General features: G+C 50.6%; 3 protein-coding genes across 6 annotated transcripts; all 3 read left to right on the forward strand.

Moving 5' to 3' along the window:
* Positions 1-13,345: 13,345 nt before the first annotated feature.
* Positions 13,346-21,851, forward strand: LOC148841417 (uncharacterized). Of its 3 annotated transcripts, none has more exons than XM_088917661.1 (5): positions 13,348-13,676; positions 16,489-16,831; positions 17,252-17,323; positions 18,383-18,454; positions 20,844-21,851. In XM_088917661.1, exons 2-5 carry the CDS (start codon positions 16,510-16,512, stop codon positions 21,125-21,127), a joined length of 750 nt encoding a protein of 249 aa, XP_088773787.1. In that variant the 5' UTR covers positions 13,348-13,676; positions 16,489-16,509; the 3' UTR covers positions 21,128-21,851. The 3 variants fall into 3 exon arrangements, with proteins under 3 accessions (XP_088773803.1, XP_088773787.1, XP_088773794.1); XM_088917668.1 differs by lacking the exon at positions 13,348-13,676 and adding an exon at positions 13,765-13,798; XM_088917677.1 differs by lacking the exon at positions 17,252-17,323 and having other exon boundaries at positions 13,346-13,676.
* An 8,636-nt stretch (positions 21,852-30,487) lies between these two features.
* On the forward strand, positions 30,488-47,023 carry csad (cysteine sulfinic acid decarboxylase). Its single transcript, XM_088917691.1, has 14 exons — positions 30,488-30,598; positions 33,903-34,030; positions 34,390-34,516; positions 35,024-35,114; positions 36,021-36,243; positions 36,832-36,911; positions 37,040-37,094; positions 37,950-38,066; positions 38,454-38,518; positions 38,778-38,859; positions 39,586-39,785; positions 40,084-40,135; positions 40,853-40,942; positions 45,667-47,023. Exons 1-14 carry the CDS (start codon positions 30,541-30,543, stop codon positions 45,838-45,840), a joined length of 1,542 nt encoding a protein of 513 aa, XP_088773817.1. The 5' UTR covers positions 30,488-30,540; the 3' UTR covers positions 45,841-47,023.
* Positions 47,024-48,511: 1,488 nt separating this feature from the next.
* LOC148841419 (uncharacterized) lies at positions 48,512-59,968 on the forward strand. 2 transcript variants are annotated; one of them, XM_088919247.1, is made up of 8 exons: positions 48,512-48,623; positions 49,825-49,914; positions 50,990-51,132; positions 51,242-51,430; positions 53,183-53,299; positions 53,528-53,651; positions 54,607-54,725; positions 56,420-59,968. In XM_088919247.1, the coding sequence occupies exons 3-8, from the start codon at positions 51,088-51,090 to the stop codon at positions 56,597-56,599; spliced, it is 774 nt and encodes a 257-aa protein (XP_088775373.1). In that variant the 5' UTR covers positions 48,512-48,623; positions 49,825-49,914; positions 50,990-51,087; the 3' UTR covers positions 56,600-59,968. The 2 variants fall into 2 exon arrangements, with proteins under 2 accessions (XP_088775373.1, XP_088775383.1); XM_088919257.1 differs by having other exon boundaries at positions 48,519-48,619.
* The last annotated feature ends 9,562 nt before the right edge of the window (positions 59,969-69,530 follow it).

Here is a 69,530-nt window from a genome sequence, read left to right on the forward strand (position 1 = left end):
GTCTGCGGGGTGTCCAGTCCTGGTCCTGGGGGGTCAGTGTGTCTGCAGGGTGTCCAGTCCTGGTCCTGGGGGGGTCAGTGTGCCTGCAGGGTGTCCAGTCCTGGGGGGGTCAGTGTGTCTGCCGGGTGTCCAGTCCTGGTTCTGATTGGCCAGCATGTTTAGTTTAATTGAGATTAGTACTGCATTTAAATTCTACGTAAAGACTGTACATGTAAGTTTACAACACAAGACCAGGCTTGTATTTTAAGGAGTAGGGGAGGGGGGCATTTCACCCTCACTTCAGAGGTGTACATTCAAGTGCTGACTTGCTGCAAATCCAATTTAAAGCTTGTTCTGTCAATGTAGGTTAGTGTCCAGTCCTTGTCCTGGGGGGTCAGTGTGTCTGCGGGGTGTCCAGTCCTGGTCCTGGGGGGGTCAGTGTGTCTGCAGGGTGTCCAGTCCTGGTCCTGAGGGGTCAGTGTGTCTGCGGGGTGTCCAGTCCTGGTCCTGGGTGGCCAGCATGTTTAGTTTAATTGAGATTAGTACTGCAGTTAAATTCTATATAGTTTCCATAACCTTACATGTAACAGAAGGCAGATTTATTATCTAATAAATCCTCAGTTTCTTCACCCTTGTTGCATAAGCATTTCTCCCGTCCTGAGGTATGAGGTAGGAGAGTTGCGTCAGTGGCTTCTGAGTGGCCGCTCTCGTTTCCTTGAGTACAGCTGGTAAAATGCCATCAGACCCTGGGGATTATTCCTCTTGATTGCTGCTGGAACCCCAGATGTCACGCCCCGTACACCTAGAGGGCGCTCTACTTCCGTCCAGTTCCTAGTTCCCTGTAATTACTCGTGTCTTTCCGGTGTGTCTCGTTGTGTTGCCCATCTAATTCCTGTGTCTGCTCTGCTCTTGGCTCAGCACTGAGGGAACGGGAACATGTCTGGGCAAGTGCGCCCCAGAACGATTATAATACAGTTCACCAAGAGGACGGCGAGGGACACGCTATGGCGAGCGGCGAGGAGGAATGAGTATTTGAATGAGAACAAACTGAGGTTTGCAGAGGACCTGTCCGCCGCAGACAGGAGCACCAGGAACCAGCTGTGGCCCCAGGTTGAAGCTGCAAGAAGAAAGGGGAGGAGAGCCTACTTTGTGGGAGTAAGGGTCTTTGTGGACGGGAAGGAGATTCGCTCCCAGTGACTGCTCAGTTAATGATTATGTTTGGTTTTATTTGTTATAGCAGTATATACTAGTTTGTTTAGTGTTATCTTGGAATGTTGTAGTTATGTATTAAAGACTGTTATAGTTCTGGTTCTTGAAAAACTCAATAATTTAGACAATCTTAGAGTTAGTTATTTGCTTTTGTGTATGTCTTTTTCTATTTTTTCTATTAATGCCAGAGGTATTCGAAATGTTATGAAAAGAAAAGCAGTTTTTTTGTTTTGTAAGAAAGCGAATGCTGATTTTTATTTTATACAGGAAACACATGCATGTCAATCGGATTTGCAGTTTTGGAGGAATCAGTGGGAGGATGATATTTGGCTTTCCAATGGTACTAATCACTCATCAGGTGTTGCTGTTTTGAAAGGAAACTTTAAAGGGAAAATTCTTCACAGTAGTATGCATCATTCTGGGAGATTAATCATTTTAACAGTTGATATTGGGGGGAAACAGTTTATACTTGTTAATGTATATGCCACCAATAATAAAATACAGAATAGACTTCTTTTTCAGGAACTAGAAGATAGTATAAAACAGGTTTTAAATAGATTTTAAGAAGCTAAAATAATTTTGGGTGGAGATTTTAATACAGTGTTTGATGAGAGTATGGATAGATGGCCTCAAAGGGTTAATCATAGAGGTGAGTCTGTTCATTTGGAAAATCTGTGCTTTGGCTTGGGTGTAATTGATATCTGGAGATGTTTGAACCCGGGATTAAGTCAGTTTTCATGGAGTAATTGAGATTTTTCTAAACAGTCTAGAATTGATATGTGGCTCATTTCAAAAGAATTGGAGAATCTCACTACTGATGTCTATATGAGTCCTGCAGTTTTGGCGGATCATAAAGGTATCTTTTTGTCGATCAATACATCTGGATCTTTAAAAACCAAAAAATTTAGTTACTGGAAATTTAATAAAACTCTTTTGGAAGATGACCAATTTGTAAAGGATGCTAACTTAATTATTAAAGATTGTTATAGAAAGGCATTACAGAACAATTCTTTCGGCAGTTATTGGGAATTTATGAAGTATAAAATTAGGGAGTTAGCTATTAAAAGGAGCAAACCCTAGTTATGTTAAAAAGAAATAAAGAAGATACTCTTATTAAAGATATAATCGAATTAACTCAGATTACTGATTACAGTCAGGAAGAAAAAGAAAAATTGAGTCTTTTGCAATTGCAATTAGATCAGACTTATGAAGAAAAAGCTAAAGGTGCATTTATACGATCAAGAAGAATGTGGATGGAAGAAGGGGAAAAAAATACAAAATATTTTTATAATTTAGAAAAAAGAAGTTTAGAATATAAATTGATTGACAAGTTAAAAATTAATGGCAGTATTACAGATAATCTCAAAGATATAGCTTTATATGTTACGGATTTTTACAAAACTTTATACTCAGCAAGACAGAACAGGTCGGATATGGATGTATTTTTGCATTCCATAAGGAGAGACGCTAGATTTATAGTTGAGGAATTCCGTATACAATGTGATCAACAAATTACTAAGAACGAAATAAAGATAAATCCCCTGGGAATGACGGTTTATGTAGTGAATTTTATAAATTTTTTCAAGATTTGTTAATTGATTTTTTATTTGGTGTTTTTGAAGAAGCTATACAAAAAAAAGAAATGCCACCTTCTCTGAAACAGGGATTGATTTCACTTATTCCCAAACCTGACAAGGATAAGCTAATATTAGAAAATTGGAGACCTATAACTCTGTTGAATAATGATGCAAAATTATTAGCTTTGATATTTGCGAATAGATTTAAGAAAGGGTTGGCTCAGATTATTGATGAGACGCAATCTGGTTTTATGAAAGGCAGGCATATTTGCAATAATATCCGTTTAATTCTGGATCTGATAGATTACAGTGATTTTATAGAAGATGATAGTTATATTTTATTTGTGGACTTTTATAAAGCTTTTGATACAGTAGAGCATAAATTTATTTTTAAGTGTTTAGAATTTTTTGGTTTTGGTGAATATTTTCAGAATGTTGTTAAGACTCTTTATAATGGGTGTAATAGCTCAGTCAGATTGCATAATGGGACATCTCTGAGATTTGAAATTGGCAGAGGTATTAGGCAGGGATGTCCAATATCTCCTTTTCTCTTTTTATTAGTAACTCAGACTTTGGCTCTTCATATTAATAATAGCATTATGGAAGGCATTAGTATCTTGGGAAGGGAAATTAAGATTTGTCAACTAGCAGACGATACCACTATTTTTCTTAAGAATAGTAAAGAGGTCTCTAAAGCAATTGAGGTTTTAAATGTGTTCTCATCAGTCTCAGGATTGTCTCTGAATATTGACAAGTGTGAACTGTTTTCTCTGAAGGATTCTAATTTAGATGCAATAGTGAATATACCTGTGAAGAAAGTGGTTCGTTATTTGGGTATTATAGTCTGTAAAGACCAAGATGAAAGATGTAAATTGAATTTTACGCCTATTTTAGATAAAACTAAAGAAAGATTTCAGTCTTGGTTAATGAGGGACCTATCGTTGGCAGGTTGGGTTCTACTGTCGAAAGCAGAGGGTATATCTCGCTTTGTGTACGCCTCGCTTTCACTGAATGTCCCTTCGCATCTTATTGATGAGTTTGACAAACTATTATACAACTTTATTTGGAAGAATAAACCTCATTATATTAGGAAACACCTTCTGAGTAAACCAAAAAACCAAGGTGGCTTGAATGTTATAGACTTTTATATGTCAAATATAACTTTTAAAATAAATTGGATTAGGAAATTTATTAATAATAAAAATAGTATGTGGAATTTTATTCCAAACATAATTTTTCAGAATGTTGGGAATCTTGACTTTTTGTTAAAATGTAATTTTGATATAAAGAAAATCCCAGTTAAGTTATCTAATTTTCATAAGCAAGTACTATTATACTGGACTTTATTATACAAACACAACTTCTCACCACACACATATTATATTTGGAATAATAAAGACATTAAGTTTAAAAATAAAAGTTTATTTTTACATAGTTGGTTTAATAACAACATTTATTTAGTGGCTCAACTGTTGAATGAAGATGGTAGATTGCTTGCTTATCCTGAATTCCTGGAGAGATTTCAGTTCCCTGTTACTCCTAAGGAATATGCGATAGTTTTTGATGCCATTCCGGAAGGTGTAGTGGGCTTATTAAAAGCAAATCAAAGTGTTAATAGGACTGACCTCCTTTTGGGTCCTACAACTGATTTATTCTTGGATGGCGTGGAAATAAAGGATAAGAAATGTAACAATACTCATATAAGGAATCTTTGTAAACCCCATCTTATCCCCTCTTGTTTGTCTTTTTGGAATGCAGTGTTTGAAAATATAAACTGGAAGTTAGTTTGGACAATTCCTGATAGATTTTGTATTACAAATAAAGTTAAAGAGATATCGTTTAAAATTATTCATAAGTTTTATCCAGTGAAATTAGTACTCTTTAAATTTAAGCATGAGCAGGATGATCTGTGTGTTTTTTGTCGGGCGGAAAAGGAATCTTTGGTGCATTTATTTGTGAGGTGTTGGGAATGAAAAATGGAGGTGGACACCATGTTTGGTGGGAGGATGTAAGTCTGAAAATCCAGCACTAGCAGCACAGCAGCTTAAACAACATCCCGTTCTTTACACTTATGTACTACTAGTAGTAGTGTGTCTGCTGTTGTGTATGTGTGCTGGTGCAATCACCCAGCTTTGGTTACTTGCTGAAAAATCAAACACTTGACGAATCGCTCTCTTCTCTGGCCACCCAGTGAACAATCTTTTGCAAATCTGAGTTTAACACTCTTCCTACGCTTCACAGATGAGCCCCCGGGAGTCCTGTAGCGAAGCTGGGTGAAACGTGTTGGTTTCGCACGGCGCCTTTATTACACAAAGGTCAGCTTTTCTCCGTCATATAGATCTGCCCTGCGTCATGATTTCTGTTTTATTATACATTAAGCCACACTCCCGGTGTTTTCGGTTTTGGATTTTTAAGGGCTTAGTCACTGACGATCTTCTGATCCTTTGACTAACGCCTCGGGCGCGTCGGTGCTAAGGGATACAATGTTAGGGATCCAGCATTTTACAGGGAGAATTTGTAACTTGTCAAATTTGTAACTCCCTGTAAAAAAACAAACAAGTTTTAGCCTGGGCACCTTACATGGACTGTGCCGAGTGCTTTGTCCTTAGCCTTCACAAAGATGGGACACTTCTCCGACAATCACTCGAGTTCCGCTCTTTTGGAAGCGCTCGGAAACGACGGGGAATCTCTTAAAACCGAAGGCGTTGTTTTGCAGTATCTGTGCTTGTACGGTCGATACCAGCGGCGGCCGAGCTGTCCCGGTTTGTGGCGGCTTCCCGTGAGATCCGAGAAGTCTCACTGTACATAACGAGCAGATCACATTCCCGAGCTCCGTCTGTGGGTGTCCGGGGGGTCCCGTTCATTTTAACGCGAATATCATCTTCAACCCGAAATCCTCCCCCTGATTAAAAAAAAAAACAACTAAAAACCTATTGAAAGCGCGTTGGGTCTCACTGGAAAATAAACCGTTTAAAAAGGTTAAGTCCAGTATAAATGGTTTAATGGGTCATTGGGTCTGGCCTGGACCCCCTGGAGGTAGTGGCTGAGAGGAGGATGGTGTCCAAACTAGAGGCCATCATGGACAACGTCTCCCATCCCCTCTATGACAGGCTTGTAGAAATGAAGAGCACGTTCAGCAATAGACTGATTCATCCACAGTGCGACAGGGAGCGCTACAGGAGGTCATTCTTGCCTTCTGCCATAAGACTGTACAACGCATCCACCTTGCGTCTGGGCAGAGGCAACATTGACAGTGACCTGTTTCTGGACTGAACAGTAAACTGCTACATCTGTTCTTTTTCTTTTCCCGTTTACAACCGTTTTTGTGCGATACATGCCAGGGACCTGTGCAATACATTTATATTTATAGTCATATTGTGCAATACGACTTTTTTGTGTACTGTTGTGTTCTGGACTGTGAGTAACTCTTCTTAGTGCACTTCTCACTGTACTGATTGTATTGTATTATTATTATTGTAGCATTCGTTACACTGTTGCTGTGTTGTCTGTGTTAAGCTGCTGTTGCACTGCAATGTCCCTCGCGGGATCAATAAATTGAACAATGATTGAACACGCATCGTATTTTTTAGTGGTTCGGAACTGGCGGCACGGCGGCGCCTGGGAGCGCTGGGGCTCTGGGCTCAGTTTCTGGGGTGCTGTCTGCGTGGAGTTTGCAGTTAAATGTGGATGTTTTCGCAACGGGTCCGTGCGCGGATAAAAACAAACCAGATGGCCAGCCAAAAAATGGAGGCCAATTGGTAATTAGAGAAAGTTCCATAGTTCAGTAATAATTCTGTTAGTATTGTCGACACTGCGATCAGTTTGGACTCTTTAATTGCTTTTATTCCCTCAACCTGTCAGAGTTGGACTAATCTATTCGAATTACCACAATATCGAGCTCTTGGGTAGGAGAAAATATTTGCATGGGCGCCAGGCAAGCGGCGCGTTAGTTCACTCAGCACCTCGGTTAAATAACAAATTCGACAAGAACTGCGACCACAAAGCGTGAGAGTCGCAGGACCAGAGCGGAAAACTCCTACCCTAAACTGCGCCGCCGTGCAATTAGAGAACATATAACAACGTCCGGTAAGACCGTGTTGCAGAGCTACGCCAGGGCTGGGTGGGCTCCGCAGATTTCTGCGGATGAGACGTCGTGATGACGTCGTGATGAGAACATAAGTGCGGAGAGGCGGGACTCCGCGCAGCAACTGGATGACGTTCTGGCTCCTGGAGGAACGTGCACTTCCGTAGATTACTGCTCCTCCACGTCCTAGATACTGTACGTCGTTAGGGTAGACAAACAATCGTGAAACATCCGTCCTGAAAGACAGGCCCAGTGCCTGCGCTTAACTGTAGACAGGACCCACTTCCTGTGCGTGTTCGTGAGTTACAGTGAATGTGTTGGTAAACTGTGGTCATTGGGAAACCAGGCACATCTTGCGCCGACCTGCACTCCGAGCTCGGTTGAATCTGTTCTAATGTATTATAATAATTCTATTACAATCCAAAACATTTGTCATATATCTGGAGAGAATTATAGTGCCAGGAGCTGGTTTTTGGTCTGTTATTGTTAAAACGTATTGTTAAAACAAAACCCCCTTTTAGCACATTACATGTAACTGTAGTCTACATGGCTTAGCAAATAAACTAATTTTAATCTTCGTCAATAGCACCAAATCAAATAGCCTATACATGTATAATGATACACAGAGGCGTTGCAGGTAGCAGTGGTGCCTCAAGTTCTGGGTTCGATTCCAGACTGGCAGTCATTATGTGTGGAGTTTGCGTGTTCTTACACGTATCCTTGAGGGTTTTCTCTTGTGCTCTGGTTTCTCCTCCCACGGTCCAAAGATTTGCACAAAGAGAAAGAGTTCAGAATGCACGGGTTAAATTCAAAATGGCCTTGCTCCCTGCTCTTAATGTCCTACAGTAATACAATCCACACAGACGTGAAACTGTTGGCACCAAGTGTTGTTGCCAAGGAAACATATTGTCTTCTTACCCTCCACCTGTTCTGTTTCCATGGCTGCTGTTGTGTGAAAATTTTCCTCCCATTCATTTTTATTGTGAGAGGAAAACTCTTCTTCTGCTGCTGTAATCTCTGGGCATGGGTGTAAGTGGGAGAGGTATCGTGACTTTAATAGTTACTGAAACAGCGCTGCTCCACCTGTCCTGGCAGGATAGGGAACCGCCATCGGAATCTCTGGGTTTCCTTTTGGTGGCTCAGTCTGCATTGAGAGCTGATGAGGTAACGAGGAGTAAAGGCTCTGATGTTAATCTGTCTTGGCCTGAATTTTTATTTTGTTTAAAATAGTAAGGAGAGTGCTCATATGTTGTAGCAATTCTTCCTACGATACTTAGAACCTCAGAAACCGTTTTCGTTTTTGTGTAGCAATGTTTGCTGGGATTGAGGGAGCTGATGTTATGACAGGTCTCTCTATTCAACCGCTGTTGAATATTCTGATGTTATAAGGTTGTCAAGTAAGTGTTTTATACAAGGTGTGTATGTGTTGTTGTATTAGACAGGTAGGAGGATGAGAGAGATGTATTCATAGAATAATGATTTGGATAGAAGCAATGACTCAGAAGTTCACACATTCATCCATTTTCTAACTGTTTTATCCAGTACAGGGTTGCTGGGGGGCTGGAGTCTAGACCTCTCCTGGCAAGCAATGGGAGCAAGGCTTTACAAGCTACAGCTTCCAACCCCCCTTAGAATATCTACCGATCTCCTACAGCTGCAGAGCTGAACATTATTCAAAGGTGTCAAGTCAGTGAATTCTTTCATAGGTACATCCTAGATGGGACACCTGGGCCAGTTCTCCCAGAAGCCAATTCACCTGCTGGCACGTCTTTGGACTGAAAGAGGAAACTGAGGCACCCAGAGGAATCCCACGTGAACATGGGGAGAACATGCAAACTCCACACAGATACCACTCCAGGAATTGAACCCCGGGCCCCAGCACTGCAAGGCAGCAATGCTAACCACTGCTTCACAACTCTCAAAAGTTTAATGGAAAAAAAAATTAATTAATGAGTAGTGAAACTATAAATTGCAGCTTTTTCTTTCATGTGTACCAAGGAAAACACAGAAGACACTGAGCTGTTTCTAGGGGCGCACGATTCCCATCTGCTTCTCTGGAAGACAAACCCATTGTGCCATTGTGCACCCTGATTCTGCAATCCGATACCATCGAGCCCCAGAAACCCAATCCCTCTTGCAGCTGGTAGCAGGAAGCCCAGACTCAGAGTTCATGGACTGTCTTCTTCTGAGTTCCTAGGCTTTCAAGTTCCAACAGGCCATAAGATGTTGTTGCTGTTTTAGCTGGAGCCCTGGCCACTGTCAGGGCCTACGTGCTAACGAAGAGATGGGATCTGGAAGGCAAGGGATGTCCTCCACACTGTTGCTCATGCTGTTGAAATCCAGTTGTAGCAGACAAGCCGAGTCCCGTTTGTGTCTAATTTGCTTTGCACATGATTTCTATGTAAAGGAACAAGTAATTGGTTTATTCCATGCTGAAAAAAAGAAGAAAGAGAACACAACGTTTCGGCCGTGGAGAAACGTTGTGTTCTCTTTCTTCTTTTTTTCAGCATGGAATAAACCTATTACTTGTTCCTTTGCAGCCTACGCATGCTGACACAGCTACCCACCTGGTTTCTATGTAGGCAGGTTTCATTATTTCAGTTTTCAATGGATTGGCTTTCTCTCCTGCTGCAGTTTCCAGGTGACATCCCAGTGGGCAGTGATTCGTCGAATATACGTATATATCACGGCGAAAATACAGCTATACGTGTATATATACGTCGCAGCGACGTATATATACGTATATTCGACGAATCACTGCCCACTTGGACAGCTTGGCATACAAGGGTTTTGCGGACGGGGTCTTGCCACCTGCCTGAAAAAAACAGTAAAATGTTTGAGTGCCTATAGATTTTCTATTTTTATTTTCTTGAGAAAAGTTGATACCATTTCCTGGACACCCCGTCCCCCATGAGCGCGCAGTGCCCGGGGAAAAATCTGTAGGGGGGCGTCTGAAATTCTGAGGGGGGGTGATATTTCGGTTGAAACGGAGCTGTACGGTGCACCTACCCAAATGAAATCTCGCAGCTATGCCATTGATTGGTGCTTCATGATAGAAGATAACGACTAGCAATCTGGTATTTGCGATGAAGTTCAGTTTCACATTTTTCGTCACTCTCACGGTTTGTATTGCCTGGAGCGAAAAGTACCACAAGCGTTCATTTTTGCAGCTACATCGACGGAGGTTCTGAATCGTTAAGAAAAAATAGTTGTAAAACCAACAGAAAGCACAGACTGCTATAACTAGTCCTAGTTATATAACGATTTTAAGTATAAGGATAAACTACTGCAAGGAATCGGTCCACCTGAGCAAACAGGATCGTAATGTTGACACTCACTAACGACACTGATATGTGCCGTTCCTGGACGGATAGCCCTCCTGCCCATCAAACAGTCCGAGTGACTGTTAGTATCAATTAGTGTTGTCTGACCATTGACAAAGTACAACTATTGTTTTAGGGCGCAAGTTAATTTAAGTAAATCCTTTTGCCCAAAACTGAAGGGGCGACACTCCTCCCTCCCCCCGTGACGCCAGGCCTGTCCCCATCCTATTCCCTAATGTCATTATATATAATACCATACAACAGTGACCGATCCTTACTAACTGCATGCGTTAAAATTGCACATCAGCACATAGCAGGGGGCACATAGCCGCGATGTATTATCAATGTTAAATTTCAACCATAATATCAACAACATTAATAAACGCATACGTTGAAAAAATATCTAACCCAGCATATTTTCCGGTTATATACCACAATGCATTGCTAGTATTAGTTGGTCACCAGTTTGGCCACGTTTTTCAATCGTAGAAGTTTGATGTATTTATCCGCAAATATCTCAGCAATCGTCTTTTGACGAGTAAGTATAATAATAATACTATCTGAATACATACAGATCTTACTTAATATTATTTTGATTAAAATAGTACGTGAATAAGCAAAAAATGGCACATAAAAATAGTGAGAATGGGGAAGATGACACAAAATCGTTTTGCCGTTTCTCTAATTATTCTTATTCTATGTTGTACTTTCAAACTTTGGATACTCTTTAATTAGGACAGACTTTATTGCTCAACTGCTATGATGCAAGCCAAATTTTATACGTTTATTTCAGCTTTGAGCTTAGTAAACCTTAATAGTTCATTTTTGAGATTATACTAAAGAAGATGTTAATCATAATTTATTTGGGTAGTAATATTATATAATTTTCTCCTAGCTGTGGTGCTGAAGTCCCACCCTACATCGACAGAAAAAGAAATAAAGGAGCACGCAATGCGTTACTTGAAGAATGCATATGCAAGGCAGGGGGCCAGGAGATCTGGACACTGAAAATAATAGGTTTCTGGTTCTAACTGTTAGGACAATTAGACAGGGTTTGCAAATGGTGGACAAAAATCGTCTTAACTTCCATTGTAATATTTTTTTTCTTGGAAATATAGAAGCTGTACATTTAAAAATTTATATTTGAATCAAAATGTGGTTTTGAGTTAGTGTGTTAATGTAATTAGTTTGTGTTTGTGATTACTATACTGTATATTGCCATGTTATCAGAATTTGTAGCTGAAGTTTAAGACTAGTTGTGTTTTTTATGATTATTGCCCGTATATTGATTGTTGATTGATTGTATACAATGTATAATTTGAAATACATATTTTTCAGGTGTGAATGTATTTTCAGAATAAATTTCTAAACCAAATCATTGGCTTGATTTACTAGTTTCTACACCTGTAAAACCTATCTTTGATGTATAATAGACCTCTTACCATATACTGTATGTATAATAGTCCTCTAAAGTTATCCGGAACTCCAACCATATATGTATAATAGTCCTCTAAATGTATCCGTATAATAGAACTCCAACCATTTATGTATAATGAACATCTAATCATAGACGTATATGAGAATTCCATTCTAGACGAATTGCAGACCACATTTATACGTCTAAGGTATGCGTTTAATAGACGTATATTATACGTCTTTTGCCCACTGGGATTGATCTAACCTCCCTGTGCTTGTGCAAATGAGTGCCCTCATTTAGAGCAAGCCTGGCGCCCCAGCATTTGCTGGCTGATCCCCTTCAGTGAACAGTTAACCAGATTGATCAGTTCAGTTCAGTCACCTGCACAAGTGCAATGAAATGCTTATTTGCATGTGTGCTCCGATCCGAAGACATTAAGGAAACACCGACAGCATAAACCCAGAACAGCGGCAGCAACAACAAGTTAAATAACACACATCTTAGAGGGAAAAAAAACGTCAGTGTGAGCCAGTGGTAGGGGAAGAGCTCAGTAATCTGACATCTTAGTAATCTGAGGGAAGAAGCTGTCTCTGAGTCTAGATGTTCGTACCTTTATACTCCTATAGCGGTGCCCAGAGGGAAGGGGGGAGAAAAGTGAGGAGCCAGGATGACTGGTGTCCTTAGCGATGCTTCCAGCCTTCCTGAGGCAGCGAGTAGAAAAAATGTCTGAAATAGAGGGGAGCTGTACTCCAACTCCCCTCTATTCCAGACCCTGTGATTGGGCTCCTACTCCTTTAGGAAGCTGCGATTTCCAATTTCTCTTTGATTACGTACCGGTCTCTCATCTCAAGATGTCTAGTTTAAAAATACATGTTACTCTCCAGGTGACAGTCACAAAGCAGAGGATAATACCCCCGAGACGCTGAAGGGCCACTGAGCTTGCAGGGACAGGCAGGCTGGCAGGTGAGAGCCGTCTGCCCCAGCGTGGGAGTGCAGGGAAAGCCACAGGCAGAGAGCTGTGGGACGGGCTTACAGCGGGTTACAACAAGCCGTTTGCCTTGATCAGACCTCCTCCTGAGTGAGAGTTAAAGGAGGTGGGCCGTGAGTCAGCCCCAGCCCTCTGTCTCCCACGGGCAATAAGGTTGCAGTAGGGAGGGTTGCCTTCCTGGTTCACAATCCAGGGACCTGGGCGTGAGGGACCTGGGCGTTTGCCCATTGGGGGTGAAAAGGTTGGAAGTTGCACAGGCACTTGTAACCCCTCCCCTGAATTTAGGTCAATGCCTGCATCATAGGGCAGCATGATGGCACAGTGGTCGGCTTTGCTGCCTCGCAGTGCTGGGGTCCTGGGTTCAATTCTAGCCCTGGGGTGCTGTCTGTCCAAAACACCTTTAAATGCCTACAAACAAAACTCTGCAAATCTGTCCAAAATACCTTCACACAAAAAAAGACAAATCTTCCTGCTCATGCTACAATTTAGGAAGTGCTATTTTAGCGGAATAAAACAATATCTTTAACCTTATTTGTATTATAATATCTATCAGGAGTTTCCCAACCTAATTTCCAAATTATTTTTTCAAACATTGCATTCCAAGAAGATAAACCAGGAGGAATAAGATGGGGTTTACAAAGATTCCTTATGGACGTGTTATCATCTTTCTAATCCTTTTCCACACCATCCATGAAAACAAAACAATTGAAAAACCACGAAGGACATCAGTCCTTCTGTATAAAATAGAAATCAGCACTCATTTTTAACAAAACCAAAAAAAAAACTTTTCTTTTTTAACAACACTTTGAAACCTCTGGCATCAATTTAAAAAATGAAGACAAACAACTCTATTATCTACAGTCGCCACATTCTTCCTGGCCGCGTCTGTGACGTCACACAACCGCCGCCGAACTTCACCGGGATTCCCTCCGCGGCGCCGGGGGCTTCTGGCTGTCGAGGGCTTCCCCCGCACCCTGCGAACCGACTCCGGCCTGAAACTCCGTCATCGCCGGCCGAACCCGTCTGGAGCGGTTGCCTCACCGGTTTCACTCATTGCCGCCGGCCAGGCAGGAGCCAGGAAAGCGAAACAGCGCGGCGGGTGAGGGAAGGAATCCCGCCCCCTCTCCCAGCTCGTGGGAATCCCTAGAAAACTAGGAACAGGAAGCAGTTCTGCAGCTCGAGCTGGGAATGCGACTTGCGCGGGGTAGAGGAGAACTGGGGGTTGTTTTTTTGTTTTGTTTTGTTTTGTGCGGTGGCGACCGTGTTGTTGTTGTTGTTGTTGCACCGACGGTGACCGGTTTGTAAACGTGCTGGGGCTGGCGTCGTCTTGGCGACCCCGCAGCTCGCCGTTCGCGCCAGCAAAGCGTTTTGAATTTGAACGTGACCCCTCGACATCGCTGATCTGGAGCCAGACGAGGAAGCGCGTCGCTGCGCTTGGCGGACATGACAGCGATGTGCGCTCGCTTTGCTCTCTCGCCCTCGCCACAGTAAAACCGCGTTTCGAGTTCCGTGTTCTTCATCCCGGCGTCACAGCGCCTGCTCTGCACTTAGCGGCAGGTTTGGTTGTGAGTTTGTATTCAGAAACTATATGTCCAGCAGCCTGTACCTGTACGGAAGCCTCTTAGCCCCTCGGATAAATACAAATTTTGTGTTTGAACGCGGTAATTACTTCGTCAAAACTACTGCCTCATATATTAACACTGCAATATATATGCACACACAACAATATTATCCCACGCAAAGCAGCATTGTCATTAACAAAAGAACGGGTAAACATTTACTCCCTGCTGAAAGGAAAAGAGACCACGTTTGGCCGTGGAGCCTTCGGGTGCGACACCTGCTCGAACTTTATGAACACAAGAACGCGGTCACACTCCTCTTTGTGCAGTTTCATTACTATAAAGGAGCACACGTGTACCGTCTGTTGTGTACATGGTGTATGACCGCCTTTTGAGTTTTCCTGGGTTCAGCGCAGAAAAGACAGGGCTGTGCTCGATGCTCTGTGAAACTGCAGAAACATGGAAACGGCGCGGCCTAATCTTTCTAACACCGAACAGAATACACTTACGATGATTTGACAGTACGACTGATACCTACCGTCGGTTTACTGTTACTGTTGGGCGAGCGGTGAATATTTAAGCATCAAAACCCCCAGAGGTTTTCAACCTGCGCTTACATCAAACACGTTTGAATTTGCAATTACACAACCGAAGGGAGATGACTTCTGTGTGGGTTTACACAGACACGAACGCAAGGAAACGCGGGAATGCGAAACAAAACCACAAGCAATCCCGAGACGACACACCCATTGCTGCCGTAGCCAACAGTGATGCATTTATGAAGATTCCTGTTGGTTGCGATGTGTTAGCGGCAGTATATCATAACACAATGCTATCCTCTTGAAACGCAACAAGTATTTTTTTTTCTCCGCGGCGCTAATAGGGTTCCGTACCAATGAATGAACGACTTTTTTTTTTCGATCGTGCGCAGACTAAGTAACTCATCACCTAGTAACTCCCAAACGGGCTAGGGGAGCTAAGTGGCCTGCCCCGGTATATAACCTTTCCCATGACTGATGACGACAGCTGAACAGCGGTGATTGTCAGACCTGCCACACCTGAGGCGAGGTCGGCCGAGGACTCTCGCGGTGACAGTCTTAGCGGGGAGACTTTTCTAGCTGCTGTTCTGCCGCGGGGGAAAGACCTGTTCGGTTACACTACTGGAAAGTTTCCTGGTGCTCTGGCTCTACAGAGCAAGGGGGGTCCACTGTACCCCCTTACCTCCCAAACAAACTCTGAGGTGCTGTCTGGGTGGAGTCTGCATGTTCTCCCCATGTTCCCATGGGTTTCCTCCCACAGTCCAAAGACATGCTTACTTGCTGGTGTTGTAATTGGCTTCTGGGGGTGATTAAACCTGGTGGGAGTGCGTGTGTCCTGTGATGGACTGGCGTCCTGTCCAAGATGTACCCTGCCTTGTGCCCATTGCTTGCTGGGATAGGCTCCGGCTCTCTCTCATCCCTGAACTGGAAGAAGCAGATGAGAAAATGGACGGATGATCATGGAGCACGTGTCTGAGTCGCGGATTGCCTGTGATTAATTCGCAGGTGATGAAAGAGGGCGTTCCGTTTGCTGCCCCTGCGTCGCCTCGATCAATTGCTGGAAGTGACTTGCGCCATGGTGACCGTTTGTGGGCTGGGCATCGTGAAAGCGGACCTCGTCCTGCTGGTTCTTTATCCCGGAGCTCGTGCTGCCTTGAATTCCTGCGGTTCCGGGAAGGGGTGTGGTGGCTTTATCAACAGCTGTCCGAAAGTCCAGATACACTGACTGTCGCATCAGGACAGAAGAGGGGTCACAAACTAGAGGGGCCATTCAGCCCACCTGGCCCGTTTGGTAACTGATACGTGGATCTCATCCACCTGTTTCTTGAAAGAAGCCCCCGCTTTGACAGCACGGCTGGGCAGCTTGTTCCACACCCCTACCAGCCTTTGTGTAAAGTAATGCCCCCAGTCTGGATTGGAAGAGCTTATCCACCTGTTTCTTGAAAAGAGCCCCGGTATCAGCTTTGACAGCACGGCTGGGCAGCTTGTTCCACACCCCTACCAGCCTTTGTGTAAAGTAATGCCTCCAGTGCTGATTGAAAGAGCTCCACAAGCTTTTTCTTGAACTGTGTGTCCCAATGTGACCAGGGGTCAGCACTCAGGACTCATTCCCAGTGTGACCAGTTTTTAGGGGTCAGGATTAAGGCTCAGTGTGGCCAGAGGTCAGATGTCACAGTCAGGGGTGAGCAAGGGTCAGGAGTCAGGGGTCAGGGGTCACTCTCAGCACCACCAGTGCTGGTGACATGATTACCAGAATCAATGGGCAGGAGGAGGCACCTCATGTAACCTTGTGACCTTTCTTCTGTTTTTAAAGGTGCTGTCCTAGGGGCAGGTGATGGCTGACCCCACACCAGCGGGGAGCCGGCTCCGGCTGCGGCGATGGAAGCCGAGACTAATTGAGGTGCTGAGCTCAGACCCTGACTTCGTCCTGCAGCACGCCCAAGCCCTGTCCCTGCTGTCCGACCAGGAATACCGGCGGATCAAAGCCCTCGGCGACCCCTCGGAGAAGGTCAGGGACCTGCTGGACTGCGTGCTCGATAAAGGCCAGGCCCACTGCTTGCGGCTTGTGGAGCTGCTGCAGGACCAGAGCGTGCAGGACACGTATCCCAGACTGTCCTTCCTCACCGAGGAGCCGGAGCAGGAGCAGCCGGGGGCAGGTAGGCACGCCCTTTTACCCAACATATCGCAGTCTGCGTCTCCACTGACCACAGGGTGACTGTCTGCCTATTCTGCCTCGTGCTCATTACTTGTTGGGACAGGCTCAAGCTCCCCCCTGACGCTGAATTGAAGAATTAGTTAGAAAATGGGTGGATGCATAAAACAACTAATAATAATAAAGCCATTAAGAGCACCTGTATGAGTAATCATTTATAACTAGACCTTTCAAAACTCAACAGGAGTCACAAAGTGTGCTGGTGAATCAGCTCATTTCACCCTTGTGTTCTGGAGAGCAGGAACAACGCTGAACGAAATACAAATAAGACCTCTGGAACCGATGGTTTAAAACTCTTTCAGGTGCCTGAAGGGACAAGTCAAGGTTTATGTGGTTCAAAAACCATGTATACATATTTTCACAGTGCAGACGAAAGCCAAGCTGAAAAGAAAAATTGAAGAGGTGACTTCCGCCGCGGAGGAGAAGCCAGGAGATGGTGAGTCCGCCTTGACTGAGGAGATCTGGGTGATGGGAGGGGTTCGCAGACGTCGGCCGGTGCCGAGCTGACCGGCCCAGAGCGAGTTTCGCTGTGCTGAGAGGCTCTGTAGAGAGGCGAGTGTCCAATTGCATTCAGTCTCTTATCCCTGCTCTGCTTTTTCCAACTGTTTTTCAACTATGGAGTTTTGCTTCCACCTAGTGAAGACCTTTCAGTGTAGTGCCTAGTAAATAATGATGGTATCCTCAATACCTCAATACCAAAGGGCACGCCCTTTCACCCGACATATCGCAGTCTGCGTCTCCACTGACCACAGGGTGACTGTCTGCCTATGTGGGCTGTTGGCCAGGCTCCTGTAAATTACACTCTGCCATTAGCAGGCCTCTGCTCACCGGACACTTACAACCTTTAGACGTCTCCAACAAGGCCGTGCAACACGTGACCTCCAGACTCATTTCTAAGAAGATGACAGAGGAAATACACCACACAGGGGGGCACAGTGGCACATTGCTGCCTCGCAGCTCTGGGGCCAGGGGTTCAATTCCTGGAGTGCTGTCTGTGTGGAGTTTGCATGTTCTCCCCAAGTTCACCTGGGTTTCCTCCCCCAGTATAAAGTCATACTGGTAGGTTAATTGGCTTCTGGGAAAACTGGCCCTGGTTCAAGGGTGTGTGTCTGTCCTGTGATGGACTGGCGTCCTGTCCAGGTCTATTCTGCCTCGTGCTCGTTACTTGTTGGGACAGGCTCCAGCTCCCCCCCGACGCTGAATTGAAGAATTAGTTAGAAAATGGGTGGATGCATAAAACAACTAATAATAATAAAGCCATTAAGAGCAACTGTATGAGTAATCATTTATAACTAGACCTTTCAAAACTCAACAGGAGTCACAAAGTGTGCTGGTGAATCAGCTCATTTCACCCTTGTGTTCTGGAGAGCAGGAACAACGCTGAACGAAATACAAATAAGACCTCTGGAACCGATGGTTTAAAACTCTTTCAGGTGCCTGAAGGGACAAGTCAAGGTTTATGTGGTTCAAAAACCATGTATACATATTTTCACAGTGCAGACGAAAGCCAAGCTGAAAAGAAAAATTGAAGAGGTGACTTCCACCGCGGAGGAGAAGCCAGGAGATGGTGAGTCCGCCTTGACTGAGGAGATCTGGGTGATGGGAGGGGTTCGCAGACGTCGGCCGGTGCCGAGCTGACCGGCCCAGGGCGAGTTTCGCTGTGCTGAGAGGCTCTGTAGAGAGGCGAGTGTCCAATTGCATTCAGTCTCTTATTCCTGCTCTGCTTTTTCCAACTGTTTTTCAACTATGGAGTTTTGCTTCCACCTAGTGGAGACCTTTCAGTGTAGTGCCTAGTAAATAATGATGGTATCCTCAATATCGGGGCACAGTTTCCCAGACTCTTCTGGCTGGGAAGCCCCTCTCTTTTCTTCCCACTGGCCAGGGGTGCAACCACAATTCAGACTAATGTCCACTGAAGGTAGGGATGAATATCCTGGAGCTGTCCTCTGCTACACAGATCTCTGAGAGCATCCCAACCCTGACCCCTGTTCCTTAACAAAGCCATTATCCCCAACCCCTAACCCCTGACCCCTGCCTCCATCAGCACCCTTAACCCTAACCCCTGACCCCTGCTCCAATCAGCACCCTCATCCCTCATCCTAACCCCTGAGCCCTGCCTCAGTCAGCACCCTCATCCCTCGCCCTAACCCCTGACCCCTGCTCCAGTCAGCACCCTCATCCCTCACCCTAACCCCTGACCCCTGCTCCAGTCAGCACCCTCATCCCTCACCCTAACCCCTGAGCCCTGCCTCAGTCAGCACCCTCATCCCTCACCCTAACCCCTGACCCCTGCTCCAGTCAGCACCCTCATCCCTCACCCTAACCCCTGACCCCTGCCTCAGTCAGCACCCTCATCCCTCACCCTAACCCCTGAGCCCTGCTCCAGTCAGCACCCTCATCCCTCACCCTAACCCCTGACCCCTGCTCCAGTCAGCACCCTCATCCCTCACCCTAACCCCTGACCCCTGCTCCAGTCAGCACCCTCATCCCTCACCCTAACCCCTGACCCCTGCTCCAATCAGCACCCTCATCCCTCACCCTAACCCCTGACCCCTGCTCCAGTCAGCACCCTCATCCCTCACCCTAACCCCTGACCCCTGCCTCAGTCAGCACCCTCATCCCTCACCCTAACCCCTGACCCCTGCTCCAGTCAGCACCCTCATCCCTCACCCTAACCCCTGACCCCTGCTCCAGTCAGCACCCTCATCCCTCACCCTAACCCCTGACCCCTGCTCCAGTCAGCACCCTCATCCCTCACCCTAACCCCTGACCCCTGCTCCAGTCAGCACCCTCATCCCTCACCCTAACCCCTGACCCCTGCCTCAGTCAGCACCCTCATCCCTCACCCTAACCCCTGACCCCTGCTCCAGTCAGCACCCTCATCCCTCACCCTAACCCCTGCCTCAGTCAGCACCCTCATCCCTCACCCTAACCCCTGACCCCTGCCTCAGTCAGCACCCTCATCCCTCACCCTAACCCCTGACCCCTGCTCCAGTCAGCACCCTCATCCCTCACCCTAACCCCTGACCCCTGCTCCAGTCAGCACCCTCATCCCTCACCCTAACCCCTGACCCCTGCTCCAATCAGCACCCTCATCCCTCACCCTAACCCCTGACCCCTGCTCCAGTCAGCACCCTCATCCCTCACCCTAACCCCTGACCCCTGCTCCAGTCAGCACCCTCATCCCTCACCCTAACCCCTGACCCCTGCTCCAGTCAGCACCCTCATCCCTCACCCTAACCCCTGACCCCTGCTCCAATCAGCACCCTCATCCCTCACCCTAACCCCTGACCCCTGCTCCAATCAGCACCCTCTTCTCAGCGCAGCTTCCCTAAGCTGAATGATTCACTCTCTGCCCTCTACCGGGCGGCAACAGACCACTTTCTCTCTGCGGCTCCCAGCTGTGTGAGGTTGGTCTCCCTACAAACAGCACAAACAATGAATCCCACCACATTTGTGTTGAAAGGGCTTTTGTTTTAGAGATATAGTGCACCATACTGACATAATCAAGTGGCTCTTAGTCCCTCTACAAGGGTGATGAGTGACTTTGCACCACGAATATTTTCTGAGCTGCAGTTTGGGAGAATGTATGCTTCACTAGTGTCTTACTGGGTGGCACGGTGGCACAGTGGTTAGCAATTGCTGCCAGCCAGAAGTGGGGCCCTCCTGGGGTGCTGTCCGTGTGGAGTTTGTATGTTCTCCCTGTGTTCGTGTGGGTTTCCTCCCACAGTCCAAACTGGCTCCCGGGAAAGTTGGCCCTTGTGTCTGTGTGTGCCCCGTGACAGCCTGGTGTCCTGCCCAAGGTGGACCCCGCTTTGCACCTGTTGCTTGCTGGGATAGGCTCCTGCTCCTCTGAGACCCCGAACAGGAAGAAGTGGTTAGAAAACTCTGGAGTCGCCCGTCAACCCTAACCCCAGCACCGACCCCCCCGCTCACGGCGCCCGGTCTCCCCGCAGGCGTGAAGCTGGTGTCGGAGCGGCAGCTGATGCGGCTGGCCTCCCACATGGGCCACGAGTGGAAGCAGGTGGGGCGGCTGCTGCTGGGGCTGCCCAGCGCGCGGCTGGAGCACTGCGAGGAGGAGAACCCGCACTCCTACTGCGAGCGCGTCTTCGCCATGCTGCGCGCCTGGAGGACGCGGGAGAAGTGGGGCGCCACCACGGAGCGCCTGCATGCCCTGCTGTCCCAGGACGAATCGCCCCTGCACCCCGAGGCCTTCGACTTCCTCCTGGAGCCCTCCTGACCCACCGCGTGGCGACGGGTCACAAATGGGAGGAGGCCCCGAGCAGGCTCGGACATCACCAGCTTATCATTCCAAGGATCTGATCCGGCTGTTTCTGGAAAGAAACCAGGGAATCGGCTTCAGCCACATGGATGGGTAACTTGTTCCCTGCTCCTGCCACCCTTTGTATAAAGAAGCAACTTCTGTTCTCAGTTTTAAATGCACTTCCACGTAGTTGTCACTTGTCTTCTGGTTTGTGATTTAGTGTTGACACTGAACCCCTGACCCCTCTGCGTTGACTTTGAATACTTGTACAAAGTCTGCTTTTAGTCTTTTTTGTCCAAGATCAAAAAGGTTCAGTCCCTTCAGCCACAGAATACATCTGGTTACTCTTCTCTGGACAGACGCCAGTGCAGCAATCTTTTCCATACTGTAATGACCATAAGTCTACATATTCTACCTGAGGCTTTATTACTGCAAAAGCAATTTTCTACATCCCTTGATTTGGCTACACTTTGGACTTTTTTATATATACACTAACATTTTGTTGCCTTTTTCATAGCTTTCCCTTCATCTAGAATATATAATCAAGGTGTCAATAAAAACACCCGAGTCTTTTTCCATAAGTAGCCTGTTCTAGCTCAGTTATTCTCACTTTGTTTTGTTCGTGGTTTTGCTGCCCGTGTGCAACACCCTGCCCTTGTCTAGATTAAACTTGTCGGTGTCCTGGTGTTTCCCAGTCATGAATTTTATCTTGCTGCGTCTCTTTATTTGGCATCCTGGGCAAACATGACGACTTTACTGACTATACCAGAATCTCGATCATTGACGTGCATTAGGAAGACCACATGGACAGCAGTGGTCCCAGTACAGATCTCTGTAACTCTCCACTACTGACGTCGTCCCTAGACGAGAACTTTCACCCCCTTTTTCTGTCCTCCTTTTTCGTTAACCAGTTCACAATAAAAAGGCACACATTTCCCTGAATGTGTGCTGCCTCCAGGTTCACAATCTTTATGAAGGAGATTCCCCGCTGGGCTGAATTGAGGTGCATCTTGCCTGCGATGTGGCATTTTGTTTCACGTGCTAGTGGAGAATCTCCTTTCCCTCAGGCCAGTGAAGTCCTGCTGTGTCCCGTGGATGTGTAGTATTACTGTAGTAGAATGCTGGTTTCTACAGACCAATTGACAGTACCTGAAACATCTACTATCTTTATCCTAAAAGGATTTATATGTTAAAAGATAACCCAGCGGTGGCATGGTGGCACAGTGGTTAACGCTGCTACCTCACAGCACTAGGATCCTGGGTTTGATTCTGGATCTGGGTGCTGTCTGTGTGGAGTTTGCATGTTCTCCCCAAGTTCACATATTCTAGGTGCTCCACTCCTCTCCCACAGTTCAAAGACATACTGGTAGCTTATTTGGCATCTTGGGACTGGTAAGTGTGCCCTGCGATGGCCTGGCATCCCATCCAGGGTCTATCCTGCCTTGTGCCAGTTTGCCTGCTGGGATAGGCTCCAGCTCCCATGCCACCTCGTATTGGCTGCAGCAGTTGGATAATGGATAAAAATAAGCTAGGACCTGGCATTATAATAAGTGAACCTGTCAGGTTCGCAGATGTTGCAGAACGAGGAGGATTAGTAGATGCCGGAGAAGAGACAAAGAACTAAAATAAGAGATCTGGACAAATGTCACATCCAGGCAAACGGCCAGAGGCTGACGTTGGACACAGCAAACAGAATTGCTTGTGTTTTCAGAGTTTTTCTGTCCCCGAGGATCTCCAGGCCTTAACATGCAGGAGGAGAGCCACGGCCCACCCCCCGGAGTGCAGCCCCACCTGGGTGACACACAGCAGCCCCCCTCAGGGGGAGGAGAGCCCTTGTTTCGTTTTTGCTACTTGCAACAAAGTTGATTTCGAGATTTTAATGCGCTGAATCCCTTGCAGCTTTTCCACACAGCAAATCCAAGACCGCTATTAGCACTCCGTACCAAACCCCATGGACTGCCATTCCTCAGTTTTAAGCAGGGAGCTGCGTCAGCATGCGCAGGCTGCGAAGGAACAAGTAAAGGTTTATTCCAGGCTGAAAAGAGAAGAAAAGAAACGTTTGAGCTGTGGAGCCTTCTTCAGGTGTCAATGTTGTGCCTATATGGTGTGATATTGCCTATATTGTTGGAACAGATGAACAGCTGAAACGTTGTTTCCTTTCTTCTCTTTTTTTAGCATGGAATAAACCTTTACTTAATCTTCAGTTTATCCCGTGAAGGCGTGACCAGCAGTGTCACGAACGCCCAGGCCCAGCACCGTCCAGCGTCTGTCAGAGCGGGGTGGAGACCCCTAGGGTACGATAGCGGAATAGACACGAGTGAACAGGCGGGCGCAGCCCTCCATTAGTTTCCCGTCTTAGGCGTACACAGCAATGTGCTTTTTCGCTAATCTCATACATTCAAAGGTCAAAAGACCGATCAAGGACTTTCTGTAAGCGCATTTATAGCCATTTTAAGGCACGGTGCTGTTTTTCCACAATACGTGTTGATGCAAGTTAAGCAAAGCGCGCGTTATTGCACCTACAGTTTATCACAGTCGTTTTCGCCCTGAAAGTTAGATACTTGCGTTTCAAAAGCCGTCATTCTCATCTCGTCCAGTGTAATTAGGGGATATTTAAAACAATCATTGGTTGCTGATTTAGAACTCTGGCTCTGCTTTCCCCCTTTTTTCTAATTCCTAAAAAAAAAGTGCACGGCGTTTTGCCAAAGACTCGAGCAGAGTTTTTTCCAATCTTTATTTTTTTTCCCTCTCTTAAAGACATCGCGAGGATTTAGAGCGCCGTTCTGAGGTTTAAGCCTGGAAAGAGCTGTTAAAAAAACAACTTGAAAACTTCCCACCTCCGTTTTAACACGACTTAATGAAAGTGCGTGTGTCTGTGTTGGTGTGCCCTGTGATGGACTGGCGTCCTGTCCGGGGTGTACCCTGCCTTGTGCCCGTTGCTTGCCAGGACAGGCTCCAGCTCCCCTGTGACTCCGAATTGGAAGAGGTAAGGAAAGGGATGGATACCATTTATCCTGGGACGATACGTTTTGCAGTGGCGCGCAGCACAAGTTACAGTCTACATACCTGACAGGCAGCGGAGACACGAGCCTTCGGATCCTAAACAGTCTCTCCTCGGCCGCAGAGCCCGGCTGTGCCCGGCTGTGCCCGGCTGTGCCCTCCCCCACCCCAGCGACCCCAGCGACCCCAGCGGTGGGCGAGCAGTCCGAGATGAGCTGAGGACTGAATGGGCGCCTAGCTGGTGAAGGTGAAGCGCAGTCGTTAATAAGGCTACGTCCGCCGCGTTCAGGACCTGAGAGCAGAGCGTTTCAATCAATTAGCAGGTCAATTAAGGCTTCAGACACGACAGCAGAACTCAGCGGGAACCTGCGGGTGTGCGGGGTCACTAAGCCGGTGTTAGAAAGCCAATTGAACTTTAGAAATAATTGAATAATGGTTTAATTTAATTTTCTGGCTAGCTCCCAGACCGTGGTATGGGTTTATTCAATTAGACGCATAACTATAGTTTTCTTATTAAGATCCGAGAACTTAACAAAACGACACAAAGGGCGTTTGTTCTGGGAACAGAAGCACACGGGTTAATCGCTTCTCGGACGGCAAACTTCTCCATCCAGTTTCTCGGTCGATTATTTTCTAACTCCCCCCTTTTTTAGGGTAGAAGAGGAAAAAAAAACTCTGGATGTTTATTTTTTTTTTTCTCCACGGCTGCCTCGCGCTGTCCTGCAGTAACCTCTCTCTCGAGAAGTATCACGTTGTTTCACCCTGGGATTTCACCCTTGTGCACCCTTGTCCCCGTGCTCAGATCACCCGATCCCGCCGGGGGCGGGGTTTGTACCATCCCTATTGATCGTGCGCTGACGTCATCCGGGTGATTATCCCCGCTCCCGGCCTCGCTGTCTGTTCTGTATCGAGTCGGTGCGCCTCGGTACACAAGCGAGGAAAAAGTAAATAAGATAAAGGAAACGTCTGGATCCGATCCGAGAACGAAATCTGCACGACTGTCCCACCATCATGGCCTCACAGTGCAACTGCAACACTGATCTCACTGGTAAGCACTACTTTTTATACTCCTCTGGTTAAAAAAAAAATATTTTGTCTACAAATGATTTCTTATCGTCTTTTGCCACTACGAGACACAATTTCTCACCAGAAGTAAAGACATTTAATTTCAAGAAAATTGTTATATAAACTCCTCCTGCCGGAACGCTGTCTGCCGGATTCATTTTCAGCTGAGCTCAGGGGCTCCAACGCTAATTGAAGACTTATTTGATAAGTTTGCTTATTTATTTTCAGCCCTGAGTGCCAAAAATATCCGACTTCAAGGGTTCTGTTTCCAATAGCTTCAGCACACAAAAGCCTCTCTGGGTTCTACCGGACGATATTTCCGATTACTCAATTGACGATGAACAGACACGTGTCTGTAACGGACCCGCCCACCGTGGGAGTGGCCTATATCAGACACGCCCCCCGACGAGCATCCGCTAAGTACCCCTCGCAGTAGAACACGGGGCGGGGATAAACATAGGACAGAGCTAAATAGTTTTTTTTAAAGAAATTAGAATTGTATTCCCATTCTCGTCACGCATTCAGCCCCGCCCACCCGTCCACTTGTCCGGAGCACAGCCTTCGGTTTAAGGTTTAAGGGAAACATTAAAAAGTAGCCTGGCGAGAGTTTTATCCAGTAAAAGATTATTTAATATGTGCAACTTTCCTTACCGCCATGTTATTCTCCTGATCTGTCCGCGTCTTATTAGAACTGAGAAAAGGATTTGGCCAAGAGCTGCCAATGAAAACTCTTGAGACGGGCAAGCCGAATCGCTCAGCTCCACCCATGTGTAGCCCCGCCCCATCCCGTGTCCCGCAGCGACGGGCTTCTCGCTCTGCCAATGAGAACTCGCGATGGGCGGGGATACACGTTTGGCTCCACCCAGGTGTAGCTCCGCCCCGTTCCGTGTTCCGCTGCTACAGGCTTCTTCATTCTGCGGGTCTGGTGGGCTGCATTTCCGTCTGCGGACCCGGCTGAGGGCAGTTCTGAACATCAGGGCACAGAGCTAATACAGTTACAAACGCCATTTGATATGAAGGCAAATTTCAAGATCTGCCCCAAATGCCAGCCATATAAACCCTGCAACTCACAACTGGCAGCCCTCTGAAGCTCAGCAGGTGTGAGCCTGGTCAGTAGCTGGATGGGAGACCTCCTGGGAGAAACTAGGTTGCTGTTGGAAGAGGTGTTAGTGGGGCCTGTAGGGGGCGCTCACCCTGTGGTCCATGTGGGTCCTTATGCCCCCGTATATTGACAGGGACACTAGAAAAGGTGATGTCCTTTAGATGAGACATAAAACTGAGGTCCTGACTCTGTGGTCATTTAAAATCCCAGGGTGTTTCTCAAAAAAGAGTAGGGGTGTTACCCCAGCATCCTGGCCAAATTTCCCATTGGCCCTTACCAATCATGACCTCCTAATAATCCCCATCTATGAACTGGCTTCATCAATCTGCTCTCCTCTACACTGAGAGCTGGTGTGTGGTGAGCGTTCTGGCGCACTATGGCTGCCGTCGCATCATCCAGGTGGGGCTGCACAGTGGTGGTGGTGGAGGGGAGTCCCCATTACCTGTACAGCACTTTGAGTGGAGTGTCCAGAAAAGCGCTATATAAGTGTAAGCAATTATTATTAAACTGAACACAGGTCTCCTGTAATTAGGAAATTGGAACAAAAATCAGAGAAGGGTTTGGTTTCTACAACAGAACTCCTGGGAACCCATGTCCTGTGTGTTTTCTGGTTCAACCCAAATCAATCCAATTAACTCATTTGTAATCCTTTCATAGAGCTCATTTGTTGAGGGCGGAAGATTTGTGTTCCAAACGGTCTGAAAATAATTCAATTCATTGTAGTCAACTGCTCTGCGTGATTGATCAGAGTTAAATTGTTCTAGAAACACAGTTTAAAGGAAACTCTTGTTTTTATCTATTTCTTTGCAAACTGAGAAACTGTTAAGATCTGGACCATAATACACATAAAACAGATATTTTAAAGACTCTTTTCTGCTCATACCTATTGATTGAATTATCAATCATTACTTTGGCCATGTCTCTGCACGTGTAACCTGTGACTGTGTAATCCTTCTGTTTTACTGGAATTGATAATGTGTTATATGTGCCTGTGTGTTAACCAGTAATGGTTTTATCTTATTGCCTGAATCAATATGGAGATTAGGCTGGTTTACTGTGCCAGTAAAGTAAATGTTTTGTGATTAACACATTTTCTAGGGATCTTAACAAACTCAGCTCTGAGTCCCACAAGCCCTGATATTATTGTCTTGCTTTTGAAATGAAGACAATATCCTCACCCCCGGGTTCCCTAACTGAACATGCTGCAAGTCGGATGAAGGATGGGATCATATCAAACGTTCGAGCCACGATCCCGGTATCCATTGTGGTTTGGAAAGAATCCTGGCGAAATCAAAGCACCACATTTGTAAAATGTCCGATTTAGTGAGCGGGATGGACTTTGGATGTAATCCGGGTCTAACACGCTCTCGCTGGCCGGACAGCCTCTAAAATCAACGGCTTTCCAGGAGTGGTCCTGGGCAGACAAGCAGGACTCCTGGCTGAAGGAGACCTTGCTTTTGAAGCATTGCATAGCAGAACTGCCTCTACTCCCATCCTGAGTGTAAGAATTCCTTGGGCAGGAGAGAAAAAGGCTCCATTCTTCCCACCTGGAGCAGACAGAGAAGATATGCGTCTCTGGAAGCCACCCAGGACGTTCCTGGAAGGTGCACAAGGGTGTGTTTCTAATACAAAAAATAATATCCTCTAGGAATTTGTTTGAAATCTTGCTCTTTCTGTGCCAGTGAAGAACATGGGCTGTGATGTTAACGCAGCACAGGAAATATGTCAAGAGACAGGTCTGAAGTATTTCCACACTGTATCCCAGTAGGATGTAGCTTTTTGCAAAAAAACAAGGGAAGTCAGAGGTGTCTTTCTGTGTTCCCAAAAGGTAGCTACTGTGCCTGCTATCAACCCTCTTTCCACAAAGGGTGGTGGGAGTGTGGATCGAGCTGTCGATACCTTGGCATGTTTCAATAAACAGCTGGATGAGATCCTCGTAGCAATTAGCTAATTACTAGATGGGCTGAATGACCTCTCGTTTGTAATCGACGATCACATGACTAAAACCCATAAGAACGAAGTTAGCCTGCTTTCACTAGCTCCAATTCCAAACGCTGGGAATGCCAATAAGGGGAAAAAAGGAAAACCAGCCCCTGCAGCCTGAGGCTGCGTCAAGGGGGTTCGGAAATACAACCGTCCCTCCTGCCCACTGGTTCCGAACGGATCTGCGTGAGATCCAGAATCTGTGCAAGGACAGTCCCTGCCAGCCATTGTGTGTGTAAAGATACATTATGGAGTGGGAATTCGAACCCTGTGCGCACTGTGTATATGGCTTGAAAACAGGTTCAGTCGCACTGTACTGCTGCACCACGCTTTCACCATGAGGTCACCAGCCCTCTGCTCATCTCCACGTCCCACTGGGACATCCACAGTCAAGGGTCTGTGGCCCTGCAGCGCTGGGGCCCTGGGTTCAGTTCCGGATCTGGGGTGCTGTATGTGTGGAGTTTGCATGTTGTCCAGTCGTTCACCTGGTTTTCCCCCCGCAGTTCAAGACCTGGTGGTGGGTTAATTGGCTTCTGGGAAAACTGGCCCTGCTTGTGAGTGTCTGAGTCTGTGTCTGTGTCCTGCGATGCACAGGTGCCCTGTCCAGAGTGTACCACCTTGTGCCTGTTGCCTGCTGGGATAGGCTCCAGGTTCCCTGCAATCCTGAAGTGGATGAAGCAATTAGAAAATGGATAGATGGATGAATGAAACTGATAAGAAGGAGAAGACAAGCATGGGGATGTTTTTGTTTTTCCATAGTTTCTATCCTCTGACCACACATGACTAGAAACCCTTGCATCCTCCCCCCAGTGTTTGCTGGAAGTAGATCTTTCTGTTGCTCAATAGTGCCTATCCTGTCTGCTCTCTGGGAGTCCTAGGTCTGGCCTGGACCCCCAGGGCTGCAGGAAACGCCCTGCCCCAGGCATGGAGCGGGAGAGAGCCTGTCTCCCCCTCCCTGGGCTGGCAGGCGGTCAGCTGGACTTGGGCCAAATGACTTGATCTTCGATACCTTTGGACCTGTTGGCCCCGACTTCACTTCCCCCCAAGTCAAACACTGACAGTGCGAACTGGTTTACCCCTGTGCGCCCTTGAGCGCTAGCCAGGTGCTGTTTTTCCTGTCTGAGCTGAGCAGTCCGTGCAGTCGCGGTCCCTGCCGCGGGGCTTGGTTCGACCGCATCGGTGCGGTGTCTCTTCCTGCAAAGCCTCGGCTGATGAAGGGCACCTCAGCCGCCCCCCGGTTAAAAGCCTCGCTTGTTCGCACGCCCCGCTAGTGTTAGCGCCGCTGCTGAGAGCGGCGGCGGTTCAAGAGCTGCTCCGTCGGGGATAGCGGACACACCGACACGCGCTCTTCTCTCGTTTCTCCCGAAACTAGGCGCTTCAGCATCCTTGCTCCGGCAGGCGGTGTCTGCACAAGCTATACAGTTTTATTTTTAGAAAAAAAAAGTGGTCTGTGAACTGCCGCCGACCTGGAGGACGATATATCGCTCCTCCGTGTACTTGTATATGGCTTGAACTTGACTTGATTGATAACTCAGTGCTGACAATCACGCAACGAGGAAGGCGGTGGTGGGCCAGCGGGGTACAGAACTGCACACCGTTAGTTGCCAGAAAACGGGAAGGAGATTCAGCTGCGCAGGGACGCAACGACAAAGTGTAGCCTTAGCTGGAGGCTGCGGGTTTTCGGCGGCACAGCGCTTACTTGGGGTCGGCACAGCGCAGGCTCGGCTCAGCCCCCAGTCCCCTGCCGCCGCCCTGCACTGCTGGTACTCGAGTTACAGATTTCAGAACTCATTCCGAAGCAGAAGGAGAGCCCAGTGGGCGAAGCGGGCAGACGACCTGTTGGCGTTCTGCCATGTTCTGATCGACAACACACCTGAAGATCAATCGCAGATTTTAAAGCCCCCCCCATGTAACAATATACACACTCCAGGCTTGAGGGGAAAATAAATGCAGCAAGTCTTGCATCTTTGTAAATTGACCCCCAGGTTGGTCGTGCGCGTTATCACGCTGTCTCTCCAGACAACCAAATCTTTTTCGAACTTGGAGAAGGCGTGAAAGAGGAGACCTCGCTCCGTGCAAATACTCCCCCCTCCACGCCCCCAGCCCCTCGCGTGCCCCGCGCTCGGCGCGGTGTCCCCGCGCTTCCATTGGCTGCCTGGCTCGAGGCGCTCGGCCGGCCTGCGGGCGCCCCGCGGGGACAGACCCGTCCAGCCCTGCAGTCGGCCGACACTGTCTCGAGATGAGCGCGGCCGCGAGGGCTCCCGGCGAGACTCCGGGCCAGAACGGAGACAGCGAAGGTAAACCGCACGAGCACCTGGTGTGGACAAACACAGCCCGCCAGTCAATAGGACCGAGCATTCGGTTTATTAGGGCTGCTGTACTGAATATGGTCATGTCATCTTATTGAATGGGAATGCAATTCTTTAACACTGCTTAGGCGCAATTTATCTTTCTTTTTTTTTTGCTGTTGTTTTGTATATTTGCTCTGTCATATATTCGGAGGAAAACGGGATTATATCGTTTCCACTCCTCCGTCTACATAAGACAGCGGAACATACTGTATATCTTTCTTCAAGCGGCGGTTTTTCGTGTCTCTCCGACTTGCTCAGCGGGCACTCTGGCTGCTGGTTGTAAAACGCAGCGTGAATTGGGTCTGGAAGCAGACCCGGCTGTGTGTTGAACCCGAGACTCTTTTTTTTTTTTTTAAAGGAAGCGTGTCCATTAGTAAAAAGTGCCCGGGGTTCTTGCGCTGTAGCGCGGGGCAGAGTTACAGCTGCTCCGGTTGACTTCTGCGCTCGAGAGCCGTTTCCCACGCGCAGGAGAAGGGGGAGGAACTTCTTGAGAGACTGAAAAACAAGACTGGGATTCGGGGAATGGAAAATTCCAGATAAAAACTGGAGATTTTATAACCCAGGAAAAAAAAACTGCTCCGGCTTTGTCCGGTCCTTTCTTCCAGCCCGCTATCATACAGCTTCTCTCCTCGACTCGGCCCGTTTGCACTCTGTTAAAGGAGGTGTTTGTCTGTTATTTCTGTGGGTGCTTGTTCCCTGAATGGGGTGTGTAATTACAGCAGGGCCCTCGCTGTGCTAATCCCCTTTGAATTTCTGCACACACCTGGGCACCAACCCTAACCCGCGGAGGTGTACCGTGGACATCAGTGTTTATCTTCCGCAATGGACCATCTGAGGTAGGTCTGATAGATGGGATATACATCTGGTATAGCGCCTGGTGCGGCTCAGAGCTCTGACGTCACAATTCCCAACGCTGTCCGAGTGCGCGCGTCGGGGATAGCGGACACACCGACACGCGCTCTTCTCTCGTTTCTCCCGAAACTAGGCGCTTCAGCATCCTTGCTCCGGCAGGCAGTGTCTGCACAAGCTATACAGACTTATTTTTAGAAAAAAAAAGTGATCTGTGAACTTCCGCCGACCTGGAGAACGATATATCGCTCCTCCGTATACTTGTATATGGCTTGAACTTGACTTGATTGATAACTCAGTGCTGACAATCACGCAACGAGGAAGGCGGTGGTGGGCCAGCGGGGTACAGAACTGCACACCGTTAGTTGCCAGAAAACGGGATGGAGATTCAGCTGCGCAGGGACGCAACGACAAAGTGTAGCCGCTACGCTGGGGGTACTGCAGGGTGAAATCAGCCGAATTCCCCCCCCCCCCCCAGCCGGCGGAAGGGCTCCATCGACCCGTATTATTTTGAAACGGGACACTGTGGGGCGCTCCGAGCTGCTCGGTGACTTACTGTTTCGCCCGAGTCCGTCTCGGCGACGGCTCGGACTGTGGGGGCTCCGACCGAGCAGGAGCAGAGGTGGTGGTGGGGGGGGGGGCTTCATGGAAAACGCGACCAGGACGAGTCCGTCGGATCAGGACCGACTTCGGAAGAAGTTCTTCTGACGCGCAGCCTTGGGTCTGGCGCCAGCACGAGTTGCGGCGTGTCGCCTTGTAGGGCGTCAGTTTCTGCTGGTCCCCTCAAAAGCTGCGATAGGAAACGTCTTGGAATGTAGGCTAAATTCGGCTTTCCCTGCATGTCAACACAGATGAATTATGATGGCAAATTAGACATTCATTTTAGGAACTCGCAGCCCCGATTCGGCAAATCTGGTAATAATCATTACTATGTCTTTAATGTAATCCTGTGGGAAGAACCCGTTGACCTCTCCGCGGAATGGGGCGGAGACGGCGGCCGGGAAACAGCGCGTCCCGCCCGGCCCCGCCCCTCTCGCGCTGTCACAGAACACCAGTCCGCCGGCCGTGCACGAGCCCCCCGTCGTGCCCACGAGCGGAGGGCGAGCTCGCAGAATGTGAACGCTCCCAGACAGCGAGACGCACGCGCTCTCCATTCCTTTAAGGAGCGGGTTGCCCTGGCAGCGGCCGCAGGGGCGCAGACGGGGGAGGGGGGGGGGCGGTGACGTCAGACAGCCCGTGCTGTAAGCGGCGTACCTTACCGATGTAGCCGAGGGTGTATCCCAAGCTTGTGAGTGGAAACAAAAGGCGAATGTCCCAGTGAAGCAGCTTCTCAGATGAAGCGAGGCTCAGTGATCTGCTGAGAGCCAGCAGGTGTGTGGGGCGCCAGGACTCAGGGCTTAGTGAGGCTTCTGGGGCGCTGTCTAAAAGCAGGAGCTGTTATCCGTGACCTTTACCCTCTCAGGCAAACTGACATTAGAATTCAGTACCGAAACCACCTTGACTCAAAGCTAACAGTGAGGGCTAACGCTGCCATGGAGGTCAGCTGCACTGAAGGCCTTTCCCATCCTTACGGGAAACATCTAGTTTTCCGTCCTTCCCCAGCTCTTAATTAGCCAGGTGAGCCAATCTTGCAATTAGGACTAAGAGGAAGCACTCCTTTCTGAAGAGACCTAGACGACAAGCCACAGCCGATCCCTCCCTCTGTCAGTATTGAAAGTCCTTTGTGCCGGATTCCTCTCAGTGCAGGAGAAATCACGGTGCCCACGTCTCAGAGGGTTCCACTCCGAGCCATAGTAACATTGCGACTGGAAAGATCTCCGATGGGCACAGCTGCAGCACAAAGTCTGGGAGCAGGCAGAGAGGAAAGGACGCGCAACCCACACACAAGGGCAAAACGTATTGCGACAAGTAATGCAATAATGAAAGTATGCAGGCAAAGGTCCCAATATTTGAATTTTAAAAAAATGCAGAAGTCGGGGGAAGGGGGGGTAATTCAGCCACGGTCAGCAAAATCCACTGGAAGAATCAGTCAGGAAAAGAAATTCCAGGGCCTGTGGACCAAGGAAGGTCCAGGAAACATGAGCGGTTGGGGCAGGATTTGCTCGGACGTTCCCTCTCACAAACGGTCAGGACTATCTTGGATGAACATGTGACCCATTAACACTTACTTGCCCCTCTCCTGTCCCCCATGTCTCTGTCGGCTGCCCCTGCCCGATTTCCTACCCAGTACCCCTGGACTGTACCCCTGTGACGCAGGGAGAGAGCCGCTCACTCCCCTCTCCCCCGAGGTCAGGACAGACGGCCCCTTCCTGATCTGTGCGGCATGCAGGACATTGCCGAGGGGCAACAGCTGTGACCTGAGTCTTCTTACGCCCTCTTCTCCCATCTCCCTCTTTCTCAGGGGTGAAGGGGGGACCACACTTGAACGGGCCACTGACTGACCACGACGAGGGGCTGCAGTTCCTCACCGATGCCTTTGAGATTATCCTGGAAGAGGCGCTGCGCAAGGGGACGGACAGGCAGGAGAAGGTCAGGCTGATCCGTCTGTCATCACTGTACCGCAGGTCGCTGGCGGTGTGACGCCATGTTACCGCGAGGCAGCGGGTCGCTGGCGGTGTGACGCCGCGCTGCCGCGAGTCAGCGGGTCGCTGGCGGTGTGACGCCGCGTTACCGCGAGGCACCGGGTCGCTGGCGGTGTGACGCCGCGCTGCCGCGAGTCAGCGGGTCGCTGGCGGTGTAACTCCGCGCTGCCGCGAGTCAGCGGGTCGCTGGCGGTGTGACGCCGCGTTACCGCGAGGCAGCGGGTCGCTGGCGGTGTTACTGCGAGTCAGTGGGTCTCTGCGTCGGACTGCTGTGCAGCATGTCAACAATACTGCTGCCCCCTACAGGTGTGCGAGTGGCGCGACCCAGAGGAGCTGAGGGCGCTGCTGGACCTGGATCTGCAGGAGACAGGGGAGTCCCATGGCCGGCTGCTGCAGCGGGTTCGAGATGTGGCCAAGTACAGCGTCAAGACCCGTAAGTCCAATACCACCTGCAAGATAGCACCTCATGTCCTCTTTTACCCCAGTACAGCACAGAGACGCAGCACCGCTCTACAGCCCATGGGTACCCCCTGAAACCCCTCCCCTCTCAACCATACCCAGGCGCCTCAGCCAGTACCGAGCTTCGGCCCCCTATTGCCCACAGACACCCCTGCCAGCACCTCTACAAACTACTTACACCTCATTCAGTGTCTCTCTAAACAACAGGAAAACCCTCACACCACAGTGAGGGCTAACGCTGCCCACAGAGCCCTTTGTAAACCCGTCCCCTCGGCTGTCCCTGCCAGCGCTGATTTTAAGCAGCAGTCTCTGCTCTGCGCTCTGCTGCTACATGTGGAGGAGAGTGGCAGACTGAACCACCAAGCCTTTCGCTGAATAACAGGCCTGGCCCTGCAGAGGCAACGCCGTTCTGTGTGACTGCAGGCTGTGGTTGATGCAGGAGCTGTCTCGGTTGTTGCTGATTTGCGTGTCTCCTCTGCAGATCACCCCCTGTTCTTCAACCAGCTGTTTGCTGGGGTGGACTACCACTCCCTGGCCGGACGCTTCCTCACGGAGACCCTCAACACCAGCCAGTAAATGTTGGAGCTTTTCTTACCAATCAAAACGGACACATTTCACCCTGAGGGCGTGAGAGTTTGTCAACGGGGGGGTGGTTGAAGCCGGGCTGGAGCAAGTCGAGGGAAGATGCATACCATTGCTGGAAAAATGTGTTGGCCGACCAGAACCAACTGCTGGTGAATTGCTGGTTAGGGCACCCCCTACCGGCTGGCCCGGCCTGTAGAAGCGTTCACTCTAGCTGAAAGGGGCCCAAGGGGCCATTTATTTTATTTACAGCAGCGGACAATATAAAAGAAAACTTACAAACAATGCACATGTACGCACACAAGAACCATTTGCTGTGCAAGATTATAGCCACAGGTCTAAATGAGAAATGAGGCGAAGGTTGAGCTCTGTTTGTCCAGGGCCTGGGCTCCTGCCACCAGCCAGCTCGGTCACCTGTGATGGGGATTACCCATGTGGCAGAGCGCCACCTGGGGGAAGGTTAGAAATGGTCAGCTCAGGCGGCTCTCGGGGAGACGAAGCTTCCTATTTTTCTTGTCATGATGACATCATTGCGCTGCCCATCAGCCTCCTCTAAGCTGGTGGGGGCTGCAGAGCTTGAAGCACGTCTCGGCTCATCCTGATGTGATGGATGCAATGGGTAGGTGGTCCGTGGGAGGAGGGGGTGTGGCGCGTCTGCCCTTCCTTGTTTTCCATGTGCAGCGCGGGAGTCGCTGCTGCGAGCTGAGAAGTAAAAAACAGTTGGCGATTCCCGATTAGCGGGGGAGGAGGGGGAGCGGAGGGCATAAACTGAAAGATTGCTGGATGCATGCTGGGATACCAGTTGTTACAACAAGCCGGACGTGCCTCATGGGGCCTCCACAGAGCACAAAAGGGCCTGTGGGTCTTTCTGAGCCCGCTCCCGTCTGCCCGCCCAGGTACACGTACGAGGTGGCCCCGGTCTTCGTGCTGATGGAGGAGGTGGTCCTGTCCGAGCTGCGCTCTCTGGTCGGCTGGGCGGCGGGAGATGGGATCTTCTGCCCCGGCGGATCTGTGTCCAACATGTACGCCATGAACCTGGCGCGGTACCGGGCCTTCCCAGAGGTCAAACTGCGGGGCCTGTGGGCCGTGCCGCGCCTTGCCGTCTTCACGTCCCAGGAGGTGAGAGCAGCGAGGGGCACCCGGGGGCGCGCGGATTCCCCGAAACAGCAGAGGGGGTTCGCTGGCAGCACAACCTGGGGTGGGAGGCTCAGGCTTCTATAATCAGCCCACCTCACTTGTCTCGGATCAGTAGGATTTATTGACAAAGCCAGGCTGGAATGTGGCTTGTCCGTCACAGAATCCTGCCGGAATTCTGCGCTGATTGAATTTCCCAAACGTTTCAATGAAACCTTTGCGAGGATTAAGGAAAATACAGAAGGGGAGGTTTCTCTCCGCTGGGCACAGGCCCATGCATCCTGACGCTAGGGAGGTGGGCAAGATCTCAGCCAATCGGAATGTAGATCTGGCTGCCTAGCCAGTCCGAGAGTAGGCCTCCGTCCCACACAGAATCTGTAGGCTACGTGACTGAAGGGAGCTTTTTACGACCTAGAATAGGTGTTAGAATAATAAATCTATGTGGCTTGTAGGGGGGATGGTCATCGTTAAGGGTGAAGAAAGTTACCTTTCTGTCAGAACCCTTGAGAGAGAAAAGACAGCAGGGCATGTTGCGAAGTGTGGGGAATAAGACTTGTGTTTGTCTGTTCCTAGTGCCACTACTCTGTCAGGAAGTCGGCCAGTTTCCAGGGCATCGGGATAGAGAATGTGCACCCTGTCCGGGTGGACCCCAGGTACAGCCGGCCGAGGGGCTACCTTGGTGGCCGCACTCCGTGCTCCGTGTCCGCAGGGTGTGTTCGTCGTGGTTAAATGGCATCAAGGCCTCTTGCTGTTCCCTCTTCCTCTTCTCCTTATCTTGCAGGGGCGGCATGATTCCGGAAGACCTGGAGGAGAAGATTGAGCTGGCTAAATCCCAGGCAGGTCTCCTCCATCATCCATCACTGGGATTGTAGGGAATTTGTACTTCAAGCGAAATCCAGGGGAAAGGAAACTGGGTTCCGCTGCTTTTGTGCTTGGGAGGAGGTTAAAATCTGTTCTCTTCCAGCAGCAAAGCCCACTTTCAGAAACCTGCGCATTTCCATATCAGGAAATTGGTGTTAGAGGCACAGATTCTAGAGTCTGAGAGGGAATCCTCTACTGGCTTTCCTCTCGGGGCTGTATGTGTGTGAGCACATGCCTGTGAGTGTGCGAGCATGCGAGTAACATGTGCCTGTGCAAGTGAGCAGGCAGCATGCGCCTGTGGGTGTGCGAGTGTATGAGCAGCACGTGCCTGTGAGTGTGCGAGCAGCGTGTGCCTGTGAGTGTGCGAGTGTACGGACAGCGTGTGCCTGTGGGTGTGTGAGTGTGCGAGCAGTGTGTGCCTGTGGGTGTGTGAGTGTGCGAGAAGCATGTGCCTGTGGGTGTGTGAGCTGTGTGTGAGTGTGCCTGCAAGTGTGCGAGTGTATGGTCAGTGTGTGCCTGTGAGTGTGCGGGCAGTGTGTGCATGTGAATGTGCGAGTGTATGAGCAGCGTGTGCATGTGAATGTGCGAGTGTACGGACAGCGTGTGCCTGTGGGTGTGTGAGTGCGAGCAGCGTGTGCCTGTGGGTGTGTGAGCTGTGTGTGCCTGTGAGTGTGCGAGCAGCGTGTGCCTGTGGAGTGTGCGAGTGTATGGCCAGTGTGTGCCTGTCCTTGGTGCAGTCCTGTCGTGAGAGTGTATGTACCAACAGGCAGTGTATACAGGTTTGAGAGGAGCTGCACCTGGACTCCCGACTCCCTCTCCTCGCTCCACAGGGTGCTGTGCCTTTCCTGGTGAGTGCTACCTCTGGTACCACCATCCTGGGCGCGTTCGACCCCCTGGACCGGATCGCAGACGTGTGTGAGAAGCACGGGCTCTGGCTACACGTGGACGTAAGTACATCCGAACGGATGAGAGATCGTCCCAGGAAAAGTGAAGCCCAAATGACTCGAATGTCGGAGAGTGACTTATTGATCCCTTCTAGATGTTTTTTGAGGGAATCAAACTACCCAATTGGGCAGCTTGTTCTAGATCCCTGCAACCCTGAAACTGGACCACAGAGTGACCACAGATGGACACCATGTGCATCTCAGTGTCAAATCCTGTGCCAGTCAGGATCTCCCCCAAATTCCTATCTCGCATACATCATCCAGTGTGGGATGCAGAAATGCTCTTTAGCTGCAAACGAGTCCCGTTGTGAGACACCTTGTGTATTCGCAGACTGAGGGATGACTGATGAAGGGAATGAGTCTGTTCTTCTCTGTCTGTACTCCTCCCAGGCTGCCTGGGGCGGAAGTGTGCTGTTTTCCAAGAAACACAGGCATCTGATGAAGGGGATTGAGAGGTGAGTGATCCCTAATAGCATCATCTCCAGTCAAATCCTGAACCCTGTGCCTGCTCCAGGTTGCCATGTGCTTCTCCTGAGTCCCACATGAGGTGGAAGAGCTCAGATGAAAGATTAAAGCAATTGAAAGCCAGCAGACACTGAGGTCATAGGTCTCTTCCTCTGCAGACACATTCAGCCCTGAGCTGTCTGCTTCTAGCTACCTCACCTGGGGTCCAGGGTCATGACCTTTAACCCCCAGTACTGTGTGTGTGCACAGGGCAGACTCAGTGGCTTGGAACCCCCACAAGATGCTGATGGCAGGGCTGCAGTGCTCCGCATTCCTGCTCAAGGACACTACTGTAAGTCTCCGTCAAAGGATGTCTGCATTACGGAGCGCGTGTCTCACCCCCTCCATTGTGAATTCACACAGCTCCCACCTGGGAGACGCCTCTGTGTCTGCAGGTGTAAACATACAGTAACAGGCTCAGGAAGTCTTTCATTCCCACTGCAATAATCACTCTCAAACAATGTAAAGTAACTCTCTAATCTCCTGTCACAGCATTGTACTGTCTTCTCTGTTGGTAATGTTTGTCTTCCTTGTTGTGTCGTTGTGTTGGACTGTACTGTAAAAAATATCTTCCCCAGAGGATTAGAAAGAGGGGTGTTAACCCTAGTGTCCTGGCCAAATTTTCCCCTAGTCTTTACCAATCGTGGACTCCTAATAATCCCCATCTGTGAACTGGCTTCACCACTCTGCTCTCCTCCCCACTGAGAGCTGGTGTGTGGGGAGTGTTCTGGCGCACTATGGCTGCAGTTGCATCATCCAGGTGGGGCTGCACACTGGTGGTGGTAGTGGGATTCCCCATTACCTGTAAAGCACTTTGAGTGGAGTGTCCAGAAAAGCGCTATATCAGTGTAAGCAATTATGATTACTGAAACTTGAATTGAATTGAACCTCTTTTTCTGTTATGTCGTTACGACTAGCCATGTGTGTTTATCTTGTCTGCTCTGTGGCGGTACACCGTCGGAAACATTTTTGCAGGCTTTCGCGTAGCAAACTGTCGGTCTCCTCCGCCCCTCTGCAGAACCTGCTGAAGCGCTGCCACTGCGCCAACGCCACCTACCTGTTCCAGCAGGACAAGTTCTACGACCTGAGCTACGACACGGGGGACAAGTCTGTGCAGTGCGGCCGCAAGGTGGACTGCCTGAAGCTGTGGCTCATGTGGAAGGCCGTGGGGACGCGGGGGCTGGAGGAGCGCGTGGACAAGGCCTTCGCTTACACCAGGTGGCGCTGTTGAGCCGGCCGCTGCCACCCGCTGCTGCTGCTTCTTTTCGGCCTGTTTCTCCCCTTCCGTCCCTCCCTCTGTCTCTTTCTGCCTCAGTCTTTTTCACTGCCCCCTCTTTGTACTGCTATGTGTGGACACTGGGTTGTCAATGTGAGAGCTTGCAGTCACTCGCCCACTCTGGGATTTTTCCCTTGTGCGTAGCACTCGCAGTTCCTCGGCGCTCCAGGTGGGGGCGCTGCTCTTCAGTGCATCTCTCATGATGGCCTGGAACTGATATTTTTCTTCCTCTCTCTCCAGGTTCCTTGTGGAGGAGATGAAGAAACGTGAGGGCTTCCAGCTGGTGGTGGAGGTGAGGGGTTCGTTCTAGGGTGTGTAGGGTAATTGGCTCCAATCTGTGGGGACTTTTTCGTCATCATCATCACCATCATTAGCCTGCTTAGTCACAGATGAGTGGGGCTGTTCCTCCCATCTATCCGGTTCGGTAGCTTAGCTAATTGAGCTGCAGATCTCGTCCAGCTGTTTCTCGATACAGTCCAGGGTACTGGCTTCAACAACGTGACTGGAGGCCTGTTCCAGAGTCCCACCACCCTTTGTGTAACTTAGTGCCTCCTGTTCTGGTTGGCGGAGCTTTTCCAGCTGTTCCTTGTAAGAGACCAGGGTACCGGCTTCAACAGCACGGCTGGGCAGCTTGTTCCACACTCCCACCACCCCTTGTGTAAAGAAGGGGAAATGCAGTTTCCACCTGTGTCCTCTAGGTTGTGCTTACTCTGAAGAAGTCTGCTGGATTGACTTTGTCGATAAAATATTAAATAATTGAATTAGGTCCTAAGCCTGTGCGCTCCTGGTTTTCTAGGGTTCGGAGCCCAGCAGTGTTTTTCATCTCTTGAAACCAGCAGCACCTTAAGAAGTGGGAATGTGTTTTCTTAATTGAGAGAACCATCGAGTGAGCTGGACAGCTGAGCTGGAAAGCTCCACTGCGGGCTGTCCGTTCCTGCGCCCTGAGTGTCATGGCGGGGGATCGGTGTGTAACCCGGCTCTCTCTCTCTCTCTCTGCCCCACGGTGCAGCCGGAGTTTGTGAACGTGTGCTTCTGGTACGCGCCCCCCAGTCTGAGAGGCCAGGAGGGCAGCGAGGACTACAGGGACCGGCTGGCCAAGGTGGGCGAGAGCAGAAGACTGTCGTCGAAGAGCCTCCGTCCGCACCGCGAGAGATCTGCTCCTCCCTCCCCGTCTCTCCCGTCTCCCCTCCCACAGCTGTCTGTCACCCGATGCTGGTTCTGGAATAGTTCCCATGCCTGTCCCTCTCCCCAGTGGCTTCCCCACCCCCCCGACACCAGTGTGCTCTCCTTTTTAGGGGGTGCAGGGAATCGGGTTTATTAATAATGCTGCTATAGATAGACCCTGCCGCCCATGGAGCTGGCTCAGAGGTCAAGACTTGATGCCACCTTGATGCCAGGTGCTGAGGTCTTGGGGCCAGGTGCTGACATCGCCCCCTGCTGTCTGGGGGACACACAGCCGTCGGCTCGAACTCGAGAGCGGACATTCCTTGTAAACGCGTGCCGCGGCTCTTTTGAGTTTTCCCCAGGATTGGCCTGCATTTTACTCTCATTTTCTTTGCCAGTGTATTCTGTGCCACTCCACCTTTCTCTCTCTCTCCTCCTCTCTCTGAGCTCACCTCTCTCTCCTCTCCCTCCTCCTCCTCTCTCTGGGCTCACCTCTCTCTCCTCTCCCTCCTCCTCATCCCTCTGGGCTCACCCCTCTCCTCTCCCTCCTCCTCATCCTTTTGGGCTCACCCCTCTCCTCTCCCTCCTCCTCCTCTCTCTGGGCTCACCCCTCTCCTCTCCCTCCTCCTCCTCTCTCTGGGCTCACTCCTCTCCTCTCCCTCCTCCTCCTCTCTCTGGGCTCACCCCTCTCCTCTCCCTCCTCCTCCTCTCTCTGGGCTCACTCCTCTCCTCTCCCTCCTCCTCCTCTCTCTGGGCTCACTCCTCTCCTCTTCCTCCTCCTCCTCTCCCTGGGCTCACCCCTCTCTCCTCTTCCTCCTCCTCCTCTCCCTGGGCTCACCCCTCTCTCCTCTCCCTCCTCCTCCTCTCTCTGGGCTCACTCCTCTCCTCTCCCTCCTCCTCCTCTCTCTGGGCTCACCCCTCTCCTCTCCCTCCTCCTCCTCTCTCTGGGCTCACACCTCTCCTCTCCCTCCTCCTTCTCTCCCTGGGCTCACCCCTCTCCTCTCCCTCCTCCTTCTCTCCCTGGGCTCACCCCTCTCCTCTCCCTCCTCCTCCTCTCTCTGGGCTCACACCTCTCCTCTCCCTCCTCCTCCTCTCTCTGGGCTCAGTCCTCTTCTCTCCCTCCTCCTCTCTCTGGGCTCACTCCTCTCCTCTCCCTCCTCCTCATCCTTTTGGGCTCACTCCTCTCCTCTTCCTCCTCCTCCTCTCCCTGGGCTCACCCCTCTCTCCTCTTCCTCCTCCTCCTCTCCCTGGGCTCACCCCTCTCTCCTCTCCCTCCTCCTCATCCTTTTGGGCTCACCCCTCTCCTCTCCCTCCTCCTCCTCTCTCTGGGCTCACCCCTCTCCTCTCCCTTCTCCTCCTCTCTCTGGGCTCACCCCTCTCCTCTCCCTCCTCCTCATCCTTTTGGGCTCACCCCTCTCCTCTCCCTCCTCCTCCTCTCTCTGGGCTCACCCCTCTCCTCTCCCTCCTCCTCCTCTCTCTGGGCTCACACCTCTCCTCTCCCTCCTCCTCCTCCTCTCTCTGGGCTCACCCCTCTCCTCTCCCTCCTCCTCCTCTCTCTGGGCTCACTCCTCTCCTCTCCCTCCTCTTCCTCTCTCTGGGCTCACCCCTCTCCTCTCCCTCCTCCTCATCCTTTTGGGCTCACTCCTCTCCTCTTCCTCCTCCTCCTCCTCTCCCTGGGCTCACCCCTCTCTCCTCTCCCTCCTCCTCCTCTCTCTGGGCTCACTCCTCTCCTCTCCCTCCTCCTCCTCTCTCTGGGCTCACCCCTCTCCTCTCCCTCCTCCTCCTCTCTCTGGGCTCACCCCTCTCCTCTCCCTCCTCCTCCTCTCTCTGGGCTCACTCCTCTCCTCTCCCTCCTCCTCATCCTTTTGGGCTCACTCCTCTCCTCTTCCTCCTCCTCCTCTCCCTGGGCTCACCCCTCTCTCCTCTTCCTCCTCCTCCTCAACCTTTTGGGCTCACCCCTCTCCTCTCCCTCCTCCTCCTCTCTCTGGGCTCACCCCTCTCCTCTCCCTCCTCCTCCTCTCTCTGGGCTCACCCCTCTCCTCTCCCTCCTCCTCATCCTTTTGGGCTCACCCCTCTCCTCTCCCTCCTCCTCCTCTCTCTGGGCTCACCCCTCTCCTCTCCCTCCTCCTCCTCTCTCTGGGCTCACCCCTCTCCTCTCCCTCCTCCTCCTCTCTCTGGGCTCACACCTCTCCTCTCCCTCCTCCTTCTCTCCCTGGGCTCACCCCTCTCCTCTCCCTCCTCCTCATCCTTTTGGGCTCACCCCTCTCCTCTCCCTCCTCCTCCTCTCTCTGGGCTCACCCCTCTCCTCTCCCTCCTCCTCCTCTCTCTGGGCTCACCCCTCTCCTCTCCCTCCTCCTCCTCTCTCTGGGCTCACCCCTCTCCTCTCCCTCCTCCTCCTCTCTCTGGGCTCAGTCCTCTTCTCTCCCTCCTCCTCTCTCTGGGCTCACTCCTCTCCTCTCCCTCCTCCTCCTCTCTCTGGGCTCACTCCTCTCCTCTCCCTCCTCCTCATCCTTTTGGGCTCACTCCTCCCCTCTTCCTCCTCCTCCTCTCCCTGGGCTCACCCCTCTCTCCTCTTCCTCCTCCTCCTCTCCCTGGGCTAACCCCTCTCTCCTCTCCCTCCTCCTCATCCTTTTGGGCTCACCCCTCTCCTCTCCCTCCTCCTCCTCTCTCTGGGCTCACCCCTCTCCTCTCCCTTCTCCTCCTCTCTCTGGGCTCACCCCTCTCCTCTCCCTCCTCCTCATCCTTTTGGGCTCACCCCTCTCCTCTCCCTCCTCCTCCTCTCTCTGGGCTCACCCCTCTCCTCTCCCTCCTCCTCCTCTCTCTGGGCTCACACCTCTCCTCTCCCTCCTCCTCCTCTCTCTGGGCTCACCCCTCTCCTCTCCCTCCTCCTCCTCTCTCTGGGCTCACTCCTCTCCTCTCCCTCCTCTTCCTCTCTCTGGGCTCACCCCTCTCCTCTCCCTCCTCCTCATCCTTTTGGGCTCACTCCTCTCCTCTTCCTCCTCCTCATCCTTTTGGGCTCACTCCTCTCCTCTTCCTCCTCCTCCTCTCCCTGGGCTCACCCCTCTCTCCTCTTCCTCCTCCTCCTCCTCTCCCTGGGCTCACCCCTCTCTCCTCTCCCTCCTCCTCAACCTTTTGGGCTCACCCCTCTCCTCTCCCTCCTCCTCCTCTCTCTGGGCTCACCCCTCTCCTCTCCCTCCTCCTCCTCTCTCTGGGCTCACCCCTCTCCTCTCCCTCCTCCTCATCCTTTTGGGCTCACCCCTCTCCTCTCCCTCCTCCTCCTCTCTCTGGGCTCACCCCTCTCCTCTCCCTCCTCCTCCTCTCTCTGGGCTCACACCTCTCCTCTCCCTCCTCCTCCTCTCTCTGGGCTCACCCCTCTCCTCTCCCTCCTCCTCCTCTCTCTGGGCTCACTCCTCTCCTCTCCCTCCTCCTCCTCTCTCTGGGCTCACCCCTCTTCTCTCCCTCCTCCTCATCCTTTTGGGCTCACTCCTCTCCTCTTCCTCCTCCTCCTCTCCCTGGGCTCACCCCTCTCTCCTCTTCCTCCTCCTCCTCTCCCTGGGCTCACCTCTCTCTCCTCTCCCTCCTCCTCCTCTCTCTGGGCTCACTCCTCTCCTCTCCCTCCTCCTCCTCTCTCTGGGCTCACCCCTCTCCTCTCCCTCCTCCTCCTCTCTCTGGGCTCACTCCTCTCCTCTCCCTCCTCCTCCTCTCTGAGCTCACCCCTCTCCTCTCCCTCCTCCTCTCTCTCTGGGCTCACTCCTCTCCTCTCCCTCCTCCTCCTCTCTCTGGGCTCACCCCTCTCCTCTCCCTCCTCCTCCTCTCTCTGGGCTCACCCCTCTCCTCTGCAGTAGGAAGTGCACCTCTGTCTCTATTTCTCCCCGCTGGCAGTGGGAGCACAGCCTGTCCTCTCTGGGCAGCCAGGTCTGCCTGTGTCGCCCAGTTTCTATGGCCAGGCTGTGGTCACTGAGCCTGTACTTCATCAAGATCTGTCTCTTTTTGCTGTTTCTTATTTTGGACAAATATTTGTGTTTGTTTAGGGCTCTGTACCAGTTTGTGTGTGTGTGTCCCAGTGTGTGAGATATTGCTGTTTGATCTGTGCTGTGATGTGGTTGATTCTGAGTTGTGGTGCTCTAGCAGTGCTGTCCTGAGGCTGGCTGGTGTCGGTGTGGCTCAGGTCAGTGAGCCTCAGGACCAGCTGGCTCAGGGGGCTCTTTGTTGGGCTCAGCTCTTAGCTCAGTAGTGCCCTGTGGTGCTTAAAGCACTGCCTTTTGGTTGCTGTTTTTTAGGTGTAGCCAATACTTTATTACTCTCTTCTGTATGTTTATTAATTATGGGTATTGGCTTAATTCAGCCCTGCACCCGTTGTTAGGTGTTTCTCTCTGCACATGGAGAATGTTTCTACAGATCTCTATGTGCAGAGTTTCTATGGGGTGTCTGACCCGTTTAGTGCAATCCTGGTCTGTGAGGGGACCCCACACTTCACTGCCGTATAGGGCAATGGGTGCCTCACTGCCAGGTCAGAACTCCCAGATGAGCTGATCGGCAGACCAAGGTGTGTGTAGCTGGTTGTGTGCTCCAGTATGAAGTGGTACCTGTTTCCCTGAGATCTGGCTTCTGAGGTAACTTTCTCTCTCTCTCTCTCTTCTCTCTCTCTCTCTCTCTCAGGTGGCCCCCACCATTAAGGAGCGCATGGTCCGCAAGGGCAGCATGATGGTGGGGTACCAGCCCCAGCACGACCGCGTCAACTTCTTCCGCGCAGTGGTGCTGTCCCCCCAGCTCACCCGCGACGACCTCCTGTTCTTCCTGGATGAGATCGAGAGGCTGGGCAGTGACCTCTAACCCTCAACACCCCACTGCCTCCTCTGTGTGTCTCCTCCCCTCTCCCTGTCCTTCTGTCTCCTGCCCCACCTCCTCTGAGCTCTGGCCCCCCTCCACCCTGTCCCTGTCCCTCTCTCCCATTGGGAGACTCTCAATTCAGTTCAGTTCAGTTCCAGGTGCTTTATTGGCATGACCAATGAGTACAATCGGTGTGGTCAAAGCAAATTAAATACAATTAACATAAAACAAAAAATCTACAGACGTTTACAATAAAGACACAATCATAAGATATTTACATATAGATATATGGAGCATTATTGGGAGACAGGCTCACTGCTCCTCAGGCTGTGACAGGAGATCACATACTGGGCTGCCAGTTCCACTGAGTTCCCTCCTCCCTCTCCCAGTAGGATTGGGACCCGTTGTGATTCTGGCAGGTGTGGGAATTCTGGGATTAGATTTGTAAATTTGGGGAAGAATGTTTCTCTAATCCCAGAGTATCTGTCACAGTGCAGTAGGAAGTGCACCTCTGTCTCTCTCTCGCCCTCTATCTCTGCAGTTCTCTGTCTCTCTCCTCCTCTTTTTTCACGTCTCTCTCTCCTCCTCTCTCTGCGCGTCTCTTCCTCTCTCCCTTTCTCTCTGTATGTCCCTCTCTCTCCTCTTCTCTCTGCACGTCTCTCCCCCTCTCTCTGGATGTCTCTCCCGTCTCTGTATGTCTCCCCCTCTCTGCACTTCTCTCCCTCTCTCTGCGCGTCACTCCCTCTCTCTCCTCCTCTCTCTCCTGCCCCTCACACCTCACAGTTCTCCTCTCTCCTCCCCCCACCCCTCGGCCCTTTCGCTGCGGAGACCAGGAGACTGCCCCGCGGACCGCCTGGCGCTGTCTCTGAGTCCGTGAGACCCCCTGGGAGGGATGGCACGTGAACTGGTACCAGCCCATGGGCTGTGAGAGATCAGCGCAGGTCTCTCTGGTGACATGGCAGCTTGTTAAATTCCCCCCAAAGAAACCCTGGAAAAGGAACAAGGGAATCCATCAGCGGAGAAGTGAGGTCAAGGGCTGCAGCCTCTGCCTGCATTCTGGAATACAGAAGCACACGCACAGGACGTAGGGCTGTTGTGAGAGTTTGTGTGTTTGTGTTGCCATGCCTGGCGTTGCTGGAATGTGTCAGAAACTGGAATGTTTAATTAAAAAAACACTCTCGAGTGCAATAGCATGTTTAACCCATTCCATCATCTCCTGGAGACGTGACCAAAGTCTGAAAAATCTGTTCCCCTGCCAACCCCTCACACTCACACTCACACTCACACTCACCGGTGTGTTCACAAGCAGGATCAGTCCGGATCCTAACAGGCCAGCCCTGTGGGGCAATGGTCAGGGTTCTGGATTTAACTGGAAGGTTGTGGGTTCGAATCCCAGGTGAGACACCGTTGTTCTGGTGGTTCCCTAAGACTGGGTGGATGAGCGGATGGTTTTTAGATCGTATTCACCTCCTACGCGGCGAGGGACACCTGCAGGCTGCACCTCGGTCAAGCCCACCTGTCCGCGACCTTCTCACCCACTTCGACCCCGTCGCCTGCAAGGGTTGAGAAGATGATGGAGCGTTGGATCTGAAGAGAGAACAGATCTGATCCGAAAATCTCTGAAGCGGCAGCAGATCTCGCTGCTGATTAGCCACTCGTTTATAGCCAATGATGAATACGATTTTAAGGTTATTTGAGCAAAACGTGCAGAACCCCGTGAATCCACGTTTGTACTTTGGAAGCACAGCACTGTAGGCTTTCTCTCATTTCTGTGATGGAGTTTTCTGGTATTGTTACCTGTATGTGTTCATTGCTTCAGAACTTGTAGCCAGCTGGTGTTACTTTTTGGTTACATATGGCAACAAAGAAAAATGATTTTGAAAATACTCTGGAGAGAAGGATATTAGGAAACACTTGTTGCCTACAAAATTTTTGTGTTTAAATTCACAGCAGGCATTGACATTTAAGGAGAAGTTTGGTGCCTTGTTTATTTAAAAGAAAAATAATCTGGAATAAACTATTAGAAACGTCTTTGCCGTTGCCTGACCATATTAAAAAAAAAACTCCACAGATGCAGTCCTAGCAACAGACAACATCTGTATGTAGATCAGATATTAGAATAATCCTTAAAATGTATTTAATCACAACATACCAGCTATTCACTTGCTTCCAGTTTAACACAGGATGTCCAGTCCTGGTCCTGGGGGGGGTCAGTGTGTCTGCAGGGTGTCCAGTCCTGGTCCTGGGGGGTCAGTGTGTCTGCAGGGTGTCCAGTCCTGGTCCTGGGGGGTCAGTGTGTCTGCAGGGTGAACTGGTCCTGTAGGTCCTACTGCTGATAGTTGCACCATCTTGAGCAGACTTTGAATCATAGCATTGAATAATAACAAGGAAAAAAAAGTTAGATTGTCAGTCCTTAATAAAATAATAGTTATTTAAGAATGATCATGAAAGCAGGAAAAATTTACTAGCACAATCAACGCCTCAGCCTTCATTTTGCCTTGCATTATTTTGAGTACTGCTGCTTTCGTGTGGCCACATGGTGGCGCGCTGTACATGGACCTTCCAAAGATGGCCGTCATACAGCTCCATTACCTCTAAAAGATGGCGGATGAAGGCACGCGGTCTCCCCCCTTCCACCTCGACCCCCCTTGAGTCACGTGACGCAGCTCTCCCCGGGGAGCACTTCCGGTGGCGTTTCCTGTGTTTGTAAACTGCTCGTAACACTGGAGCTGACCGAGAGAGATTGAAAAAAAAAAACGGCTCCGCACGAGGAAAAAAACGAGTAGGTAAATAAATTGGATTTTACGCGCCTTGATTTCTGTTGGGGGTTAAAATTACTCCGGAGTGTTTATATCGCCAGTTCTGTTCGAAAGTAGCCCGGAGAGTGGTTTCCGAGGCGATGCTTGTCCACACGCCCTGTGTTGTCTGGGGCCAGCGAATGGCCACGGAACATCAAGACTTTATTAATTCATTTTCACAGAAATCCGACTTTCAGTGGGGGAAAAAAAGCCCTCATCTGCTATAACAAACAAGTTTTATTCTTCCCCTTTTTACTCCGAGCCCGGTGTTCCTTCAGTTCGGAGTGCGGTGGGACCAGGCAGGCGACTCGATCGCCGTGAGGAGGGCAAGAGGCAGGAGTCGGGCTGAGCCCCGAGCTGTTGCTGAGAATTGTTTCACGTGTCTTTGAACATTAAAAGACAGGTGACCCAGTAAAGAGCTTTTCAAAGTGGGGAGATTTGGGGAAGAACTCCTTACAATCGCACGGATCAGTGACAGAAGTTGATAGTTTTGCAGCTGTTCAATGCTCTCTCTTTTAAAGGTTAATAACTTGTCTAGCGATTACTCGCCCCGAGATTGCGTTCGATTGGGCACGAAAGTGAGCCTGCGATGCCAGATTGCATCTTGAAATCCGACATGAAGTCGTGCACTCGAGCCCAAGGCGTTATTACATCTTTTCTTTTTCCTTCTGGAGTAGTTTTAGATGTGTTTTTTCGCCAAGTACGTCTTGGGCTTCTCCAGGAAAATGATGGTTTTGAGAATGTAGTATTCGTAGTACAGGCAGCTGTACTCCAGTTGTATTTCGTTCGTTCTTCTAAGACACAAGAGATTTAAAAAAATTATATGAAGAGGAGTTTCAACTCAACAGAGCCCGCCAGTTTCTCACCAGAGAGTTCAGTGTACCGGTAGAACCATTCACTATATTACTGTAGTGGTTTATAAATACTGATTGAAAATGGGGGTGAAAAGGGTGTTTCTCTGAAGGAACAGCTTCTCTTCAGTCTTGGGCAGAGGTGCTGACCTGAAAGTATAAGTGGTCCCTGACAATTTCATGTGGAAATTAAAGGCAAAGTGGGTTTAGGGATGAAGACAGAAGGCATGTCTTTACACCGAGAGGTGTGGGTGACGGAAGCTGATTTCCTGGGATAGTCCAGCTGTTCATCTACCAAAGCCAGCTAAGCAAGGGCTGACCCCTCCCCTCTCTTCCAGGGCCTGGCGTGGGTGTGTCCGAGAGACCTGATCCCAGACAGGTCTGCCCAGGAGTGAGGGCGCGCTGGGACACAGACTACAGCTCTGCAGGTGAGGGAGTTCCAGGGGTGGGAGAACCAGGACGATAGGTTTTAGAAGAAGGATTTGGGGTGTGCAGGGCTGTAATTCTGAAAGGTTTTGGAAAGAATGTATCAATGTATTTTTATGTGATTGATTAGAATCAATCTTCTAGTCAAATCTAGAAATCTACAATCTTCAAATTGATTCTTGATTAGAATCAATCAATCGGCTTCTTCGTAGCACCTCTGCTCATATTGAGTTTTATTCAATTTCTATTACATCCATTATTATGTAACCTTATTTTCGTAACCTCAATTTTGTGATTTTTGTGTTTTTGTGAATTTTGTGATTTTTGTGTTTTTGTGAGCTCGCAGAAAGGACATTTCATTGCCAGCAACTACTGCTGCACGCCGTATTGTTGTGCATTTGATAAATAAACTTTGATTTGATTTGATCAGAACCTACTCTATTGCCCACATACTGTGAAAATAATATGGGTTACAGGCTGTAGACAAATCAATGTAATATTAATAGAATTCAGTACAAAAGCTTAAGATTCAAGTGCGAGCTGCATGCACATGTATGATGTCTATGCAATGCTTTGAAGGGGCTCATTACAGAATTTTTTTCCATTGTGTGCTTCATGATCATGAAGTGACCTTGACACTTAAGTGCTTATAAGAGATCTTATAAGATCTTATAAGGGGCGGAGCGGTGGCTCTGTGGCTAAGGATATGTGCCTGTGCCTGGAAGGTTGCCGGTTCAAATCCCACAGCCGGCAGAGGAATCCTACTCCGTTGGGCCCCTGAGCAAGGCCCTTAACCCCAACTGCTCCAGGGGTGCTCCAATGGCTGACCCTGTGCTCTGACCCCAGGCTCTCTCCCTGTGTGCCTGTGTGCCTGTGTGCCTCATGGAGAGCAAGCTGGGGTATGCGAAGAGATAATTCCTAATGCATGAAATTGTAAAGGGTTAATAAAGTGATGTTATTATTATTATTATCTCTCACCATCAGTTTCTCTTTCCCACTCACATACACCTTTATCCCCCTTTCTCCACATCCCGTATCCCTCTTCCTCCGTGTTCTCCTCCTCCCTTCTCTCTCCAGGTTTCTTGCCAGATGACCGGGGTGGGCGAGGTGTCCTGACACACAGACCAGCCTGACTGACGGCTCCTTCGGTTTCCCCAGCGACTGTAACCGCGGCGATGACGCACCTGCCGAGCAGCGCTGTCCGCGACCACATGAAATGGGTCTGTCTTCCCTTCCGCCAGTTCCTGCCGCCGCCGCCGGGTCTCGGCTGTCTTTGAAAGTCTCGCGGTCTTCACGGCCGGGTTCTGTGTGTCCGTGTGTGTGCGGCAGGCGGGGTTGCTGGGCTGCGAGGCGGTCCTGTCCAGTATGGCGCTGATGCAGGCCAGCTCCATGGCGGGGCAGAAGAAGATGATGTCGCCGCTGGGCCAGGGGGCCGCAGGCGCGGGGCAGAGAGACGGCGGTGACCGCGGTGCCCAGAGTCACATGGTCCTGCCCACGGGGCTCAGCTGCCCTCCACTGGTGAGGCTCTCGGTTGTTTTTCCCTTGTCTCTTCGCTTCACAGCCTCCTTGTACATCCCTAGCACCCAGCAGCTCACAGCTGGCAGCAGGTGTGAGCCTGGCCACTGCCTGGATGGGAGACCTCCTGGGAGAGCTGAGGCTGCTGCTGGAAGAGGTGCTAGTAGCACCAGTAGGGGGCGCTCACCCCCCGGTCTGGGCGGGTCCTAATGCCCCAGGGTAGTGATGAGGGAAACTGTACTTTGGATGAGACGAAACCAAGGTCTGAGCTGACCTTGGTCATTAAAAATCCCAGGCTGTTTCTCAAAAAGAGTAGGGGTATTACCCTGATATCCTGGCCAAATTTCCCATTGGCTTTTATTTCCTTCCTTGCATCTCTGTCACGGGGCCATGAGTGCTTGCTCAAGCACTAGTGTTCTGGACGTACACAGCATAGGGATTCTGTTTTTCTTCTATGCTTATATTCTGTATCACTTTCCCCCGACGTGTGTTTATTTTCTAAAGCAGCCTGCATATACAATATCAAATACTCTTTCCATCCTTTACCGCTGCTGCGTGTTCACAGACTGCTGAGCAAGATCTGCGGTTTCAAAATCCATCTTGACTGCTCTCCAGGACATCCTATTGCCATAAAGATAAACGTTTTAGTTAAATTCTAATTATTTTCACCTTTTATCTCACACATATCAGGAGCCTTTTTTGAGCTTGAATTGCTTGGTTCAGTTCTGTTGCATGTGTTATGGAAGAAGGCAACATTAACGATGTTACAGTCAGTGGGTATCTCCCCTGTCTCGAGAAACTGCAGAGGGAGGGTTGTCATTGAATTAGGAATAACATCTCGTTTCCTTAAGTACAGCTGGTATAAACCCACCGAGCCCTGGAGTTCCTGAAGTTCCTTCTGTCTGTCTAGTACTGTTTAATACCAAACTGTCTTTGCTCTGCCAGCGGGTGTGCGGTCATATACTTCATTGGTAAATGTCTGAACGGAATATTTAATACATTAACCATTTCCTTTACTGTTTTTTAGCTATTTAAATAGAAAAAAAAATTATTCTGTTTATAAATAGGAGGTAATGAAAATAGAGCATACTAGAAATTGAACAAGCAGGATAATCAGTAATTAACATAGTCATGATCTCCAAATTTTAAGGATTTTGCCAAGAATATACCCAAGTGGTTGGTATAATTAGAGGCACATGTGTTCTTTGTTCTCTGGCACAGCTTAAGTGAAAAGAGTAATACATCAGGCACTGTGGGTTGAACAAATATTTATTCATAATGCCACAACACAAACTAAACATCTCACAACATAAATATACAAGTCACACTGTTTCTAAAAAGGCATCTCAAGGACCTAAGTCTTGACAAATCAGAAAAACCCCAGACTGCTGCCGTGTATTCTAATCCTATATAACACCTAATCAGCCCCAAAATAGAGACAAACCTGCCTTCTGCACCAAACATAATATAACCTAGAGTTTGACCTTTGTAGACCCAGATGCTATGGGACACCTCAGGTCCTTTCTTGTTTTGAAACTCCGAGAATTACACACGCCCACACTAGTTAGATGTCTGACTGGTGGCCCTAGATTCTTGGGACACCTCACTAGCCACTTCCAGTCACAGAAACAGTTTTTCTGTGACTTTGTTGTTCCTCTGTGTCAAGCACTTTCTTTCCCCCTGGATTTCCTGAACTGATTTGTTGGCTAGCCTGTGATTTATTAATGTAATGCTCTCTCTCCCTGTCTGTCCCAGCTCATTCGGAAGGAAGGGGAGTTCCACTCGTCCCGTCTTCTGGACGACAAAGAGCTGAGGGAGAGCGAGGAGCTGCAGCTGAAAAAGAAGAACAGGAAGTCGGGAACGCCCTGCAAAGTGAGGGGGGCGGGGGGGGGGGTCAGTGGGGAGGGAGCAGTGGCAAGATGGAGGTTAGATAGAAACAAAAGGAGGGGGGTGCGTGTAAATTGGGAGAGTGGGACAGGAAAATGAAAGGGGGTGAGATGGGAGGGGGAGGGGAGAGGGCAGCGGGGGTTGGATTGGGGGGGGGGGGAGGGGATGACTGCAGCTCTCTGTGACCTCTGACCTCCTGCGTGGTGCCGACAGGTAGTGGTGGTAGATGAGAACGGGGACTGCTCCCTCAAGCTGCAGAAGAGCTTCATCTGCGAGCACTGCTACAGGGGCTTCCGCAGCAGCTACCACCTGAAGAGGCACGTCCTCACGCACACAGGTGAGCGCCCCGAGAGCCCGCGCACGGCACGCTCTCCCGGGATCGGCTGGGGCCTCCAGGGCGTCCGCAGGCGTGCCGCGGCGGTTAGGGATCTGGGTCTGAAACCGAAAGGTTGTGGGTTCGAATCCCAGGTGAGACAGTGCTGTTGCACGCTTGAGCAGGGCAGCTCATGCAAGGGAAATACCCGACTGTTGAAATGTGTACAAATGTAAGTCTCTTCGGATAAACGTGTCAGCCAAATGAATAAATGACTGTTTAAAGATGCCCCCCCCACTCTACGCGTGGCCCTGTGCGTCATTGTTTTGTACAGCGAACACGAGGTGGTTGAGTGGGCCCATGTGATGAGCTGGAAATGCCCTCAAAACCCGTTAGAGCAGTGCTTCTGGTGCATGCTGGGGGACTTAACCACCCCCTTAACATCCTGCATCCTGCAACAGTGGCTTAGTGGTTAGCATTGCTGCCTTGCACCTCTTGGGCCCTGGGGTGCTGTCTGTGTAGAGTTTGTATGTTTTTCCTATGTTCGGATGGGTCTGCTCCCCCAGTCCAAAGACATGCTGGCAGGTTAATTGGCTTCTGGGAAGACTGGCCCTGGTGTGAGTGAGAGTGATGTGTGCCCTGCGATGGACTGGCGTCCTGTCCAGGGTGGACCTTGCCTTGTGCCCGTTGCTTGCCAGGATCGGCTCCAGCACTCCTGCAACCCTGAGTTGGATGAAGCAGATGGAAAATGTTTGTATGTTTGTAAGAGTAGTGTATTAATCCCTGAATAAAGTCCACTCTGGGTTTCCTGAACATGCCCTTTAATCCACCTGGTGCAGCAGTGTCTTGCCCTTCCCCCGATCTGCTTGCAGTGGAGGAACATGAAGCACTTTGTGATGAAAATCACAGTATAAAATGTCGGCAGATTGTTATTGTCATTAACTGTTGTTGCTGACTTGCCTTGTCGCCTGGGGCACAGGGGAGAAGCCGTTTGCCTGTGATGTGTGCGACATGAGGTTTATTCAGCGCTACCACCTGGAGCGACACAAGCGGACACACAGCGGAGAGAAGCCCTACCAGTGCGACCGCTGCCAGCAGGTAAGGACACAGCTGGAGGTACCCACTGACCACTGACCTCCAGTACTGCATCCCACCGACCACTGGCCACCGCCACACACTGCATCCCACCGACCACTGGCCACCGCCACACACTGCATCCCACCGACCACTGGCCACCGCCACACACTGCATCCCACCGACCACTGACCACCGCCACACACTGCATCCCACCGACCACTGGCCACCGCCACACACTGCATCCCACCGACCACTGGCCACCGCCACACACTGCATCCCACCGACCACTGACCACCGCCACACACTGCATCCCACCGACCACTGACCACCGCCACACACTGCATCCCACCGACCACTGGCCACCGCCACACACTGCATCCCACCGACCACTGGCCACCGCCACACACTGCATCCCACCGACCACTGACCTCCAGTACTGCATCCCACCGACCACTGACCACCGCCACACACTGCATCCCACCGACCACTGGCCACCGCCACACACTGCATCCCACCGACCACTGGCCACCGCCACACACTGCATCCCACCGACCACTGGCCACCGCCACACACTGCATCCCACCGACCACTGACCTCCAGTACTGCATCCCACCAACCACTGGCCACCACCACACACTGCATCCCACCGACCACTGACCTCCAGTACTGCATCCCACCGACCACTGACCACCGCCACACACTGCATCCCACCGACCACTGACCACCGCCACACACTGCATCCCACCGACCACTGACCTCCAGTACTGCATCCCACCGACCACTGACCACCGCCACACACTGCATCCCACCGACCACTGACCACCACCACACACTGCATCCCACCGACCACTGGCCGCCGCCACACACTGCATCCCACCGACCACTGGCCACCGCCACATACTGCGTCCCACCGACCACTGACCTCCAGTACTGCATCCCACCGACCACTGGCCACCGCCACACACTGCATCCCACCGACCACTGGCCACCGCCACACACTGCATCCCACCGACCACTGACCACCGCCACACACTGCATCCCACCGACCACTGACCTCCAGTACTGCATCCCACCGACCACTGACCACCGCCACACACTGCATCCCACCGACCACTGACCACCACCACACACTGCATCCCACCGACCACTGGCCACCGCCACACACTGCATCCCACCGACCACTGGCCACCGCCACATACTGCGTCCCACCGACCACTGACCTCCAGTACTGCATCCCACCGACCACTGGCCACCGCCACACACTGCATCCCACCGACCACTGGCCACTACCACAGACTACAACCACTGATCACTGGCCACAACCACAGGCTACAACCACTGATCACTGGGCACCATGCCCTGCATTCCACTGACCATTGGTCACCACAGGCTTCACCCACTGACCCTTGGCCACCATGCCCTGCACCCCACTGACCACTGGCCTCTACTCGTTGCATCTCAGTGATCACTACATACTGCACCCACTGACCCCAGGCCACTAACTCACACTTGCGGCATCCCACTGTGCCCACACGCTCTGACCAGCAAGTCTTTCCTCTCCTTCCATCGTGTCTCTCTGCCTGTCTGATGTCTGTCTTGCCCTCCCTGAGGCTGAAGGTCTCTTCAGCTTCTGCCCTCTTGTCTTTCTTCCCCCTGCACTTACCCCAACCCAGACACCCCCCCCTGCTGACTCCTGGTTCTGTTCGCTCCTGCAGAGTTTCTCGCGGTCAGACCGGCTGCTGCGGCACCGGCGCATGTGTCAGGGCGGAGGAGGGGCCAAGGTGGAGGCCTCGTCCTGCCTGGAGCCGCGGCCCTACGCCCAGGACCCCAACCCCCCTCCCACAGCCTCCTGGAGCCCCCTGACCCAGACGCCCCCAGGCCGGCTGGCAGTCTGACGGCCCTCCTCCCCCCATCCGTCGTTGAAGCTCGCAGCGTCATACACTCTCACGCCGAACAGGGCTCAGCGGCGCCCCCTCAGGTGACCAGCAGTACTGCAGCTCCAGCAGCGGGACTCTGGGACTGAGACGAGACGGAGACATGCCGCTTCACCAGCTCATTTCTCTGTTGATAGATATCTGGGACGTTTCTTTTTTTGTACTTTTTTTAATGTTGTTTTCCTCGGGTAAACGTTCTGTTTTTAAAAGCTCGATTTCCGTGCTGCCGGTGGTTGCGAGGGCAGGGGTGGGGTTTGCAGGAGCAGTACAGTACTTCGCTGCGTCTTGAACACCACGGCACCGATCGATCTTCACGTGTTCGTGAAACTCGGAAAATAAAACTGGGGCTGCCCTTGCGGTGCGGCTGCTCGGGGCTCTCGCTCCAAGCGCAGGGTGAGCTCCGCGACCGGGACCCCTGGGGGGGAGTCCTTGGCTGAGTGAGAGCCCTCTCAGCTCCCAGGGGTACAGCCGCCGCCCGTGGGGCCGGCGAGGAGCGCGCCGCCCTCTCCCCGGCGCTGCAGAGCATGGTGGGAGGGGTGGGCAGGACTGCATTCTCCCATGAGTGTGTGGGGGTGTGTGTCTGGGGGGCGGTTGGGCGCTGCGAGCTGAGAAACACAAAGAGACCATTAAGAGATCCAGTGGGGGTGGGGAGAAAATAATTGGCGATTCCAAATTTCTGTCAACAAGGAAAAGAACTGAAAATTCATAAAGCTGAGATGACTTTGCTTGCGGGCACAAATGAAAACATAAGAAAGTCTGCAGAGAGGAGGGAGCCCCTGGCTCTTTGGGCTTTTAGCAGCCCATTGGCATGGGGACATAATTGCAAGAGCAGATTGTACAACTGAAAGACCAGGACGTTGGCAGCGGGCTGGCGTTAGTTACATGCCAGCTGCAGCTGATGTCATTTCCTGCCTGTGGGGAATGGAAACTCTGAAACTCTCTCTGGATCAGTGTCCCCCGTTGTGTCCGGCCTACTGCTTGAGCAGTGGGTGACGGGGAGCTGTGTTTTTATTTGGATGCGTGGCAAGGTACACTAGTACGTTAGTGGAGGTCACCTGTGGGTCAGAGCAGTGCCTGTCCTGCTGGCACAGCACTCTCGGAGCCCTGCGTGTGTGGCCTTCAGCGCAAACTGAAATCACTCAGGATACAATTGCAAGTAGGCAGCTCTGGCAATTTCAGTATTTTTTATACAATGTGTAAGTATTACAAAAGAGTTTTGTGGCCTTCAGAGACAGTGGGCTTTTTTAGGTACAGCAGTCTGAAGTCTGGACAGCTGTTGGCAATGATGTTGCTCCCTTCCAGCCAGAGGTAGTCAGGTGCGGTCACTCCTGGACCTTGCTAAGACTGGGCTCTGTCTTCTTAAGAGAGACTCCTTGTAAGACTGGGCTCTGTCTTTTTAAGAGAGACTCCTTGTAAGACTGGGCTCTGTCTTCTTAAGAGAGACTTCTTGTAAGACTGGGCTCTGTCTCCTTAAGAGAGACTCCTTGTAAGACTGGGCTCTGTCTCCTTAAGAGAGACTCCTTGTAAGACTGGGCTGTGTCTTAAGAGAGACTCCTTGTAAGACTGCGTTCTGTCTTAAGAGAGACTTCTTGTAAGACTGGGCTCTGTCTTCTTAAGAGAGACTCCTTGTAAGACTTGGCTCTGTCTTCTTAAGAGAGACTCCTTGTAAGACTGGGCTCTGTCTCCTTAAGAGAGACTCCTTGTAAGACTGAGCTGTGTCTTTTTAAGAGAGACTCCTTGTAAGACTGGACTCTGTCTTCTTAAGAGAGACTCCTTGTAAGACTGAGCTCTGTCTTCTTAAGAGAGACTCCTTGTAAGACTGAGCTCTGTCTTCTTAAGAGAGACTCCTTGTAAGACTGGGCTCTGTCTTCTTAAGAGAGACTCCTTCTAAGACAGGGCTCTGTCTTCTTAAAAGGGGGTCCTTCTAAGAATGGGCTTTGTGTTTGTAAGAGAGGGTCCTTCTAAGACAGGCCTTGTCTAAGACTGGGCTCTGTCTTAGGGTCTTTCTAGGACTAAACCTTTCTAAGACGGGGGTCCTTCTAAGAGTGGGCTCTGTCTTTTTAAGAGAGGGTCTTTCTAAGACTAAACCTTTCTAAGAAGGGGGTCCTTCTAAGAGTGGGCTCTGTCTTTTTAAGAGAGGGTCTTTCTAAGACAGGCCGAGTCAAAGGTTGGGCCACCTTCTTAAGAAAGAGTCCTTCTATGACAGGGCTGGTCTAAGACTGGGCTCTGTCACTTAAGAGAGGGTCCTTTTAAGACAGGGCTGGTCTAAGACTGGGCTCTGTCACTTACAAGAGGGTCCTCCTAAGACTGGGCTCTGTCTTCTTAAGAAAGAATCCTTCTAAGACAGGGCTGGTCTAAGACTAGGCTTTGTAAGAAAGGGTCCTTCTAAGACTGGGCTCTGTCTTTGTCAGCTGGGGTGTTTCTAGGACAGGGCTTTCTTCTATTGCAGACAGGGCTGTGGTTCACACAGCTGTGACGTGGCTGTCCCGGAGTCGGGCAGCGGAGCGGACTGGACGAGCGACAGCACTCGCCTGTCTCCAGGCTGAGAGACGGCCACGTCTGGCTGTGATCTGAGAAGTGTTTCTCGGCCTGTACGATGAGCCTTCTCGTCTGCCGGACAGCCGGGACGGCTCCCTCGGCTCGGTGGAATGGGAGCAGTGGTGGATGCCAGTGGCACGGAGCTCCGTGTCCGAGCCAGGCAGCCTCCGGATCCTTCAGACTGAAGGCTGGCGTGGGAAGGGAGGGGTCCGGTTCTAGCCTCAAATCTCAAGGAGCCGTTCTTTTTATAATGGAATCTTTTTAAAACACTGGAGCAAAAAAAAAAAGAAGAGAATGGACGTTTCTATTAAATATCCCTTTTTTTAATTTTGGAAAGAAATCCGAGACGACCCAAGGGTGGATCAGTGTTGAGAACGCAGGCTGTCGATTAATTTAAAACCTCTCGAGATTTCAGACCCTCTCAGACATGCCTGCTGTTTCTACTGCTGAATTATTACAATTTTCCTGTTTTTTTTTATTTTGTAGTGATTGATCTTGATAGGGAATTTAGGAATGCAACTGTGTGAGCCAGTGTAGCATAGCACTCACCAACTAGCTTGTTTGTATTTTACTAGACTTGCATGTAGAGCTGAGACCCTGACCGTTTAGCTAACGAGATCGCCTGTGAGACCTTTGTGTAGGTGAAGAAGTACAAAAATTAAAATTGATGATTATTGAAAACAGGAAAACTAATATGTATCCCTTTGCCCGCTGGGTTAGTTCCTCCAGTGTATCAGCTGAAGTGCAGGGCTTCAGTTAAGAGAAAATAAAAGATTTTTTTACAAACAACGACTCTTCTTTTTCCTCTGTATTGGCTACTGGACCGCCTCTCCAGCGGTCTTTAATGTACTTTTTTTTTTAAAGATCAACTCTGGTCTTCTGTAGCTCACTTTCGGGAGACTCATCCCTGTTAAGAAGGTTACGAGATACTGTATCTTGCTGCTGTGTCAGAAAAAATAAAAATGTACTTAGAAAATATTGGAAGGAGTATAAAAGTAACTTCTGACAACTGCCCACTGGTATTATGCAAGGGATTTTTTAAGAGTCTTGTTTTTACACTTTGACATGCCAAAGTAAAACGGGTAATCGTTTCTTATTTAAGTCACCCCATTGAATGATATTTTCACTTGTTCTAGGTTGTGTTCTGTAGCACACCTTTATTTATCGTGAGTTTTCCCATCTCTTCCTAGAGAAAATGGGGCAGATTTGCAATTATAAGTACTTACTGTAGTGCTTACCTCTGCCCGCCCGCGGGAGGGTGACGTGCGCAGCCACGCCCCCTGTCAGAGCCTTTCGACACTTGACGGCCTACAGAGAGATCCCAGCACGACTAGTTTCAGGCGAAACCCGGTCAGAGTCCGATAACTACACGACTCGGGCTTCAACCCTGCAACGCCTAGGACATAGCGCTCTTTAACAGACCGAGACAGGCGGGACCCCTGTAGCTATCAGATTGGGCGGAGCGGTGGCTCTGTGGTTAAGGATCTGCGCCTGTGGTTGGAAGGTTGCCGGTTCAAATCCCGCAACCGGCAGAGAAATCCTACTGCGTTGGGCCCCTGAGCAAGGCCCTTAACCCTAACTGCTCCAGGGGCGCTGTACAATGGCTGACCCTGCGCTCTGACCCCAAGCTTCTCTACCTGTCTGTGTGTCTCATGGAGAGCAAGCTGGGGTGTGTGAAAAGACAATTTCCTTTAAATTTTAAAGGGTTAGTAAAGTAATGTTTTATTATTATTATTATTATTATTATAATATCAATGTCAGCCTTTCGCGCAGGTGCAGTACAGCTGCTCTGTGGAGCATCGCTCTAGCATATAACCTGCAGGACAAGCAGATGAATAGACGGAGGTCTGAAGATTGCATCAAGAGTGAAAAACTTTGTATGAAACAGGCTGCAATAGCACGCTATGCCACGTGTCGCTGACTTTCCAAAAAAAAAAAAGAAATCGAAGCTGTAAAATGAAGAGCCGAGGTGTTATTGCATGTTTTCTTACACTGTCTTCTCGCCAGCAGGGGGAAGACGCGCCTATAGAAACGCGGTACGGTGGTAGGAGTGCTGTTTGACTTTAAACCGTACACCTGGGAATCACACCAACCCACAAGATGGCGCTGTTCACCTATCGGCAGCTTTTATTTCCAATTCCGTCTTGTTCCCTCCTGGGCTCTGCTGCAGAACAGCGCGCTACAAACTCAGCCCTGCCTCTTACCTCACTAAATTACTATTGTTACAGTTTTTCTGTTTAGTATTGGGGATATGTGAATTGGTATTGGGTATCCCCACAGGCCTGCTGTGTGACCGACTGTGTCAGACCAGAGCCCAAAACACCTACCCAAGAAATCTGCACTGCACTGGCTGGTATTCCACAATTCTTATGCTCCTTCCTACAGCTCCTGGCTATAGCATGCCTGTTCCACACGGCCCAGCCCTCCAAAGAGTCACAGAGCTGACCCTTCCCTCAACCTGCTCAAATTTTAGCGATCTCGGATGAGGCATGCTTGCTGGTGTGCCTATGGTCCACTGCAGAAAGCAACAGCAGACCTTGCTTATGTGTCACTTCAGACAGACTCAAATTGATGGACCACTTCTGCCTGTGGTCCAATGCTGAAGGTAACAGCAGGCCTGGCTAATGTGTCACTTCAGACAGTCTTATGGTGTTAATACCTGTTCCTGCAGTCCACTGCACTAGGCAACATTAATTACAGGTGGAGATGTGCCGACCCCACTATTGGGGACGTCCTGTAACATTTTAGAAAGGCAGTGAACCTCACAAAGGTGACCTACAATTATGGCTGGTGAGCATACAATAACATCTCAGCACTGGAAAGACAGAGTAGGAAACGCAAAGTGACACCAGGTCTGAGAGACGTTGTAGACGGACAGATTTCAAGGACTGGAGACAGACAGCTGGCCTTCAGAAAGGCTGGGACAGGGGACATGACCGCGTTCTTCTTTCAAAGCCCGGCCTGCTCACTCTCCTCCCCCTGTCCCCAGAGCAGGCTGAGCTACACCTGTCACGTTCATTAACAAGTTTGTGAATCTCACAAACAGCAACCGCACCCCGACCTCCTCCATCCTGTCGTTCAGTCGCCGCTGCAGACGCTGCAGAGATGCGCTGCACCGCACCGCTCCAGTACTGCAAACTCAGCAAAAAAAAGGGAAGAAAAAATTAGAGGGAGTCAGCCTATCAAGCTGTCGGGGATTTTAAAAGTCTTTGATTTATATCGATGGTCTGAATAGCGCCAAATGCAGATGGGAATGGAGTTCTCAGCCAAGGCCGCCTGCACTCAGCTCCCTGCTGGGCTGGTGTTAAAAATCCGAACGCTGCCATCCATTTTCTAGCCCGGAAAGCTGGAGTCTATCCCAGCAAGCAACGGGTCCAAGCATGACACAGCCTGGACAGGACGCGGGTCCATTGCAGGACACACACACACTCACACCTGGGCCAGTTTTCCCGGAAGCATGTCTTTGGACTGTGGGAGAAGACCGCAGCACCCGGGAGAAACCCACACCAACAGGAGGAGAACATGCAGACTCCACACAGACAGTGCCCAGGTCTGGAATTGAACCCAGGACCCCAGCACTGCAAAGCTGCACCTTCAGTCCTCAAGCCAGGCTGTCCCAGGGTAACTAAGTGCACCCTTTCAAGGAGTGCTGGAAAACCAGCTGATCTTGCAATGCCAGGGCTGGTCTTACTGCCCCGGTCCTGGTCCCAGAGGTCCGGAGGGTCTTACTGTCCTGGTCCTGGTTGGTCTTGCCACCTAGTCCTGGTCCCAGCATCCGGAGGGGTCTTACTGTCCTGGTCCCGGAGGTCCAGCGGGTTTTACTGACCTGGTCCTTTTTGTGCTGATCCAGCGGATCTTACTGTTCTGGCCCTAGAGGTCTGGCAGTTTTTTTACAGGTTAGGCCCAGCTGTGGCTCAGGCCCAGATGTGGATGAGGATCAGTTGTGGCTCAGGCCCAGCTGTGGCTCAGACTCAGCTCTGGCTCAGGTTCAGGCTCAGCTGTGGCTCAGGCCCAGATGTGGATCAGGCCCAGCTGTGGCTCAGGCCCAGTTGTGGCTCAGGCTCTGCTGTGGATGAGGATCAGTTGTGGCTCAGGCCCAGCTGAGCCTCAGACTCAGCTCTGGCTCAGGCTCAGCTGTGGCTCAGGCCCAGTTGTGGCTCAGGCTCTGCTGTGGATGAGGATCTGCTGTGGCTCAGGCCCAGCTGAGCCTCAGACTCAGCCCTGGCTCAGGCTCAGCTGTGGCTCAGGCCCAGATGTGGATCAGGATCAGCTGTGGTTCAGGCTCAGCTGTGGATCAGGCCCAGCTGTAGATCAGGCTCAGCTGTGGCTCAGGCCCAGCTGTAGATCAGACTCAGCTGTGGCTCAGGCCCAGCTGTGGATCAGACTCAGCTGTGGTCCCCCAGAGCTGCACGATGCTTGGATCTTCAGTTCAGATGCTCCCTGAACTACTCTCCTGAACCAGTTTCGTGTGGCCAAAGCCCAGCTGTTCCAGGTGTTGAGAATTTCTCAACATTTCTGTGCAGCACACAACTCCACCACTTGGCCATTAAGGACATTATTGTCGCACACAGCGTCTGCTTATGTTTACAACGCTGTTGTGCTTCTGTGTTGCGTTGGCACACTTGGGTGCCTTGGTGGGTTTTTGCCGTTCTCCGGCAGTTCTAAGACATGCACAATGAAGAGCAGACGTCTGCGAAACGTGTCCGTCCCAGTCCCTGGTTTTCCGCGGTATAACAGGGCACAGCGCCCTTCGCTACCCCGACTCACCCGAGACATTACCCTTTAACGCTAAAAACACCGCATAACGCGCGGCTGCGCCTTGATCGGATCTCATTTCCCACTACTTTTATCATTTCGCCATTTCGAGTGCACTTTCGTTTTCAGAAGGTGATGTGGTTTTTTATAACTGAAGACGGGAGAGAGGGGTACGACCTAACCGCCTGAGCCTGACCGGTTTTATGAGCGGCGCCTCAGCCGATTCTGGCTAAAACAACACACGGGGCGCCTCGGAACGCATTACCCGCGTCATAGAGCTCCGCCGCCGCGGTAACACAACCCTCATAAAAATCCGGAGAGCAGCTTTCCCTCATTAACTGACAGCCATCTCCCGCACTCCAAAGGAATGCAAATCGAAAATTAACAGAAGAGCGATGAAGACGCCTACGTCGGCACTTTTTTACGGTTTTTTTTACTTTAAGATGCACTTAACGCACGGTTATACTTCTTATTCAAACACTGAAGAGTTTTTTGAGAGAGAGCCCTCAATTTACCAACGCGCACACGGAGAGCAGAACAAAAGAAAACGGTGACGACACCCGCTGATCGACCGGGGACCGGCGGGACAGGATGAGAGGTCAGGCGCCACCTAGTGGACAAATGGTGCTACTGCGGCAACACACTCAACTCATTCAGCCAGCAGGGTGTATGAAAAGAAGGTCTTTCCTCTCTCTCTTTCCTAGCGTTAATCCCGCATGAGCAGGGTCCGCTTGTCGGCACACCAGTCTCCATTTGGTGGTTTGAATCTTTGGGCTGACGTTGCCATTAACTGCGACAGAGAAATACTCCAATACTCCGCCTGCCGTCGGAGTGGGAGAGGAGAACAAAGTAATGTAGCCAATTCATAGAGGGGGATTATTAGGAGGCATGTGAAATGTGGCCAGGACGCCGGGGTTACACCCCTACTCTTTTCGAGAAACACCCTGGGATTTTTAATGACCAGAGAGAGTCAGGACCTCGGTTTTACGTCTCATCCAAAGGACAGCGCTTATTTACAGTACAGTGTTCCCCTCACCATACTGGGGCATTAGGACCCACATGGACTGCAGGGTGAGCACCCCCTGCTGGCCCCACTAACACCTCTTCCAGCAGCAACCTTTTCCCAGGAGGTCTCCCATCCAGGTACTGACCAGGCTCACACTTGCTGAGCTTCAGAGGGCTGCCAGCTGTGAGTTGCAGGGTGATATGGCTACTGGCCCGAAAGCAGGTCTTTCCTATAGCACTCAATATATAGCCTGTTTATCTCCCGCACCTAAGGGATGAGCGAAAATGTGTTAATTTGGTCCATTAATTCGAAATGAGATCAACTGGATTCTTTAAAAGCGGACTATTGGCATATAAACCCTTCGGAGACTGCCTCCCTGACTGGAGCTGTGCCCCCCTGCCCTGTGAGCTCAAGGTGTGTGCCCGCGGCGCTGCTCTTGCCTTTTGCTGTCTCTTCCAGTCAAACTACTGCCCTCCCCCCCGGACCCCCCAGTATGGACCAGGCCCAGCCGGGGACGGGCCGAGGCAGGGACCGAGGGCCAAGGGCCCTGTCCTGCTGTAAGACGAGGAAGCCATTTTGCTGATGAACAGCACCCCGGAGGCCCCTGAGCACTTAACGCTTAACAATAAGGAGGGGTGACTGTGGGGGGGCAGGAGCGAGGGGAGGGTGACTGTGGGGGGGTAGGGGCAGGAGCAAGGGGAGGGTGACTGTAGAGAGGGCAGGGGCAGGAGTGCGAGGGGGGTGGCAGGGGCAGTAGTGAAAGGGGCGGGGGTTGGTGACATCGCTCAGTGACTGAAGTGCTGTCAGTGAGCCTTGTCTCAGTAGTGGTTCAGTTCACATGTTAGCAGAGAAGCCTGCTGGCCAGCACCTCTCCTGCTGTCTGTACATAGGAGTGGACTGAGAGTATACAACCCCCTCCAGGCCTGCAGCGCTGGTACCCCACAATAATGCCAGGTAGACTGGAACAAGAAGTGGGGTACCCACAGCAATACACAACAAGCTCACCTCCGTGCTTGTGTCCTCCAGGGGGTTATTTAAACATGAGTGACTGCTGGTCAAGGCTGGTAGCCTGACAGCCCCCCCGTGCAGAAAGCGCTGGTGAAGCTCACTCTGTGGAAACAGGGACCCCCGCAGTCAGCGGGGGAACGCGCCGATGACAGCTCACACATTGTTTAAAGCCATCAATTACAGTCCTGCTCTTGCACACTGCGTCACCCTCCTTGGCTCTGCGGGAGAATCCAAAGATGCTTACCTTGTAATTAATTAATTATACTCCGCCGCACCCCCCCAGGTCTGAGAGCAGCCCCTCGTTTAATGTTTAATTAATAAATTAATCAGCCGCTCTCTAAACGGCGCGCTCTGATCCCAGCCATTCATCACGCAGGGCTGGCAGTGCACCTCACCGTGTTAATTAGCGCTGGTATTTGAGAGAGGGAAGGTGTCCTGTGCCCGTCAGCATGCCAGCTCTCCTCATTAACATTTAATTCCACTTCAGCACATCCTCCAGAGAAACAAAGGGAAAATAATAATGAATATGCAGCAAGACCCAGAAAGACTCCTTCAAAGGTAGCGCTCTAAGAATGCTGCTATACAGGTACTTAACTCTCCTTCTTCCCCTCTCTCTCTCCCTTTTTACATTTTTCTTTGTCTTCTGTTTGCATCTGTCCATTGAACCTTTTATCACCGAACCTTTTTCTCTATGTGCACATCATCTGTTTTACTGAAGAACAAGAAGACGTTAATTCGACCAAGAAAACTAGAAAGAAGATATACCTCAACGTTTCAGTTCGCCTCTTCAGGGGTGCGGAGGGGGCAGAGATATGAGCTATGATCCAGAAATGTAAGAATGCTCTGTCTGTCTGTCGATGGCTCTATGGGTATGGCTGTCTGTCGATGGCTCTGTAATAATATTTCCTTACACTTACATAGAGCTTTTTTGGACTCCCCTCCACAGCAATGTGTAACCCACCTGCATGCCAGGGTAACAACCATACTCTTTTCAAGAAACACCCTGAGATCTTTAATCTTGGACCTTGATTGTATGTCTTATCTGAAGGATACCACCTTTTTTACAGTATAGCGTCCCTGTCACTGGGACATTAGGACCCACGCAGACCGCAGGGTGAGCGCCCCCTGCTGGCCCCATAACACCTCTTCCAGCAGCAACCTTAGTTTTTCCCAGCAGTCTCCCGTCCAGGTACTGACCAGGCTCACACCTGCTGAGCTGCAGTGGGCTGACAGCTGTGAGTTACAGGGTGATGTGGCTCTATGGGTCTGTCTATCGATTGCTCTGTTTGTCCATTGATGGCTCTGAGGGTCTTCCTGTCAACGTCTCTATGGGTCTATCCATGTGTCTGTTGATCTCGGTCTGTCAGTTAGTCTGTAGTGTTAACCCACCCACTATCTGTCTTCCCACTTAAAAAGCGCCTTTCGAAAGTATTCAGACCCTGACACGCTTTTCACATTATGTAGCTTAAAAAGTTGCAGTCATGACACGTTGTAGTGTAAACACAGGCTCCTCCACACATTTGAAGCCAAAAAACAAGAAAGAAGTACTGTAGAATAATAACATGAAAGAAAAATGGAAAGATAGTTCAAACTTTATGCTGTGGCAAACCTAAATTAAATTTGGCGCACAACATTGCCTTAACGAGCCGCACGATTAGTCGAGTGGCCTCTGTGTGCAGTAATTGTGGTTCACGAGGTTCCAGAATAAATACACCCGTCTCTGAAAGGAACACAAGAACCAAGGAGATTTCAGAAGAAATCAGGGATGAAAGTTGTATTAAAGCGAAGATCAGGAGAAGTGTATCGAAACAGTTCGAAGACCCTTAATATCTCCTTGAACAGAGGAAAATCAATCATTAACAAGTAGGAGGAACCCAGGCTGCAGAGATCAGGCAGACACTCCAAACTGAGCAGCCAGACGAGAGGGGGACTGGTGAGAGGTTCCACTGTGGAGCCAATGGAGACTTTGAAAGAGCTACAGAGCTCAGTGGCTGAAACGGGAGAAAATGAAATGTGCATCAGTCAGCAATATCCTGGTCTCTCCACAAGACTAAAAGTGTTATATCTGACACAGACCTAAAATAGTACATCACTCAGGCAACATCATCCCACGTGGGATCTCCTCCAGGTGCTCCGGCTTCCTCCCACAGTCGAAAGACACGCTGGTGGGTTAATGGGCTTCTGGGAAGACTGGCCCTGGTGTGAGTATGTGTGTATGTGTGTGTCCTGTGATGGACTGACCCTGGTGTGAGTGTGTGTGTGTCTGTGTCTGTGTGTCCTGTGATGGACTGACCCTGGTGTGAGTGTGTGTGTGTCTGTGTCTGTGTGTGTCCTGTGATGGACTGACCCTGGTGTGAGTGTGTGTGTGTCTGTGTCTGTGTGTCCTGTGATTGACTGACCCTGGTGTGAGTGTGTGTGTGTCTGTGTCTGTGTGTCCTGTGATGGACTGACCCTGTTGTGAGTGTGTGTGTGTCTGTGTCTGTGTGTCCTGTGATGGACTGACCCTGGTGTGAGTGTGTGTGTGTGTCTGTGTCTGTGTGTCCTGTGATGGACCGACCCTGGTGTGAGTATGTGTGTGTGTCTGTGTCTGTGTGACCTGTGATGGACTGACCCTGTTGTGAGTGTGTGTGTGTCTGTGTCTGTGTGTCCTGTGATGGACTGACCCTGGTGTGAGTGTCTGTGTGTGTCTGTGTCTGTGTGTCCTGTGATGGACTGACCCTGGTGTGAGTATGTGTGTGTGTCTGTGTCTGTGTGACCTGTGATGGACTGACCCTGGTGTGAGTGTGTGTCTGTGTCTGTGTGTGTCTTGTGATGGACTGACCCAGGTGTGAGTGTGTGTGTCTGTGTCTTGTGATGGACTGACCCTGGTGTGAGTGTGTGTGTCTGTGTCTGGGTGTGTGCTGTGATGGACAGGTGTCTTGTCCAGGAGGCATCCCGCCTTGCGCCCGTTGCATGCTGGGATAGGTTCCGGCTCCCTTGATGCCCTGAATAGAATGAAGTGGTTACAAAATGGATGGAGGGACAGGAAGAGTTCACCCTCCTCCAAGTCCAAGACAAGGACGGCGCTTCTCATTGCCACTCCAGTATTGTCTTCGCAACCCAATTCCCCCTGTGGGAAGGGGCTTGACTCTGATAGCTTCGTCCTTGTGCACCAGAGAGAAAGACATCAGAAAATGTGACGCAAACGACTGTGTTCCTGGCCTTTCTCCAGCCTGCGCTGCAATTCACTGGGTTACTGGGTATTTTCTTTTTACCACACCGCCTATACTGCCATTATGCTCAGCAGCAGGCTTCTAAACACTGTTGCTGCTGTCTCATCTGTTTGTGAACGTGACAGGAACCCAGAGACTTCAGTTACAGTCTCCAGTGAGACTTCCCCAGAACTGAACCCCCCTCCCCCCACGACCTCCTGGCCCCCCCATCACTGTTACAACAGGGTCCCTTGCCACTGCAGTCAGGGGACCAGAAGGCGCCCATTAACATCCCCTCTAATTGGGCCCCTGCCAGCTGCTACTGCTGCCTCCCTGTTCCCATAGCGACGGGGCCTAGCTGTCAGTGCTGAGCCTGTCTGGGAAAAGGAGTCGA

The sequence above is a fragment of the Atractosteus spatula genome, chromosome 1 (assembly GCF_055471065.1).
Source record: "Atractosteus spatula isolate fAtrSpa1 chromosome 1, fAtrSpa1.hap1, whole genome shotgun sequence".
Lineage (NCBI taxonomy): Eukaryota > Metazoa > Chordata > Actinopteri > Semionotiformes > Lepisosteidae > Atractosteus > Atractosteus spatula.

Excerpts from the sequence above, each read along its gene's own strand:
- csad (XM_088917691.1), top strand. The coding sequence starts at position 30,541 with ATGAGCGCGGCCGCGAGGGCTCCCGGCGAGACTCCGGGCCAGAACGGA. Across the intron at positions 34,031-34,389 it reads GGACGGACAGGCAGGAGAAG|GTGTGCGAGTGGCGCGACCC; the intron begins GTCAGGCTGATC and ends TGCCCCCTACAG. Across the intron at positions 36,912-37,039 it reads CCTGTCCGGGTGGACCCCAG|GGGCGGCATGATTCCGGAAG; the intron begins GTACAGCCGGCC and ends CTTATCTTGCAG.
- LOC148841417 (XM_088917661.1), top strand. The coding sequence starts at position 16,510 with ATGGCTGACCCCACACCAGCGGGGAGCCGGCTCCGGCTGCGGCGATGG. Across the intron at positions 16,832-17,251 it reads GCAGGAGCAGCCGGGGGCAG|TGCAGACGAAAGCCAAGCTG; the intron begins GTAGGCACGCCC and ends ATATTTTCACAG. Across the intron at positions 18,455-20,843 it reads GGAGGAGAAGCCAGGAGATG|GCGTGAAGCTGGTGTCGGAG; the intron begins GTGAGTCCGCCT and ends GTCTCCCCGCAG.
- LOC148841419 (XM_088919247.1), top strand. The coding sequence starts at position 51,088 with ATGACGCACCTGCCGAGCAGCGCTGTCCGCGACCACATGAAATGG. Across the intron at positions 51,431-53,182 it reads GGCTCAGCTGCCCTCCACTG|CTCATTCGGAAGGAAGGGGA; the intron begins GTGAGGCTCTCG and ends TGTCTGTCCCAG. Across the intron at positions 54,726-56,419 it reads AGTGCGACCGCTGCCAGCAG|AGTTTCTCGCGGTCAGACCG; the intron begins GTAAGGACACAG and ends TCGCTCCTGCAG.